General features: G+C 51.0%; 1 protein-coding gene and 1 pseudogene across 1 annotated transcript; both read left to right on the forward strand.

Annotated features, from left to right (window-relative positions):
- Positions 1–22,315: 22,315 nt before the first annotated feature.
- PRR20G (proline rich 20G) lies at positions 22,316–25,452 on the forward strand. The gene is made up of 3 exons (XM_036870208.1): positions 22,316–22,413; positions 22,834–22,892; positions 24,836–25,452. Exons 2-3 carry the CDS (start codon positions 22,841–22,843, stop codon positions 25,450–25,452), a joined length of 669 nt encoding a protein of 222 aa, XP_036726103.1. The 5' UTR covers positions 22,316–22,413; positions 22,834–22,840.
- Positions 25,453–32,949: 7,497 nt separating this feature from the next.
- LOC118904312 lies at positions 32,950–33,525 on the forward strand (annotated as a pseudogene).
- The last annotated feature ends 37,779 nt before the right edge of the window (positions 33,526–71,304 follow it).

Raw genomic sequence — 71,304 nt, forward strand, 5'->3', positions numbered from 1 at the left:
GGCAAAGGACCCGGTCCCGCCACGCTGGGAACAGACGCAGTGATGGGGCTGGACAGGGGCCACATGACACACATATGAGCCCGACAGGGAAAGATATTCCCAAACTAAGAGGTGTGCCCGGGCTCCCCTCCACAGAAGGACTGCTCCAGGTCTGGCACGATCTGTTCCCACCTACAAGCTGGGTGTGACTGCCTTTCCCAACAAGCAGCAGTACGGCCAGTAAGGTCGAGGTGGCCACTGTTTCTCCTGGACAGTCTGCACCTCCTTCCCACCTGCCTCGTTAGGAAGGGCTAACGAGGCAGGATGGACGGACGCCAACGCAGACCTCAGCCCAGAGCCAGGCCCAGCCACCTTGGTGCTTCTTTCATCTCGCTTGCTTGTTTTGTTTCTCAGTGTTTATTATTTTCTGATTACAGAATTAATATATGTTCATGGTGAAAAAACAGAAAGCATAAAAATCCCTGAACATGCAGAGAAGTGGAAAGAGCAAAATTAAAATCATTCACAAGCCCATTACTGTTGTTAATATTTTGGAGTATTTCCTTGCAGCCTTTCTTTCTACGAATATAAACAACTTGGAATTACATTATTTGTAAGGTTTTTAACATACATTTTTATTCAACATTTCCCCCACCCTTTACCACATATTCTTTGAAAACACATTTTGAATGCCTCCACGATATTTCATATTAGGGGTGTGACTCGTTTTTATCACTCTAGTGATGTAATTCTCACAGATGTGATGTTCTGAGTCGCATGTTTATGTAGACAAGCAACGGTAGCATTTTGCATTTATCTATTTCTCTACTTAATTCCACTTCACGCCCCTTCCTCAGATGGCAGTAACTTTGATCTAGTCTTTTCCAGGGAAATTCAGTCACTTGAGATTTAAAACCAGATCATTTCCACTTCTTCCCTTTTTTCTCTTCTCCTGGGTTGACTGCTAAGTTTCATTTCTTTCTGTTTCTCAACAGCAAAACCCTAAACGCCTCAGGACATGAAGCCAGTGTGGGAACCTCGTAGGAGAAGCTCTCTGAGGCACCAAGAGGGCCAAGACTGCACTCCTTGGGGGGCAGGGGGTGTACCTGCTTCTCCCCTGGCTGCTTTCAAACTTCCTGAAGCCCCTCCCCCAACCCCCTGACCAGTGACATCAGACTCCGGGTTGGCTCGGCCTCAGCACTTTTATTAATTTATTTATTTATTTTTGGCTGTGTTGGGTCTTCGTTTCTGTGCGAGAGCTTTCTCTAGTTGCAGCAAGTGGGGGCCACTCTTCATCGCGGTGCGCAGGCCTCTCACTATCGCGGCCTCTCCTGTTGCGGAGCACAGGCTCCAGACGCGCAGGCTCAGTAGTTGTGGCTCACGGGCTTAGCTGCTCCGCGGCATGTGGGATCCTCCCAGACCAGGGCTTGAACCCGTGTCCCCTGCATTGGCAGGCAGATTCTCAACCACTGCACCACCAGGAATGCCCCAGGCCTCAGCACTTTAAAAACCTCCCCAGGTGGGCTTGAACACCAGCTGAGAACCTTTTGCTCTGCAGACCCAAAGGCAATGACCCAGGAGCGGCTCGGACTCTGCACTGTGATGAGACCCCCAGGTGGTTGATAGGGAAAGTGATCCAAGGGGTAAAAACCATTTTTACAGCCCTTGACCCCGTCTGTATTGATGATGTAGGAGGGACGATATGCTGAATGGGATGACTTTGCGGGGGGGGTCTTTGCTGTGAGGCCCACTTGCCAAGCGGTGGCCGGGTGTTGGCCTGTGACCTGAGAACGCGACTGGAGGGACCAGCACACAGGACGAGGGAGAGGTGGCCCGAGCGGCGAGGCTGAGGGGCTCGGGTCAGGGGAATGTGCGGGGCTGGGGACGGATGAGTGTGTCCCGTGGGCTGGAAGGACGCCTCCCAGCTGCCCGGAGGCCCAAGGGGACCCTGCGGATAGAGCTGGAGGTGGGTCCCCGGATGCCTGGGGGCTGAAGCCCCCTGAGGGGCCTTCTCTGAGGAGCCCATGAAAGCACCTGTAAGAGGAAGGGTTGGCTTGAAACATCTGGAAAGTTCCAGAAACCAGAGAACAACCATGTCCCAGTCAAGGAAAGGCCTTCCTGCTACCCATCCTCTGCTCCAACCCTGGAGTCGGCCAAGGTTGACGGGATGGTGGAGAAGCAAAAAGAATGAAGGGACCAGAGCCTGGTTCCAATCTGGTCTGACCACTTCCACAGAGCAGATGTTCCGGTGCTGGGGTTGAAACGCAGTTTGTGGTTTAGAGTGGCCGGAGGACCCTGTGTTGCCGTCACGACTACAACAACCATCGCTACCCCTGTTGTCTGCAGGGACAGAGCAGGGACAGGGCCTGCCGGGGGCCGGGGGGTGGGGCGGGAGGAAAGTCCTGGCATTCATAGGCTGAGGGGTGGGGCACAGAATTCCCAGGGCTTAGGAATCAGGTTAGGAGAAACCACATCTGTGAGGGCAGAGCGGAGACTCAGGCCTGGTTATGCGCAACTTCTAGCCGACCACGCAGGGCAGTAAGGGGGGGGGGTGACAAAAATGCAGCAAATGACCCTCTTGTGCTGTCCATGGGGTAAAGTAAAAGGGATATACAATAGCATTACACAAATATTCATATATAATACCTGGAAAGATCTACATTAAAATATTAATAGAGAAATCTTTGGGTTATGGAACTGTGGGTAATTCTTATTTTAACTAGCATATATTATAGTTTTTACACAGAATATGTATTACTTTAATAAAACAACAAGAAAAGTTTTAGAAGTCTTTTTCTGTACTGGCATAAGGTAAATTATCATTTCTATTTACTTCTCGTTCTTTTATAGTTTCCCCTGAACACTGAAATCTTTCATCCGTCTATAATTTACTTTGGTGCAAGTTGAGGATCTGCCTGTGTTTTTTCAGAATATTTAGCCAAAGGCCCAGCAGCATTCACTGAAAAACCCAGCCTTTTTCTCTCGCGTCTTAGCCTTTCTTTCTCTTTTCTTGCTCCCCAATTCCATGTCACCTGTACCATAAATACAGTTACAATGCCTGCAAGGGTCAGTTGTGGGGGCATTCCTCCTTTTCCACTTCTCTGCTCAGCTGTTCTGGTGGCAGTCTGGCACCTTCTCATTTTGTACTGTTATCTGGGAACATGAGATCACCCTCCTTATCCCTCCATGTGTGTTCTTCCACACAAACTCCGGAGTTACTCTGTCCATTTTGAATCATACGTTACAGTGATTTAAGAAGAATTTGCATATTTGAACCAGTTAGGCTTCCATTCAGGAACCTGGATGTTTCTACACACGTTTGCCTTCTTTAACGTCTGTCATCACCTTAACGTTTTTTTCCCTTTGACCAGTACCTGCAGTCTTCTAAGAAACATCCTTGACCAAAGAAAAATTAATCTAGTTAAAGTTTGTTTAAAAAGTAACAAAATGGAAGCATTACATATTTAAACAGAGAAAACTAAAGCTGTTCTCAGAGGAACAGTCAAAGCCTTAATTCTTTCAATGTAAATAAGAAAAACTGAAACTTAAAATCCAATGGTAGATAAGAAAAATGGAAACTAAAGCAGTAAAGAAAATAGGAGGAAGGAAATAATAGCACTAGAAGTGGAATTAAAAACAGAAAACCAAATTGTACCAATGTTTTCTTAGGTCAGTCTCCCACAGCAAAAGAAATAAAAACAAAAATAAACAAATGGGACCTAATCAAACTTACAAGCTTTTGTACAGCAAAGGAAATCATAAAAAAAAAAAAAAAGAAAACCAGAATGGGAGAAAATATTTGCAAATGATGCAACTGACAAGGGCTCATACAACTCAACAACAAAAAAACCCAAACAACCCAATCAAAAAATGGGCAGAACGGGACTTCCCTGGTAGTCCAGTGGTTAAGAACCTGCCTTCCAATGCAGGGGATGTGGGTTCAATCCCTGGTCAGGGAACTAAGATCCCACATGCCGCGGGGCACCTAAGCCTGCGCACCACAACTACTGAGCCCGCATGCCACAACTAGATAGCCCATGTGCCACAACTACAGAGCCCACGTGCTCTGGAACCCACGTGCCACAACTACAGAGCCCACGGGCTCTGGAGCCTGCGCCACAACTAGAGAGAAGCTTGCATGCTACAACTAGAGAGAAGCCCGCATGTCACAACGAAGAGCCTGTGCGCCGCAACAAAAGATCCCATGTGCCACAACTAACACCCAACACAGCCAAAAATAAAAATAAATAAATAAAATTTTTAAAAATGGGCAGAACAACTTAATAGACATTTCTCCAAAGAAGACATACAGATGGCCAGTAGGCATGTGAAAAGATGCTCATCATTGCTAATTATTAGAGAAATGCAAATCAAAACTACAGCGAGGTATATGACCTCACACCGGTCAGAATGGCCATCATTAAAAAGTCTACAAAAGAACAAATGATGGAGAGGGTTTGGAGAAAAGGGAACCCTTGCACACTGTTGGTGGGAATGTAAGTTGGTGTGGCCATTATGGAAAACAGTATGGAGGTTCCTCAGAAAACTAAAAATAGAGTTACCATATGATCCAGCAATCCCACTACTGGGAATATACCTGGCAAAACTATAATTCAAAAATATATATGCACCCCAATGTCACAGCAGCAATATTCACAATAGCCAAGATGTGGAAACAACCTAAATGGTCATTGACAGATGAACGGATAAAGAAGGTGTGGTACATGTATGCAATGGAATACTGCTCAGCCATAAAAAAGAATGAAATAATGCCATTTGCAGCAACATGGATGCAACTAGAGATGATCATACTAAGTGAAATAAGTCAGAAATAGAAAGACAAATACCATATGACATCACTTATATGTGGAATCTAAAATATGATACAAATGAATCTATCTATGAAACAGAAACAGACTCACAGACATAGAGAACAAACTGGTGGTTGCCAAGGGGGAGGGGGGAGGGAGAGGGATGGATTGGGAGTTTGGGGTTGGTAGATGCAAACTATTACATATGGATGGATAAACAACAAGGTCCTAATGTACAGCACAGAGAACTATATCCAGTCTCCTGGGATAAACCATAATGGGAAAGAATATAAAAAAAGAATGTCTATCTGTGTATAACTGAGTCACTTTGCTGTACAGCAGAGATTGGCACAGCACTGTAAAACAAAACAAAACAACACAACAACAACAACAGAAAACCAGGAGAATTGATGAATGAATCCAAGATCCAGTTATTTACCCTCCAGCTATGATAACAGACTTATGTGTCTCTTCTTCTAGTCCTACCAATTTCTGCTCCTGTGTTTTGAAGTTCTGCTGTTGGGTGCATATACATTTAGGATTGTTAATGTCTTCCTGGAGAGTTGTGCAGAATGTCCCTTTTTCTACTAATAGTATTCCTATTCTGTTTTTTGAAGCCTATGTTGTCACGTGTTAATCTGGCCCCTCTAGGTTTCGATGAGTATTTTATGGTATACCTTTTTCCTTTCATCTTCTCTATGTCATTATATTTAATGCAGATTTCTCATAGACGACACTTAGTTGGGCAAGATCTAGTTATTTAAATGTACCAGAAAAATAATCCAAACCTCTGGCCAAACCAAAGTGAAACAAAACAAAAAATTAAAAATAAATTAACAGAAGAGTATATTTGTGCAATTTGGGAAAACTTGGTTTTAGGAAGAGTTTCCCCCTCCTGGTAGGTGCAAAGGAGGTAGAGCCTAGAGACTTACAGACTCACAATGACAAAATTATTTTTCCTGCAAGGATTTTAATAACAAGGGCCTTTTAAAATAAGTATGAGTGTGTAGTTGTAAATACCTACATATCGCTGGTAAAGTTATTTCTTCGATGGTTTTGCTCAGAAGTTATATCCTTCCTTTTGCCCTCAGCACCCTCATCACAGAACAGAATCCCTTACTCACTGGTGTCCTGTTTTATCACTCACTGTTATGATTTTTAAATTTTACATTGTATTTTAAATTTAATTAAAAGGCCTTTACACAAAGCAGTCATATTGCTTCTCTACTTCCTACTTGGTTATCTCAAGATTTCTTGATCTTTCTAAACCGCACTTTCTAAAATTTCAATATCTCTTGGGACTTCCCTGGTGGTCCAGTGGTTAAGACTCCACACTCCCAATGCAGGGGGCCCAGGTTTGATCCCTGGTTGGGAAACTAGATCCTGCACACCTCAACTAAAAGAGCCCACATGCCCCAGCGAAGATCCTGTGTGCCACAACTAAAGACCTGGTGCAGCCAAATAAATAAATTTTTTAAAAAAATAAAATAAGATTTCAATATCTCCCATTAGAACATAAGTTCCACGAAAGCAAGGATTCCCATTGGTGTTGTTCACTGGTGCGTTCCCAATGCCTAGAACAACACTTGGTATGTAGTTGGTGCTCCATTAATATTTGTTCATGATAAACAAATGAGCTGCTCAGGATGAGAAGTTAAGTTGTGATATAATAAATACATCTGGTCTTTACCCCAGTTCTTGGCAAAGGGCTTCGAAAGCCCTTGAGTGACAGGAGCGTCTTTGTTTGCTAATGAGGTGATTCCTGATGGGCCCCTAGAATGCTCCAGGGTCAGGGATGGTCACCAGGAAGGTCCAGCCCGTGACCAGAGTCTGGAGCTTTGAGCTGCCCAGCCCTTGGGAGGGGAGGGGGACTGAGATGGAATCAAGCCTGTGGCCAATGATTGAATCAGCCATGCCTCCCTAAGGGAACCCTGATAAAAACTCTGGAAATGAGGCCCCGCGGGTCTTCCTGGTTGGCAAACGCAGTGTGGGCTGGGAGGGCGATAGATTTGAAACCCTGAAAAACTGGAAGATTTCTTTAAAAAAATATGAATAATCAAAACTGACTCAAGAAAAGGCAGAAAGATGGAATACACTTGGAACTGTGAAAGAAGATGATAAATTCATAGAAAAGAAAAATGACCTCCAATGACAGCTCTGATGTTTTGGCAGGTTAGCTTTTAAAATTTTTTCCCCAAACTTGGAGAGAATGGGCGGATTCTTGGCTGTGTGAACCTGCCGTGAAATCTCTCACTGAGGTTGGCTCCAGGAACCATTTCTTTCCGTGTTTGGTTTGGATTCATCTCCTCTGTCGCCAACTCCATTGGTTTGCTTTCTGTCCCAGGCAGGGCTGTGGGGCTGCCCACGGCGCCACATGGGGTCTTTTTTTTTTTTTTTGGCTGCCTTGGGTCTTTGTTGCTGCGCATGGGCTTTCTCTAGTTGCGGCGAGCGGGGGCCACTCTCTGTTGCGGTGCACGGGCTTCTCATTGCGGTGGCTTCTCTTGTTGCGGAGCACGGGCTCTAGATGCGCGGGCTTCAGTAGTTGCAACCCGTGGGCTCAGTAGTTGTGGCTCGTGGGCTGTAGAGCGCAGGCTCAGTAGTTGTGGCGCACGGGCTTAGTTGCTCCGCGGCATGTGGGATGTTCCAGGACCAGGGCTCGAACCTGTGTCCCCTGCATTGGCAGGCGGATTCTTAACCACTGTGCCACCAGGGAAGTCCCTCCACATGGGGTCTTATTCTTCAGGAGGCGGCCCTCCAACCCCGGCTTAGAGCACACACATTTCATAATGGAATCCTTACAAACCAGTTTCTTTTAAAAATGTGTAATACACAAGGAGTGCGTTATCATTATGAGAAAATAAGGGAAAAACATGAAAGTCCTCGGTTCTCGAGATCTGCTATATAGTATTCTGCCGGTGGTTAACAATATGGTATTGTGGGCTTAAACATTTAAGAGGGTAGATCTCATCTTATGTGTTCTTACCACACACAGAAAAAGATATTAAAGTTTGTGAAAGCATTGAAAAAATTTTAAAAGAACCTTTATTGAATTCGCATACTCAAGGAAATAACTTTATTTTGAGAATGTTTTTACTTTGAGGAAATAAGAGATATGGGCTTAGAAATCTAGATAAAGCTTGATTTTTTAAAAGATGAAAAAGAGGGCAGTGGAGAAAGTCCTTGGAGACGGTCCTTCCTCCTGAGGAGCGTCGCTTCTTGCGGGGGCAGGAGGGGTCCGCAGGCAGGACCATGCTCTGTAACAGGGTCCCCGGATCCGCACGCTTTCTGGGGCAAAGGGCGTCTGCAGAGACCAGAGAGCCGTGCGCACAGACTTTCTTTCTTTCTCTCATAATTGTGCTGTGTCTCAACAGTCTGTCTCTCGTTTTGCTTGCTTTTCCTTTCGGTGTATACAAAAAGTTATGGGAAATTGTGTTTATTGATATCAACAACTAAGGTAAGAAGAATATTTTGATTAGATGTTAGCTTGGGTTCTTATTTGTGCCTCAAGAGAAAAGATAAAAAGGGACAGAACATCAACACACGGCTCCCCTTGCCCTCAGCCAGGAGGAGTTTCCGAGGTCTTGGTCTCCTACCCGCCACGTGAGAACCCACCCTCCAGAGGCGTAGGCTCAGAGTCCGGGAAGCGTCCGCATGGGATTAGAACGGGACGTGAGCATGGCTCCCGGTGGGCTCAGCCCAGGCCCGGGCTGCCGCCGTGAGGACCTCCTCAGGCCAGGTGCACGGTTCTCTGTGGCCAAGACGCACGGTCCCTCTGACGTCTGCTCCCCTTTCTCCCACTTTATCTGGGTGTGGTATGCTCTAAAGACACTCCCCAGTGTCCCTCGCAGGGCAGCGGTCGTGCGACACAATAAGACATAAGCGCAGTGAAAGGAGGCTGGTTCCACTGGCCTGTCCGTTTTCTCCTTTTCCTGTTTGGAACACGGAACAAAGCAAGGGTCCCGGTGACTGTCCTGAGTGCGTGAGAAGGTGGGTCACTGACGGAGGCACCAGGCCGGCCCCGAATTTCTGTCCTCGGCTTGTGATGTATTCAGGCCATGGTTGGGGGAGCTCCAGTGGTCTTGCCAAGGCCTCAGAAGGAAGCGGTGGGGGGCCTGGAGAGCTGTGAGGACCCTGCCCTCTCCCCGCGCCAGGTGAGGCCTCGGGATGGGGCAGGCAGGGAGGGGAGAGAGAGGGGACACCGACCGAGGGCCTGACGGAGACAAGATCTGGAGGAGCAGAAGCTTTAAACCAGACAAGAGCCTGGAGTTTCAGTACCAGACCTTCTTTGTGAGACTCAGCCGCGAGAGGGGGAAGCTGCTTTCTACCTGCCCTGTCGAGTCCCACGAGCTTGCTTAGTGACAGAATTTGAGATGTACACGGGAGGACGGGGTGTGCAGGCCCCTGGCTGGGTCTGCCTCTGGGTGTCCTGGCATTTCTGTTCCACTGCAAGCCAAGGAAGCAGACAGCTCGGCTGGCGGAGAGGGACGGCATCCCACTGGTGGAGACCGCCAGGTAAGAGACGAGCATGAAGAATGAGATAAAAGTCTGCTTCTTAGAGGTACCACTTCTGTGTGGGGTCTTTCCGACTGGGTTCCGGGATTGCGACGACACTTCTGCTGTCTCGGAGACGTGCTCCCTTATTCCAAAGACCGTGCGTGTCGTGTCGGCGCAGGATTTAACACCAAACTGGGCCCCTCGTCGACATCCATCACCTCCAGGTGTACCAGGGCTGGTGGTTCAACAGAGCAAAATGTGATCTGCTTAGACGCAGAGGGCGTGGCACTCCCCATGGCCGAAGATGGCGCATCCCTCCTTCAGGCCAGGTGGGACGGGACCCAAGAGTCTCCGTGAACACTGGGTTGTGTGCAATAGGGGGACCAGGGTCTTCCTCCGTGGCTGATGCCCCCTGGCCGTGGAAACTCGAGCTGCTAGACTGAAGCATGAGCTGGCTCTTGGGCGCTGGCTCACCAGGAGGCCGGCTGGCAACGCCCCCAGGGTGGGCAGGGCAGGGAAGTGTGAAGGCAGCCTGCAGGCACAGCTCGTCAGGGCAGGCACGTCTGATGTCCCTCTTGTCGCTGGACGCTGGGAGCAGATCCAGTCACGAGCCTCCTCAGAAGGACGCCTCCCAAAGACTGCCTGCCAGGCAGACGCGTCCCCACCAAAGGGACTGGGGACGGGCTGAGAGCAAGAGGGGAGGACCTCGCCCATGTCAGGGGCGAAGCACAGGGGAGGCCCTGTGGGGTGTCCCTGAAGGTCCCACAAGGGAGCTGCCTGCGAGGGTCACGAGAGGATCACAAGCAGCCAGAACCAGGAGGGGGTGACGGAGCAAGGGGATGAGAGCAGACTGTGTCCTCCTCTGTCGCAGGGCCCACCCGGGGCCAAGCGTCGTGCCAGAGGGGGTGGGGAAGGGAACAGCTTTACGCTGGATGTGAGATTAGCTTTTGATTTCGACTGGCTGGATTTTTTCACACTTGAAGATGAGACTTCCCTCATTCCTGAAAGTGACCAGATGTGGCCAGGGGGTGGGGGAGTGACAACACTGCTCCCCGGGTGCAGCTGGTGGAGTCATGTCCACGACAGCCTGGAGGTGCGTCACTTCTCACACATCAGGTGAGACCCTATGTAGTGTTTTGGAGCTTGCATTTAACTCGACACTGTATTGTGAACATTTTTCCATATAAAAATTTCTACAACTTCATTGTCAGTGCCTGATTGGGTAATTTATTTAATTACCTAGGAGAAATTGGGTGTTCGGAAGGATTCTTTTCTATCCAGCCTTAGAAACTCAATCTTAAATCAGCAGCCATGACACTAAAGTCTAATAGAAATTAGGAATAAAATGTGGCTATTGGTCTCCATCATTTTTATTGAACATTTTCCTGCAGTTTCTAGCTACTTCAATTACATATGAACCATAAATAAGAGGTATGATTCTTACACATGAAGAAACAAAATTATAATTATTTGCCAACAATATGTTTATATATACTTATGTTTCCCAAGAGTTTAAAAAAATAAATGGAATTAATTAAGAGGCTTCAGTTCAAACACAAGATAACTATTCAAGTGAATGGATTTTCTATATACCATAAGTAACTTACTAGGTAGTACCATCAAAAAGAGATCCCACTCATAATAGGGACAGAAAGTATTAAAATTTTTGAAAATAACATTTCCCCAAAATTTGAAGAAGGTTATTAAAATTTACTATATTTTTCAGGAAAAAAAAAAAGCCAAAGGAGAAATTTATTTCTGCATAAGAACACCTAACATTTTTTTAAGCATATGAAAAGATGCTCGCCATCACTTGTCATTAGGGAATTCTAAATTAAAACAACGATGAGACGCCACTCCACACCTATTTGAAGAGCTACAATCTGGAACACTGACGACACCCAGTGCTGGAGAGGATGTGGAGCAACGGGAACCCTCACTCAGTGCTGAGTGCAAAATGGTGCAGCCGCTTCAGACGACAGTTCAGCAACTTACGACAAACCTAAACACAGTTGTTACTGTATGATCCAGCAATCCCATTCCGGGGTATCCACCCAAAGTATTTAAAAATTTGTATCTACACAGAAACTTGCTCATGAACGCTTATAGCAGCTTTATTCATAACTGACCAATCTTGGAAGCAACCAAGATGTCCTTCAGTAGGTGATGGATAAATGAACTGTGGTACCTCCATAAAATGGGATATTATTCAGCAATAACAAGAAATCAGCTATCAAATCATGAAAAAACATGGATGAATGTCTTAAATACTTAAATGCATATTGCTAAGTGAAAGAAGCCAGTCTGAAAAGGTTACATACTGTATGATTCCAACTACATGACATTCTGGAAATGGCAAAACCATGGAGACAGTGGAAAGATCAGTGGTTGCCAGGGGCTGGGGGGAGGGAGGGATAAAGAAGTGGAGCACAGAGGGTTTTTAGGGCAGTGAAGCTATTCTCTATGATGCTGTGACGGTGGATACATGACATAATACATTTGTTAAAATCCACAGAAGGTACAACGCAGAGTAAACCCAAATGTGAACTATGGACTTTAGTTAATTATATCACTATTCATTCATCAATTATGACAAATCTACCATGCTAATGCATGCTGTTAATAATGGGGGGACATGTGGGGGTCTGGGAGGGGGGTATTTGGGAACCCTGTACTTTCTGCTCAAGTTTTCTTTAAACCTAAAACTTCTCTGCAAATAAAGTCTATTAATTAAAAAAAAAATAAAGAAATGAGCTATCAAGGCACAAAGGGACATGGAAGAACCTTAAACACTCATTGCTAAATGAAAGAAGCCAATCTGAAAAAGCTACACACCGCATGATTCCAATTATATGACATTCTAGAAAAGGCGAATGTACAGAGACAATTAAAATATCAGCAGTTGGGGGTGGACTGAATTGGTGAAACAGATTTTTTTAGTGTGGTGGAATGATTCTGTATGATAGTGTAATGGTGGGTACGTGAAAACACGGAGTTGTTAAAACTCATAGAACCCTACAGCATAAAGAATGCCCTTAATGTATTTAAATCTCAAAGTCATTTAGGATGTAGAGGGATCCCAACATGGAATGCAGAACGTGACAAAACAACTTAACCGTGTTACAAATGTATGAAACAACCCCATCAAAGGGGATGGAGAAGAAGGTGCTGCCTGAGGAACTTTGGAAATGAGTGGAAGCTGAACAACTGCTGGCAAAAGAAGCTTCACATAAGCAGAGACTCTAGTCGACAAAGTTGTTTCCCGTGGGTACAGGATGACGATTCTGGCACTGCCCTGTGCACTAGCGCTCACAAGTAAGTACACGGATGTGGGTACACACGTGGGGGTGGTGGGAGCTTACAGAGAAGCAAAGGGAGGAGACCAGGGTGACCTACGTGGTAGAGTTGAGACATCAGTACAAACTCATGTTTAACTTGATATAGGTGTATACGGTTAGATATAGAAACATAGGAAGATAGATGATAGATAGACAGACAGGTGTATATACACAGGTGTGTATACACAAACATTATTTCCTAGCTCTGTCAGCTGAGTGGGGTCACTGTCAGCAATATCAGCTGAAGCAGTGACACCCCAGTAGCAACAAGCACACCCAAAGTCCACATCTTGAGGTCTAACACCATCTCCAATAAAAGGAACCGGGGCTCGTTGGAGAAATGGCTGATTCTAGGACTGAGCAGGAAATATGGAAGATGAGGCTAGACCAAGGAAGTGCTCAAGACCAAAATGATGGGAGTGCCGTAAAAGGACACAGGAGCCAACCCAAAGTACAAAGTGAATATCCATGAGTCCATCCTGATATAAAGAAATGATCGGCCAAATAAACACACAGGGAGAAGAGACTAATCTCCCATACAGAAGATTCCAAATAATTGGTGCAGACGCTCAGCCCTTGAGCAGGTGGGGCACGCTCGCCACCCCTAAGAGTGGGCTGTGCTGAGTGACCCCTTCCCAAGAGGGCGGTGACGAAAGGGGGAAGAGGCATAACTGTGCATTGCAGAAAGCGGACACACATGACCTCGGCCAGGTGATCGAGGTCAACATCAACCGTGAAGTCACGCTGGAATGCACCCTGGATGGGATGTGCTAAAAATGGCACTCGGCCTGTGTGGTCTTCTTCCCAAAGCACACAATCCCGTCTAGTCACGCGAAAACCATCAGACACATCTCAGCTGAGGGACACTCTATAAAGTCCCTGACCAGTCCTCCTCAAAACCATCATCAAAAACAAGGGAATCTGAGAGCTTGTCCCAGCCGAGAGAACTCCAAAGGAGGCATGATGACGAGACGTAACATGGGATCCTGCGACAGAAAAAGGTCATTACATAAAAACTAGGGAGGGCTTTCCTGGTGGCGCAGTGGTTGAGAATCTGCCTGCCGATGCAGGGGACACGGGTTCGAGCCCTGGTCTGGGAAGATCCCACATGCCACGGAGCAACTGGGTCCGTGAGCCACAATTACTGAGCCTGCGCGTCTGGAGCCTGTGCTCCGCAACAAGAGAGGCCGCGATAGTGAGAGGCCCGCGTACCGCGATGAAGAGTGGCCCCTGCTCGCCGCAACTGGAGAAAGCCCTCGCACAGAAACTAAGACCCAACACAGCCATAAATAAATAAATAAATAATTAAGAAATTAAAAAACCCTAGGGAAATCCAAACCAAGTATGGACTTTAGTTAACAATAAGGTATCAGTGTTGGTTCATCCATTCTAACAAATGTCCATTAATTGGAACTAAGGTAAGGTGTTAGTAAGTGATGGGGAACTTGTGCAGGGCGTGGGGACATCCTCTGTACTATCTCTGTGATTTTTCTGTAAATCTAAAACTGTTCTAAAGTTAAAAGTTTATGACGACCTACATGGGTGGGATGGGGGGTTGGTGGAAGGGAGGTCCAAGAGGGAGGGGATATATGTATACATATAGCTGATTCACTTCACTGTACAGCAGAAACTAACACAACATTGTAAAGCAATTATATTCCAATAAAAAAAAATACGTATGAACTCTTCTTTAACCAATTTACTAATTTTAGTGTAATTCAAAATCTTCAGTTGGATGTTTTTTCCAAAATGAAAAATTGATCCCAAAGGTACATGGATGAAAGAGGAGGAATAGCCAAGTACATTTTGGAGGAGGTAAGAAGGGGGTGAATTTCTATAACTGATATTAAAACCCACAAAGCCACAATCCTAAAAGAAAGTGGTTCTGATGCAAAAACTGATGAAATGGGATTTGACCCAGAAACAGACCTGAGAGTTTATAAATATGTAACCTGTACAAAGGTGGCCTCTGATGGACTGGAAAAGAAAGGTTTGCCGTATTTGCCTATTTGCACCAGGCATACGGTTGCACAAAAAGCACCCTGTTTTATTTAATGTCTAACTTGACCTCAGGGGCAGAAGGGCGAGTTGACACATTCCTCAGATCACAGCTGCTCTCACCACCCCACGCGCCTTCCCTTCAGCCTTGATTATGTCTCCCTCCTTCCCTCCCCGAGCAGCGCCCAATCTAACATGTTTGCTTTATGGGTTTAGAAATGCAAGTACTTTTGAAAAATAGGTAGTATTGCTTTTTGTATGTGTTTTCCACTTACATAAATGGTAATGTCCAACAGGTCTAACTGTACTTCTTCCCTTTTCCACAACAGCATGTGTTCTAGGATCTGTCCACACTCTGAGCCTGATGCTTTGGACCAGTGGTCCCCAGCAGACACCCGCCGTCTGTATCTGTCCTCTTCCCCAGCAGTGAGCCTGTGGGTTGCCTCAACCTTCCCAGGCCATCAGTAATGCTGGAATGAAGGAACCTTCTTGTTTATGGCTGTCGTTCAGCGTGACTTTCACCAGGACTGACCCTCAGGAGGGCAGGTTGCTAAGTCACAGGGCTCCAAATGCTCCGTTCCACGAAGGACAACCAGCTTGCTCTCCAGAATAACCGGACCGGCTCACGTCCCAGCTGGCAGTGCGTGCGTGTTCCCTTGCCTACATTCTCTCCGACGCTGGACATGATGGTTTCATTTGATAACTGGAAGGACTGAGCGTCAGCACCTCTTGCGCTGTGTTCTAGCTCCCCGCTTCAGTGGGTAGCCCCCCTCCCATACTGTTGGCTCAGTGTTCTATTGAATTTCCCACCTTTTCCTCAATGATCGCCAGACTCCATACATGTTCCAGATCAGCCCCTTGGCTGAGTGCTGTCTCTCTGCCTGGGGATCGGTCGGCAGGCTCTGGTTTATTCAAAACAACGTGGGAGACTAGAGTCACGGCCACAGCACCCCTCCTCCCCTCTCTGCTGGCGAGGGGAGCTGCTGCCCGATCTCCCCGCCCACTCACCCCACTCAGGGTGAGCCACACTCAGCGGCTCTGGAAGTTCTCTCCGTCCTCGGCGTTTGTCTGACAAATCCGTTGACCTCCCTCTGACTTTGGTGGCATCTCCAACACTATTTTGGGGGCAGTGGCCCCATGCCAATTTGACGTCTTTCCTAGAGCCAGAAAACAAGTGTGTCACGTGCCAATTTTACATGGAAAAAATTGGGGAGAAAAACATTTAAGTGTTCTTTATATGTGAGTATTGAAAGTATATTAAAGTGTTTTTAAGGGAAAACATATAATTATTGTGTTTGCCACATCTAGCAGCTGAAAGCTGCTCTTCTTGTTTTCTCCAAGTCCTTGTCATTTTCTTGGTTGGTGGCAGACCAAATTACTGCTCGGCAGCCCTTGCCTGACGCCTGCAACGTTAAACAGAACCCAGTGTCACAGAAACACCTCGCGGGCTTTGGTACCACGGGCTGTGGAAGTGACAGGTTTAAATCTGGATGGTTACGGAATAACCTCAACTCTGTGTCTTGGGTGTCCTGCAGCTCATTACTTGTGTGGAAAAAACCTTCCACCAGGAGTTGGAGCTTGTGTCTTTCTTGCGAGGGTTTCCATGGCCGCGCTTCATCCGACTCTCGGCGGGGGTGGACCCAGACATCAGTGCACTCAGACCTCTTCAGGGGATGTCAAGGACAGCCAAGGCTGAGGACCAGCATCAACTCAGACCACTGGTTTTCACACCCGGCAGCACTCTGCACCACCCGAGAGATGACAAAAGATTCCTGGGTCCCGCTTCCAGAGGTTCTGATTTAGTTGCTGTGGATCACACAGCCTGCGCGTCAGGATGTGTAAGTGCTTCTCAGGTGATTCAAAGGCGCAGCAAAGTTTACGGATCCCGCCTTAAGGAGAGTGAGCCATCACACACCTGCTGCAATCACTGTGCCCATTAGTTCAATCCTATCAGAGTCCTAAGTGCCCCGTCCTCCAATAGTCAGTTATTTTTTGGGGCTGAAGGCTTACTTGGGTTTTTGCGTATGTTTTCCTTACCTTGACTTCTTTTCTCTGCTGCGGCCAAGAAGAAGCCTTTGTCGCTCCATTAGCTGTTTTTAGATAATGTTTCCTTCTTTGGGGTCTGGTTGCCTTTATGCTTTTTGTCTTTGCTGTTTGGTTTTGGCAGTTTCACTCACGTAACGTTTGGGTGTAAATCCATTTTTTTCCTGCTTGCCATTTCTGATTCTTCCCTCTGAGCGTTCAAGTCTTTGCTCCATTCCAGGGAGGTGTTGGCTGTGCTCTTTGGATGTTGCCTCTTCTCCCTCCCATTCAGTGTACGTTGCAACCTTTGTGCTCCTTCTCCACATCTCTTAACCTCTCTTTCATATTTTCCCGCCCTTTCCCTCTCCATCCGCAGTGTGTTTGAATTCTTTACCTTTAAAACTATGTCATCATCACTTAATTTCACATTTCAGTGATTATGCTTATTTCTAGAAGTTGCATTTGCTTCATTTTTAAATCGACGTGCTTTGTTTGCTTTCATATTTCCCTGTTTTTGCTCATGTTTTCTAGTCCTTATTTTATCTCATTAATAATTGTAAGCACATTTCCTTTATACTTCAGATTGATTTGTTATTTCAATTTCTTGGTAAGCCAGTCCTTCCTATTTCTTCTCCTACTCCACCACTCAGAGACGCACTTCGTCATCTCTGAGATAGGAGTCCTTACCTTTTAGAGATCTATACTGAAATATTTATGATTGAAATGGCATGATGCCTAGGGTTTGCTTCAAAAGAATCGGGTGTGGAGGAAGTAAGCACGAGTACAGACGGAGTGAGACTGGCCCCCTGGTCTGTAGTTTTCATGTATGAGTTCATCTTCACCAAGGATTTTTTTTCCTTTTGTGGATTCTCATGCTCTGTGTTGTGGAAATACTGCTAGAGAGCACATTTTTGTCTTCTTTGGCTAGTTGGCCTCATTGAGTTCATGATAAGATTGTTTTAAGACTGTTAACTTGTCTTTAGGATTTCTGCAACGTATGCTCCGTATAAACTGGGACCTTGTACTGGGATGAGGAGCCTAGAATCTTTTGGCTAGAGCCTCGTAGACCTAAGCTGCTTTGTTGCTTCTCCAGCTGCTGGGCAGATTCATTTTAGTTCCCCTGTCGCTGAAGGGCAGTTTCTCCAGGATCCCAGGTTTCAGCTGAAGTCTGGCTTCTGGCTCTCAAATGCCGGGGCACCAGGGCAAGTCTCCATTCCGGAGGGAGCATTCAAACCCCTCCCTGCATCCTCTGGGGTTTATTTCTCAGCCAGTACTGATGACATCTACTACTTTATCAGCGACACACAGCAATTCCCTTTTTGTCTCTCAAGCTCTGTGCCTGCACATTTCCAACAGATCTATTCTGTGTGTGTGGGGAGGAAGAAGCGCCCACATTGGCTCATTCTGCCATGTTGTTGGCTATCAACGGCATATATGAAATAATTTACCTTATTGCATTTAAATTTGTAACTAAGGAGTTCTCTTATTTTCTTATTCTTGGGTTCCTTAGACAGATAATATATCGTCTGAATATGCTAATAAGAATAATAGTTACTACTTGTTTGCCTACAAACAATATTATCCATTATTTCAAACTGTCCTCAGAAAAAAAATCTCTGTACCAAGGATGCCATCACTAATCTCTGCTGTGCACATGGATAACTTGAGTCTCAGAGCAGTTAGACGACGTTCCCCAGATCACTCAAGGCCACACAGGGCGTGTGGAGCTGGGACTGCAGGCCAGGCACCCGCTTCAGGGTCTGCACGGCCGACCCCACCCTCCAGCACTCCTTACACATCGATGCATTTGCTGTTTTAAAAATTGCGTGTGAATGAAGTGGCTAAAGTTCCAATAAACTTCCAGTGCACACGTCCCGTGGGGTGGAAAGACGGTCCACGCCCAGTGGCCGGTTCTCTCCGTACCACCGGCACGTGGTTTGAGCCACGGGACTGGAGCTGGCCCACGAGACGGGCGTGGAAGTGACGTGGAGACACCTGTTTCAGGCGGGCAGGCAGCCACCTCACGCTGACCTTCACATGGGAAGTAAACCAGGGCTGGATAAAGCCCTGGCTTTGAGGAGGGGGCTTCCGTCGTGGCAGCTTGTGCCAGTTCCTACCACTTGCCCCAGTTCCAGCAGTGCTTTCCCCTGCTACTTTGCAGAGGAAATAAAAACCGCCGATGACCACTCCAGTGACCAATACACACACTCACCTTGATCTCAGATTCTGATGATCTCACCTCTCTCTTGTATATTCAAACCCCTTCTCTTAGCTGGATCCCCCTCATTTCTTTTATTTCATTTAAACATCCTCATCATGGTATGTTTACAGAAAGAGCCCTTACCTTTTAGAGATACATAATGAAATATTTATGGCTTAAACAGCAAGGTGCCTGGGACTTGCTTCAAAATAACCCAGCATTGGGAGAGTAGCGGGTAGAGATGAAATAAGACTGGTCGTGAGTCAGTAACTACTGAAGCTGGGTGAGGGCTACACAGGGAGTCATCACACTCTTCCATTTACTTTTCTGTAGATATATTTGAAATTTTGTATAATGCACAGTTTTTCTTAAAATGATATATACAAATCAATAGAAGAAGAAAATCTTTCTTATGAAAGTATTATTTGAAAATTGGAGAAGAAAATGTGTTTATCGCAACCTATGAAAGACACACGCCTCCAGTGCCTCTTCATCTCACCCTCCCCCAGTTAATCAGAAATGGGGACCCGGGAGTATTTTTGCTTCACTGCCGACTTTGAAGACGGGGGAGCGGCTGAGAGCCAAGTACTCAGGCACCTCTAGGAGCTGGAAAAGCTGAGGAGACGATTCCCTCCTGGAGCCTCCAGAACGGAACTGCAGCCCCATCAACACCTTGATTTTAGCTCAGTGGGGCCTGTTTTGAACTTCCGACATGCAGTACTTTTTTCCCAGCCTCTAAGTCATCATTTAGTGGTTTACAGAGCCCCAGTCACACGATCGAGGTGTTCGCAATGCAGTAAAGCATCGCACAGAAGTTATACAGTTAAGTACAACCAACAAGTTACAGAACATTAAAAAAAAAAGCTGGAGTGAAACAACACTATGTCAAATTCCAAAGATGCTGAGAAGTGTCAGTAATTCCACCACCTGGAGACCGACAGGCGAAGACACACAGGCACCGCACCTACAACGGGCAGATCTGCAGAGGGTGAGTGAGCAGGGAAAGTACAATTTCACAACGATACAAAGATAATCAATTTGTGTTAATCCAAGTCACTAAGTTTGTAGTAAAGTTTTACAGCAGCAATCAGAAACTAATACACACATGTTCCAGCTGAACAGAAACAGGATCTCAGTTGGCTGTGAACTTCCCTTAGAGCTGTCAGCAAACAAGGAAGAGGTTCAGACCTCGGCCTCTTGGACAGGAGAGTCTGGCTCAAATCCCAGTCTGCCCACAGCAGGCCACCTAACTGTCCTGTGTCTCCGTTTCTTCATTCGTCAGATGGGAACGACAACAGTGCCTGCACAGTAAGTGGCCCTGTTGGGAGGACTTACATGTGAACACGGCTGTCCTGAGAACCAGGCACGGGATAAGACCTCGACAATGTCAGTTACTGCTGTCAGTGGTGGTGTCTTTCTCATCTTTCCAGCCACTGATTTGCCTGTTCCTTTGCCAACACCGCACTGTTCTGATGGGTGGGAAAGGGTCAACGCACTATTGTTTTCCTTCATCATTAGTTAATTTTATAATGATTAATTCTCCATACAAAGTTTAAAGCTTTTCATACAGTTAAATGAAAGAAAAGAACTAGCACTGATTTCACAAATGGTATTGGAACAAACTGGATATTCATATAAAGAAGTACAAAACACCACTCCACAGACCCTAGAATAGCTGAAATCAACAAGATGACAACGCCAAGTGCTGGCAAAGATGTGGAACCACTAGACCCCTCACACACTGCTGGAGGGAATATAAAATGGTACAACCACCACTTTGGAAAACAGTTCAATGGTTTTCACAAAGTTAAACAAACACGTGACAGTTCACCCAGAAATTCCACGTCCAGGTATTTACTCAGGTAAAATGAAACCACACGTCCACACAAAGACTTGTACATGAATGTCCACGGCAGCTTTTTCATAATATCCCCAAATGGGAAACAACCCAAATGTCCACCAACTAGTGGGTGGACGTTCGTGCAACGGAAGAAGAGGCAGCAATCCAGAGGGAGGGTCCCCGATTCATCCTGCAACAGAGCTGAGTGCCAGCATCACACGGAGCAAAGGCAACCGGGGGCAAGTGCTGACTGCAGCACCCCGCTCAGCTGAAATTCCAGGGCAGGCAGATGGTCACCAGGGATGGAGAGCTGACCCGGGCAGCCTGGGGTTGGGGGAGGGGCTGACTGCAAAGGGGCCCAAGGGAACTTTCTGAGGTGATGAAAACGTTCTGTATCTCAATTGTGGTGATGGTTACCCAAGGGTGATACGTTTACCAAAATTCACTGGACTGTGTGTGTAAAAAGGATGCATTTTATCGAGTCTAAACTGTCCTTCAAAAAAGCTGATTTTTTTAAAAAAGAGAAAAGAAACAAACATAACATTGGGATTCAGTGGGACTGCATTATTTATACAGTAATTTTGGAAGACGTTTTAAAGCAACACTACGGTTCCCATCCCGTGCCTGCAAGGCTCTCTTCCTGGACTCCCGTGTTCACACCCGCCGTCTTAACGCCTGTGGAGGGAACCTCATGCACAGGTCTCCAGTCTCAACCTTTTTTCTGAGCTCCCAACCCCAGAACTGCCAACTGACTTCCTTACACCTGGTGGCTCAAATCTCTCTCAACCCAATGTGTAGGAACCAAGCTCGCAATCTTCCCACTCAGGGCAGAACCCTGGTACGACTTCCGTCCAAATAAACCCACTCCTTCCCCCTAAGGGTGTGTCCGGACCACCCGACTCTGGTTCTTCTTTCCCCTGTAAACGTCTTTCTACCTGTGGACCGTCTTCCTTTGCCACCCCCTGCCACCCACCTCATCAGACACCACCTCCGTCCCAGAGGTCCGCGCAGCCTCCTGGCCCCCTGACACGCTCAGTTTGTTCCCCTTTCACGGCCAGCGTGTCCCATTACGGCATCTCCACTGCGCTTGGAACCTGGGTGGGCTCCGTCACCCCTTCTGTCTAACCCCGCCTGGACCGGCGTGGAGGTGGGGCTCCCCCCTACCTGGAGCCTAGGTGCGTGCCCCTCCCCCCTCGGCCTGGCTTGAGTCCATTAATCCTTCCAATTCCAGCCCAAACACCCACCCTGGGTGCTTTCCCTGAAGACCTGCCCCACCCACCAAACCTAATCAAACCTCCTGTCAGTCACTTAACACAATCACAATCCTGCCTTTTTCTGTAATGATTAGATCAACCCGCCTTGCGCCTAGAACCCGTTTCTTCAAGGCGGGGTCTCTGGGCAGCAGAAAACTGGAACCCAATCAACTCTTCTTGGGTTAAGCTGGCTGGCCCGCCCTACTTCTATCCAATCACGACGGGTGATCCCGACAGACTTATAAGAGGGGCCTGGGTGGTTCAGGAGCAGCGAGTTTCCTGTAGGGCCCCTGAGAGGACAAGCCTGCTCTGCGGGAGATTCTTCTGAAGGCTGCCCTCAGGACGACGGCCGTGACTGCGGGCACCCCTGGACTCCAGCGCCTCAGGCCCAGGCCCCTCTTCCCGGAAGGGTCTCCTGGAAGCCGCTCTGCGTCTCCAGACCCCAGAGCCAGCCGCAGAGTCACGGCAGGGAGACTAGGTACGTGCCGGGCACCCCGGGGGGATGGGCACACCTTGGATGACCAGCCGGGGGCAGAGCCTCCGGTGCCCTGGGAGGGCCAGGGCCAGCTCCCCAGACAGCCTCGCCCCACCTCTGCTCCCCACCTTCCTTCCCTCTTCCCTCTGGGGAGGGAAAGCTCCTCCAATCGGCCCAAGGTAATCTCGTCTCTCCCACCTCGTCCGGGCACTTGGGATGAATTAGTGAACCCTCCTCCAGGCCAACCGCTACTGGCTCCTCTTTGAAAACAGTTTAACGGGTCACCCCAGACCCCTCCCTCCAGACACCGTGTCCCCCTGCCGCCAGCCCGACCCAGCGGGCTCCCGCCTGCGTGCAGTGGATGCGGGGGTGCGGAGGGGTGGCTGGGGCCCCCGGACTGACCCGGTTTCCTCTCTCGGGCAGATTCCTCATGCAGGAGCAGAGACCCTCCAAGCGCTTTCGCTCAATGGCCACTAATCAAGGTACGTGAGACGCCCTCACCCCCTTTCCAGTGCTCCCCAGTTTTGACTCTACGTTCGGTGTTTACTTGCATGACACAGAAGGCGTTTTGTGGAGAACAGCGGCCCTCGCCTCAGTTTCCCCTCCAGACACGACCATCTTCCTCTGTTTCTTAGCGCTACTTCCTGTTCTCTAAACGCCTCCGCTCCTGCCGACTTTCCCCAGTTAGACTTCATGCAGGGTCTTCCTCGGTTTCTTAGCGCTACTTCCTGTTCTCTAAACGCCTCCGCTCCTGCCGACTTTCCCCAGTTAGACTTTACGCAGGGTCTTCCTCTGTTTCTTAGCGCTACTTCCTGTCCTCTAAACGCCTCCGCTCCTGCCGACTTTCCCCAGTTGGACTTTACGCAGGGTCTTCCTCGGTTTCTTAGCGCTACTTCCTGTTCTCTAAACGCCTCCGCTCCTGCCGACTTTCCCCAGTTAGACTTTACGCAGGGTCTTCCTCTGTTTCTTAGCACTACTTCCTGTTCTCTAAACACCTCCGCTCCTGCCGACTTTCCCCAGTTGGACTTTACGCAGGGTCTTCCTCTGTTTCTTAGCACTACTTCCTGTTCTCTAAACGCCTCCGCTCCTGCCGACTTTACCCAGTTAGGCTTTACGCAGGGTCTTCCCTCCCAGCAAAGGAGTGTGTGGTTGCCGGTCACGAGTTCTCAGCATAATGCCCACCCTCACTTTCCACACTGGAGCCCCGGCCCCACCTCCCGCCCGCCTGCCAGGGACCCGTTACTCTGAGCGCAGACATCCTGTGCCCCAGGGTTAATTCCCCTCTTCTGAATTTTCCAGGACTTAGTAGTTGGGCTATTGTTTGCAAATTCAGTGTTCTCAAACTCTTCCGTGATTGTTTAAATTCACACCCAATCAAGTGCTCTACCAACTTCACCCCCTTCCAACCTGCTCCAGCCTAGACTGGCAGTCTCACCCCAGCCGTCACCCTGCCACCCCCCGCCTCGTCATCGGCTGGGGAATCCCATCCCCCTCTGGAACTCTATGCCCTGTTTCTTTTATCTGGTGTCCTTTTCTCTCTTGGCTTATTTTTTCTCACTGGAGCACCCAGCTCTCAACCCTCACCTCCCAGTTTTCCTAGCCAAGAACTGAGGAAAAAAATTAACCCATTTGGTGGTGACCCCAAGTCCAGCTCCAGCCCAGGCCCCCACCTGGATGACCCAAACGCCTTAGCATCATGAGGCTCAACCTCTGTCGTCCAAACCTGCATCTTCTTCCTCGGGAAAGGCTTCATGCCCTCCCGCCGGGGAAGGGGTGGGGCAGGAGCTCATAAAGGGTGGGCAGGAGGGCGCCTGCAGACAGACGGGTCACCCGGTCACCACCGGCCGCCGACCCCTTCGCGCCTCCCCCGAGGCTGCAGCCCCTCCTTCCCAGCACCCCTGCTCCAGGCACACCTCTTCCCTGCCCCCCAAGTCCAGCTGTGATGCCCTTGCTGCCTTCCTTTCAATGGCTCTCCCTGGACCGCAGGGTAAACTCAAGCCTGGCTCAGCTTAAGGAGGCCTTGGTGAGCTGCCCCTCGTGTCGTGCTGTCCTTCAGCTGCCCAGGTGTCCTTCAACTCGGGGAGCCGGGCTCCCAGCCTCTCTGCCCTCCCTGCCCCTCCACCGTCAGCGCCGTTACTTGGTTTTGTTTGCTTCTGTCTGTCTCTCCTATTTAAGTTTAGCGCAGCGAGGACAGGGGCTGTCATTTTTATTCAAATTGAATCTCTCTGGTGAACCTAGACTCCACGTCCCCATCAGTACAACGGGGATTACAATACCCGGCTGGCCAGGCAGCTGTGAGGGCTGAATGCTGTGGCCCGTGGGGAGTGCCCAGCCTGGAGGAGGCTTGTGGCCATCCAGGGGCAGCCCCCCCACCCCGGCCCCCAAGACTCCCTCTACTGAGTCTCTGCATCTCTCTCCACCTCAGGTGTTCATCCCCAGGAGACAGGCTGCCCTGGTGCAGAAGGCGGAGACCCTGGGGGGGCAGCCGGACCCCCGCAGCCAGGCCAGCCCTCGAGACCCTTTGCTTATGTGAACCCCATGAGATGTGAGACCCCCGCTTTCGTGGAATCGGCTCGCCTTGCACAGAGAGGCCGAGGCCGCCGCAGGGGAGATAGCCAGAGGGCTGAAAGAGGCCGGGTCAGGGACCCCCGCCTGCACAGGGACCCCCAACTGCAGGAGGGGCCGGGACGCCTGCTGGGGCCAGATCTGCATTTGGAGCTGGACAGCGGAGAGGTGCCCGAACAGCCCGCGGAGCCAGAAGCCAGGGAGACCCCTTTCACCAGAGCAGCCATGGCGGCTGCGGCACACGGACACGTGCTGCAGGACCCCGGCCCCAGCAGTGACACACCTGGGATGAGACCCCAGGGGCTGCCCAATGCCTCCGGGTTCTGGGGTCTCAGGGAGGTCCAGCCTTCCGCCTGTTCCTACGTTGGGTTCATACCCTCGGGCTCGGCTTTGATAGTCATGCAGACACCCTCCGGCACCTACCTGTATTCGGTCACAGTGCCCTATGCCCACCACAGCCAGCCCCTCTCTCTCTGACCTGGGCATTTGCTAAATACTCCAGGAGACCCTCCCCTCAACTGGAGTCCCATTCCTGTCCCCACTGTCTCCCCCGCTACCTGTACTGCCCGGACTGAGCCTGCAAGCTCCCCCAGGATCCCGGCAGGCCCAGGTCTGCTTCCCACAGGACAGGCAGTGCCGAGGGACAGAGCAGTGCACGGGGTGTCTAGGCAGAGGGAGCCCCAGGATGCTGACGAGACGGAGAAGCTGTGATCGGAGCTTCCCAGCGAGCGGCTGCAGGGTCACGATACTGACGGCGGTCCCCCAGCAGCCTGTGAAACGTGGCCAGTGGTTCCCCTCTGAAGAAAAACGCGGATCCTGAGTGGGTGTGAGAGTGACACACGTGGATGAGGCTTGGTTAAAGAGGAAATTCCAAGAGCTGCCTGTGAGGTGAGACGTACAGGGAAAGCAGAACTGGCCTGACATCTACACTCCCCCAAAAGCATCGGTGATTCCGAGAAAGCCATGAAGAGACCCCCTAGGATCCTGGAGAGCATACGACCCTTAGTCTCGAATTCCATAACCTGGACCGGGTGGTGCGCGGACAGGAGGGGCCGGGGCGCCGTCGAGGCACAGGAAAGGGGCCTGAATCCTAGTCAGAGCGGCCCGAAGTGGGAGCTTCCTCTGAGCTCGAGAGCTCACAGGCTGATAACAAAGCCCCTTCCTGTGAAAGCCGGCTCCAGGCGAGTTGTTTCGCTGCCTGCCCTGAAAGCACAGATAATGCTTTTCAGCCGGGGGAAAAAAAAAAAGAAGTGGGAAGAAAAGAGAAAGAAGTGGGATGCAAGAAGGACCAGAAAGCAAGGAAATGGGTAAACTGTATTATTAAGTCTGAATAAGTATGATCCTCGAAGAAAGATGAATAATCTGGAATTGAAATTCCAGAAGGGGACTTCCCTGGTGGCGTAGTGGCTAAGAATACGCCTGCCTGTAGGGGCTTCCCTGGTGGCGCGGTGGTTGGGAACCTGCCTGCCAATGCAGGGGACACGGGTTCGAGCCCTGGTCTGGGAAGATCCCACATGCCGCGGAGCAACTAGGCCCGTGAGCCACAATTGCTGAGCCTGCGCGTCTGGAGCCTGTGCTCCGCAACAGGGGAGGCCGCGATAGTGAGAGGCCCGCGCACCGCGATGAAGAGTGGCCCCCGCTTGCCGCAACTAGAGAAAGCCCTCGCACAGAAACGAGGACCCAACACAGCCATAAATAAGTAAATAAATAAATAAATAAAATTAAAAAAAAAAAAAAGAATCCGCCTGCCAATGCAGGGGACATGGGTTCATTCCCTGGCCCGGGAAGATCCCACATGCCACGGAGCAACTAAGCCCGTGCGCCACAACTACTGAAGCCCGCGCACCTAGAGCCCGTGCTCCGCAACAAGAGAAGCCACCGCAATGAGAAGCCCGCACACCGCAACAAAGAGTAGCCCCCGCTCCCCGCAACTAGAGAAAGCCTGCGCGCAGCAACGAAGACCCAACGCAGCCAACAAATAAAATTAAAAAAAAGAAACACTCCAGAAGGCATTGACGTCGAAATTTGGGGGATGTAGTTCAGAGGAGCTAAAAATTACTGAAATTCTAGTCCTGGAATCCTGTAGATGCTCAACTTGAGGGAGAAGAGGAACCCTGGGCATTTGTAAGCAGGTGGCCCCACTGTTAACTTCTAAAGGAGATGGAGTAGAATGAATAATTCCAAACAGACTGAGGAACACGTGGATCCAAGAAAATTTGACGAATCAAACAAAAGGCAGAGGGGGTAATAGAAACAAGGAGAAAGCAGGACACGTTTAAAACGCTAAGTAAGGAGCAAGTAAGTGGGTGGCGGCCTCCGTGCTCCTGGCTTCAAAGGGGATATTTTACACATTGACCATTAAGCAGGTGTTTCCTGTACTTTTCTCATAGACATGTTTGATCAAGTCTACATCACTCCCATCTTCTGAGTTTGATAAGAGGTTTATTATGAATTGGATTTTGTATTTTATTAAGTAGGCTTTGACCGCCTGATTTTGATTCATTTGTAAGAGAAAACGTCCAAGGTAAATGAAGAGAATTTTTCCCACGAAAGATTTTTTTCTTGTGTATCCAACCATCCCCTTAAATAAACCCTTCTCTCTGGCTTTTATTGGAGTATATCTTTTATTAAAATTTCACAGTTTTCATCTTACCAATGTCAGACGAGTTTACTGTAACCAGAAAAAGAAACACACAGAAAGACAAAGAACAAGTGTCTGCTTCCCCCACCCCCTGCCACAGCCGTATAGGCCTCTACGAACACATGTGTACTTAAAGGCATCTTTGGGGTTTTATTTTACAAAATGGGGCATGTGATCCTCCTGGGGTCACCCGGGGTGATTCAGGGTCCAGGCAGGTGTGGCAGGTGTGCTGGGGGTAGTGCTGGAACCCATTCTCCGTGTGAAGCAGGCGCCACGCAGACACCCAAGCTCGTCTGCAGTGGGAGCTGCTTCTTGCCGTCAACCTGGGTGCCCCGTGCTCAACCGCGCGTTGCGCCGTCACCTCCCTGGAAGCTGGCCGTCCCTCTGCAAGGCGCACACTTCAGGCTCTTCAGGGAACAACCCTCTGCTGACGGGCTGTTTCCACCACAGGACGCTTTGCAAAACACTTGTACGTGGACTCTTCAGTACTGGCTCTTTTAATTTTATGAAATAAATCCTCAAAGTGAGATTCCCATGTCAAACAGTAGGGCCATATTTTATCTTAATAGGTATTAAGAAATTGCATTCAATTAGGTTGTATCCGTATCAACTCCCATCAGCGGGATACGAAGGCGCCGGTTCCCCCCCCCCCCCCCAGTTTTCCCAGCAATAAATGTTGGGACGCCATAATTTTTGCCAATCTCTTGAATAAAAATTTGTCATTATTGTTCTAATTTGATTTCTCTTGACTACTAATAAGGTTTAGTATCTTTTTATGCTTTTATTGCCATTTCTATTTCTTTCTCTGTTAATAGCCGATACATATATTTTGCACAGTTTTCTATTGGGTTTTAAATCCTTTTCTTATCAATTTGTAGGAACTTCTTGGATATTGGAAACAGTGATACTTTCTTGTCCGCGGGGGTTTCTTATGCGCACTGGGTCCAGCCTCAGCTCACAGCCCAGCTTTCCCTGTGCCCAGCCCCCCGGCCCTGCTCCCTCCCCAGGGCCCATGTCTGCCATGCATGGCCCACCTTACAGCAGCATGGAACTGTTTCCTCAGTCACTTTGCTGTTTAGACATTGTCCAGGGTAAACTTGCCAATTCAGGGTTTCCAGGAATAGCTCAGTGTTTCCCCATTCCTCCCTCTTCGGGTGCTTTCACCTACATTCCTGAAGACTTGCCAATGTCCAGGTGTCAGGAGGCTTTTTCTTTCTTTCATTTTTAGGCACCTTTAGTTTCTTTAGTTTAATAATATACATATTAGAGTGGTGCCTAATCGATTCGGAGACACATATTCAGCCTTTATTAATGGGATGTGTGTCCTCAAACTTGAAGACCACTGGTCTCTATTTTATATATAGGAAGCAGACATCGTTTCAATAATAAATCTACATCAAGATAGTACAATCTAGGTGCCGGTCCTCTCACTGAGGACATGCGTGTTTCCACCTTCACGCCACCAAAGAAGGCATTCAAGAGCCTGGCACGCACCTTGGTCATCTGACAATTAGGACGTGTGTCAGGACCTGGAAGTACACTTGCAGGAAGACTGGCAGCAGATGCCACAAGGCGCCCTGGCTGGGGGCTGTGGACCTCGCCTCGCTGGTCACCCGTTCTCCACCCCGATGATTCAAGTCTGCACAAGAGAACTCTGGACGGCCCTCTGCCTTCAGGCGGGTAGGGACCCCCACTATCTCTCCTGCTCTCCATCGGTATGTTAAGTTTTCTCCACTTTCTCTACTCTCCTTTGGAAGTTATACAGTGTACTGGGTTGAACCATATGAAATTGCCATCATGTTGGTCAAACAGCAGCAATTTCATATTGTTCAACTGAATACAATTAATTTTTTAACACACATACTTGACTTCAAGTCTAATGTTAGTTGATCGCTATCCTTCTCTACCCTATAAGGACCTTTGGATATGTCTACCCTGCTCACTACCAGTTCCATTTTACATGGTATTATTGTCTTATATTTCAGTTCCATTTTGTCATCACCAAAATAATCATTATTAACACAATTAGTGTTTATCATCGATACTTATTTCACTCTATTTCCACGAGTCACCAATCTGTCTGCTGTCTTCATCCATTCCTCCTTTGTCTGGTGTTGTTTCCTTCTTCCTGAAGTACCTTCCTTAGAGATTTTCAGTAAAGAGCAGTTCATGGTAAGCTGTTTCTGAAACGTCTTTATAGCATGCACACTCTTGAATAATAGTTTAGCTGGATATAAAATTCTAGTTTGACAACTATATGTTTTCTCTCACTGCCTTGCAGATATTTTCCTGTTGTTTTAGGCTGCTCTTGTTGCTGTTTTGAAACTTCTCATAGCCCAAACACTGTGCTTGGGAGGTACAATTCTGTTCCTCTTGGGCCCTTTTACAACATCCTTTTTGTCTTTGATGTTCTGAAGTTTCCCTAGGAGATGTCCATACCTACATGTTTTTAAAACCTTTCTCTAGATTCATTGAGAATCTTCTACCTGAGAATACATTTAATAAAAAGTGGAAGATTCTAAGCTCTGATCACTTTCATTTTCTCTCTTTTCTCCTCTGGAACCCCTGGTTGATGTATACTGGGGTCATGTCATTCTAACCTGTGTGTCTCGCAACTGTGCTGCATTCTGTACTATGTTCCACTGGTTTTCCTTAGATCTGTCTTCTGCTTTACTAGTTTTTCTACTCTATTCAGTCAGCTCTTTCGTCTTGATTTAATGGATTCCTAATATTCCATTTTGTTCTTTTCTAAATCTACTGTGATTGGTTATTTGCTCTTTATTTCTGATTTTTATAAGACTTATTTCTTTCATCATTTTGAACATTGTTTTATAATTTCTCTCAGATTTTTCAGTTAACTAAAGTTTTCAGGGAACAAATCTTCCTGGTTTCCTTCCTTCCTTCCTTCCTTCCTTTTTTTTTTTTGCCAGCAAAATTTCACTCACGGTGAAATAGTCTCTTTTTTGGTGTCTGTGTACCTGTCTGTGTGCATATTTAGCTGATCCCAAGCAAGGTTTATATTTGCTGTGGAACTTCATGGTGCTTGGACTGTTAAAGTGACATTCCATGGTGGCCTTCTTTTCGCTTATGCCAGGTTTTGGGCGTGGGGTGGGTGTGCCACCACCCCAGGAACAGACTCCATGATAGTTTCTCAGCTTCTGGTCCCCACACCAGGAGGCAGTGTTTAAAGCCAGATTCTGGGTCCTCAGGAAGGGAAAGCCCAGGACTCTGGGTTTTCCTTGAGGATTACAGCCCCCTCCCCCAATCACAGTAGGGTCAGGCTTCCTTCCCTGAGCAGGTGTGCGAAGTGCATCCAATTCCCCACAGGGGTGTAGGAGTCACCTCAGCTTCCGTTCTTCCCCTCCTGTAGGCCAGGTGTGTGCACAAGACCCCGGCTCCCAATCTGTGGGCCCAAACTGGCCAGAGCTGCCGGTCCACGAGCCCGATGCCCCCACTCTCTCTCACTTCCCGCTTTGCTCTCACACCCGGACACCTTGCTTCCTGGCTTGCCGTCTATGCCAGCACGGAAGAAAAGCTAAAGGCACCGCCTCTGGGCCAGGCTGCTTGGGTTCCAACCCTGGCTGCACCACAGATGAGTTCCTTAGCCTCACAGCTCTCAGTCTTCCTGGTCGTCACACGGACATAGAGTCCAGCCTCGTGGGACTCTCAACTGAGTTCACAGACTCTAGGTGCTCAGCACTGTGCCCAGAACATGGCACACACCCAACAGACACTACCTGCTATCATTTCAAAGTGGGCGGGGTGGTTCTGTCTTACCCAGCACCCTACGTGCTGCTCAGGCTTCCTGTGTCCCCCACTTAATCTTTCCTGCTTGTTGTTTATGTGTGAACTGTGTGATCCCAGTTTTTCAGAGCTCTGGCTCTATTTTGGGGGGTGGGGTGCTCAATCACTTTGTTGGAAGGAATGGCATTCAAATGTAGGGAAAAATAAGCAGATGCTTTTGCACAGGTTATGGAAAGAGTAAAAAATGCAGTTCTGGTTTTCTAGTATTGTGTAACGAAACACTCCAAAACTCAGAGTCTTAGAACCTCCATTTTGTTTTCCTTCGCTCACAATGTAGTAGGTCAGGAATTCAGGAAAGGCTCTGCTGGGCAGGTCACCCTGACCCACGTGGCAACAGCTGGGATGTCGACAACTGACCCATTTCCAACACGGCTTTTACGCTCAATTGCAGATCGTTAATTTTCATCGCTGTGTAATGTCCAATATGTGAGTGTGCTTCATTTTATTCACCCAGTCTCCTGTAGGTGGGCTTTGGGGTTGTCTCCAGTTTCTTTTCCAGTATGAACATTTCTGTGCATTTCTTCTGGTAGACACGCCCAGGTTTCTGTCTTGGGCACACAGTAAGGAGTGGAATTGCTGAGTCAGAGGGCATGTAAATGCTCACGTTTATAAGATGACACTACAGTGATCGTTCTACATTACATGCCCTTCAGCCTGTGTCAGTTGATACTTAGTATTATCAGACTTCTTGCTTTTGGCCAATAAAACAATCTTGTAGTTTGCTGTAGCCTGTATGCATGTCTGAATCACTAGTGTCACTCAGGACCTCTGCAGGTGCTTTCCCTTTTGTGCAACAGCTGCTTTATCTTTTGCCCATTGGGTTTTTTTCTTTCTTCTTACTGATTTGAGGTGTTCTTTATTTAATCTTGACACCAATTTTTTGTCAGTCATGTTTTGCAAGTATAGTCTCATACTGTGACTTTTTTTTACCTGATTTAAATTGTCTTTTGACTTACAGAAGCTTTTAATAATGAATTAAAATATACCAGTCTTTTTCTTTTATGTTAGCACTTTTTGTACTTTAAGAAATCCTCTCCTACCTTGAAATCAGAAATCCTCACCTATATTTTCTTCTAAAGATTTTTAAATTTTTCTTTAGATATTTGCTTTGACACAAGTTCTTAATCCATCTGGAGAGGATAATTTAATTTTCTGTGTATAACTTAATTTTTTCCATATGGATAACCAATTATTCCAGGTACACATTGAAAACTCACTTCTTTCCCTGCTGGTTTGCCATGTGACCTGAGTCATTAATAGAAGGTCCATATGTGCACAGATATGTTTCGGAACATTCTATTTGTTCCACTGGTCAATTTTTTTTACCCTTGAACTAATACCACACAGCATCCCTTACTAAAGTTTTATAATGTCTTGGTACCTGGCAGAGCAAGCCTACCTTCCTTTTTTAGAACACAATTCTAATGAATTCCAATTTTAGAAGCAAATGGACAAGTTCTATAAAGGATCTTGTTGAGTTTTGATTGAAGTTGTATTGAATCATTAGATAAATTGAGGGAGATTATGTTATGATATTAAGTTTTCCAATTTATAAACATGGCCTCCTGATCAGTTACACGACCAATGCCTTTCCTGGAGAGTATATCCCCGCTGTCTTTGACAACTATTCTGCCAATGTTACGGTGGATGGAAAACCAGTGAATCTGGGCTTGAGGGATACAGCTGGACAAGAAGATTATGACCAATTACGTCCCCTATCCTATCCACAAACAGATGTATTCTTAATTTGCTTTTCTCTTGTGAGTCCTGCATCATTTGAAAATGTTCACGCAAAGTGGTACCCTGAAGTGCGACACCACTGTCCCAACACTCTATCATCCTGGTGGGGACGAAACTTGATCTGAGGGATGATAAAGACACGATTGAGAAACTGAAGGAGAAGGAGCTGACACCCATCACCTACCCGCAGGGCTTGGCCATGGCCACAGAGGTCGGTGCCGTCAAATGCCTTGAGTGCTCGGTGCTCACGCAGCAAGGCCTCAAGACAGTGTTTGATGAAGCTATCCGGGTGGTTCTCTGCCTGCCCCCCCCCCCCGCCCCCCACCCCCGTCAAGAAGAGGAAGAGAAAATGCCTGCTGTTGTGAATGTCCGGGCCCCAAGACCCTTTGTACGCTTTGCTCAAACGGTGGAGCCTTCGCACTCAGTGCCAAGTTTTTGTTACAGATTAGTTTTTCCATTAAACCGTTTTGAACCAATCAGTAATTTCTAGGTTTTGTTTGTTTAAAGTGTAAGAGTTCAAACTTTCACATTCTATTAAAGTTTAGCCCTAAAAAAAAAAAAAAAAAAAGTTTATTAGGTTTTCTTTTATATCCTGCAGGAAAATTTTACAAATTTCTGCATACAGGTCTTTACAACTTTGGTTAGACTTATCTCGTTATATTTGTTGTTTCTGTTGCTATATAAATGGTAGAAACATTTTAAAGTTTCTCGATGATGTACAGAAACACAGTTGACATCTGTATATGCAATGTGCGTATGGAGCTTACGCTCAGCTACGTGGCTCAACTCTATTATTGCTAGTAATTTGTTTCCAGATTCTTTTTGATTTTCTAAATGGAAAATCATATCATCTGCAAAAAATAAATATCTGCTTTAATTTTTCCCTTGCCAATCCATGTCTTCAATTTCTTCTTCTTGAGTTATTTCACTCTCTGAGATCTTTAGTTCTTTTGTTTGATTTCAAGGCAAATGCATAAATAGAATTCTCTTCACCATCCGTGCGCTTTCCCTGGGCGTCTCATTCATGTGCATAACGTCGGTGAGGGTAGCAGCTCCTCAAGCTCCTTTTATCCCAGCTCTCCCCTGGCCCCCGAGCCCAGCATCCAACCCACCCATCACGGTGCCCCAGGGACGTCACACAGCTCTCTGCCCACTGAGTTCAAAGATGAAGCTGCTTCCGATGCAGCATCCTCTGTCCACGAGGGCCTCCCATGAACACCCGGGAGCCTTGGTGTACGCTCGAGTGTACACCCCCCCGTCTAGCCACCAACACCCAACACATTCTACCTCCAGAAAAAATCTTAGGTCGGTCCAGTGGTTAACTGGGAGATTGGGATGGACATGTATACACTAATATGTATAAAATAGATAACTAATAAGAACCTGCTGTAGAGCATAGGGAACTCTACCTCACTTCACTATACAGTAGAAACTAACGCAACATTGTAAAACAACTATACCCCACTAAGAATATTAAAAAAAAAAAAAGACTCCGCCTTCCAATGCAGGGGGTGCAGGTTTGCTCCCTGGTTGGGGAGCTAAGATCCCACATGCCTCGCAGCCAAAAAACCAAAACACAGAACAAAAGCAAGGTTGTAACAAATTCAGTAAGGACTGTAAAAATGGTCCACATCAAACAAATCTTTTTTAAAACACCCTTAGCTCCGTCCTCTTCTCCCCCTTCCTCTGCTCACCCACCAAGTGCTCCCTAACTCAGGTGCCGTCTCCTCTTTCCCGATCGCAGCCACAGCCCTCCAACTTCCCCTCCTCATCCTGGCTGTGCCCTCTCCCGATCCTCTCCGTCTTTTCGGAGAAGCACTCTTTCCAAAACGAGTGGCACACCAATTCCCTACCCTGCGTAGACGCCGCTGACGGCCTCCCACTGCCGTTCTTGAGGTGACTGTAAAGAGGCGGACTCACTGGCCTCACCGGCTGCTCGGCCCCCTCCCACTGTCCCCTCCTCGGGCACTCTGGCCCTGACACGCTCTCCAGGACCTGACACGCTCTCCGAGACCTGACAGCTCTAGCCTGTTACTTAGCCCCTGACTTGCGCACGTCTAACATCATCTCACGTGTCATGGGTGGAAGCTCTACCGCTTCTGCAAAGACCGACAGAAGACCCGGGTGCAGCAAGCAGCAGCAGGTGCAGGCTTTAGCGTGTGGCTCGGTACCGGTCCCCACAGAACGCTGAGCGAAGCCATCTCTTGTCAGGAGCCCAAACTGAGGCTGGCCGGGTGCGTGGCTAACTCGGAGGAGTGGGGATGGGGCTAGGCGTGGCCCCTGGGACAGGGGGGATCTCAAGTGTGGAAAGGCAGGAATGGCATCAGCCTCCCTGCCCACGGAGGGGCCCAGAGAGGGGGCTGGGGTCCAGGTGGCAGCCCCTCACTGACTCCTACTCAGGCCAGGCCGCCAGGAAGGGAGACCTTGTTCCCTGTGCCCCTCCCACCCACTTCCCTAATTGCCAGCATTGTGAGGCAGGGGCCATGGCATTCAAGGTCCCGCATACCTGGGCACAAACCTGGCCCGGGCTGGCCATGTGCGCTGGGCCAGTCCCGAGCCCGGCCGTTCCCGGCGTCCCTGTCCGCGCAGGGGGCCAGGGTGAGGACTGATGGAAGCCAGCGTTGGGGACCAGCAGTGTGACCGCGTCTCCATCCAGGAGGGCCTGGCCCCAGCGCTGCGGAGGTGAACACCAACTCCCAGTCCCTACGCGAGCCCACCCTGCCTTCCCGCCCACCCTCCCGCTGCAACGTCGTGCTGCCCCGTGGGCAGCGTCTTCCGGCGCCCACAGCCTGTCTGGTCCCCCACCCGCTCGGTGGGCGGGCAGGCGGGTTGTTAACAGCAACGTTAGTAACAGCATCTATCGAACGCCTCGCTTGTGATGTACGTGGCACTGAGCTAAGCATTTTAGATGCATTATCTCTACTGACCCCACGGCAGCTCCCTTAGCACTTGTTTCCTTGTAAGATTCTTTAGAATTCACGAGACTCCGGTTGTTATGCTTGAGCGAGTTGCGCTCCAGAGACGGAGGCTGCCTGGCCAAGGTCACCTAGCAACCCGGCGGTGGGGGAGGCTCCGTCCTCTGTGCAGCCCGACACCCGCCTCTGGAGCCGGGCGCCTGCTCCCTTCTCCGCGGTGGGCGCTCCCCTCCCCACCGCCCCCCGTGCCCTCGTGGCTCCAGGCTGCGAGCATGCGACTAGGGTCAGTTCGAGGCTCGGGTGGCACCACGTTTCAGGCAGAGACCAGGGTGTGGTCCTCTCCGGGGCCAGCGTTGGCCATCAGGGCCTGCCTACCCGTCGGTTAAAGGGTCCACGTGAGCTGGGGTCAAGGGTCAGAGCACGGCTGCCAGAGGCCAGCATGCGGCCGGGGTCAAAGTCAGCGTGTAACTGGGTCAGGGGCTGGAACACCCGTGGGTTCCGGAGTGACTGTGTGGCTGGGTCAAGAGTCAGAGTGGGGCTGAGGTCAGGGGTCAGCGGCTGGCCAGCCACCGTCATGAGGCTGAGCCCAGCGAGAACCAGACCCTCGCCCTGCCCCATCAGGCCAGCACCCCCTTGCCCACGGCCCCAGCATGGAGAGCTCAGGGGGACGGGGGGGTCCCTAGGGCCAGGTGACCTGCACGGGGCCCCCAGGGAGCCCCAGGGGTGGTCTGCTGCTGGGCTGGGTGGGGCGTCATAAAGAGGAAGAAAGGGGGTCTCTAGGGCAGCTCTGGGCCCTGGCCCCTTGCATCCCCACCCCCAGGGCCACCAGGACCTCTCCAGGGGCAGACCAACCCCAGCCCCTCTGCTCAGGCGCCATCACGCCTCGTGGGACCAAATGCAGCCTCTGCTGGCCCGAGACCCCCAGCTGGCTGCCAGGAGGTCATCCGCTTTCCTACATCTTCCCTGGGGTTCCCTCCTGCGGGACGCTTCCCAGCCCGTAACTTGGAAATCCTCTTCACTCTTCAAAGCCACCCCGGACACCTGCAAGCCCCGCCGCATCCCCGCCAGAGCGGTCACTTCCCAGACCCCTCGGCACGCACGTCGCCTGGTCTCGTCCCTGCGGGGTTCAAGCCACAGGTCGGGGCGGGGGACACAGGTCGGGTAGGAAGGTTCACAGTCTCCGAGATGAGTGGCAGCAACTCCTCTGCACGAGGAGGTGGGCTTCTCATCACATCCCGGAGAAGGGCTCAGCGGGCTTGCGCATCTGCCGGCCTGCTAACTCGTGAGCCTCCCTTCCTGAGGGGCAAGAGGAAAGGGCCGGCTGAGAGCGGATCCGTGAAGGCGGAGCTCGGCTCTGCTGTCACAGCCGTCCTGCTGTCTGGGTTCCTTTCCACCCGGCGCGGGTGACAGGGCTCCTCGTTAACAATCAACCTTCTCTCTGAAACACCAGGAGGGGCAGGAGTGCGTGCCACGCACCGGGCGCTGCCCAGCCCTGCGCCCCGACAGACCCCCTTTCCTGTGGCCGCAGGAGCCCCGCCCAGGCCTCACAGCCTGCGGAAGAGTTGGACTCATTGAAAATAATTTCCTGGCCGGAGTCATTACCTTCTGCCGGCAGAGGCCGTCCAACTCCCTCAGCAAGAATCAGAGCCTGCCGGCCCCTGGGGACCCTTCACCCCGAGGAGAGGTGAGGCCGGAGATCAGGCCTGCCCAGTAACGAGGGACGAGCTGGCACTCCCGGCCCCGAGCCCTCTGCAGGAACGACTGAGACCCGGGGCACAGTCCCGGGGCTGAGGCAGTCACTCCCCACTTTCCTGGCGGAGAGATCACGTCTCAGAGGGGCAAGGCACCTGCAGATACGCGGCACAGCCGTGTCTGGGAGCCTGGCTGTCGGAGCGGGGCCAGGCTCACCACCATATGGGGGTGCCAGGGCTCAGGGCCAGCAGTGCTGGCTGGAGAGGCAGAGCCACCTGGTGCCTGATGGGCCTGAGCTGCTGAGGGCTTTGGGGTGACTGCACCTGGGCGGGGTACAGGACAGGCTCATGGCCAGAAGCAGGTGGTCACAGGCCTAAGGGCCGGACAGGAGCACCCAGGTGGAAGCCTAGGCAGGTGGGCAGCCAGAGCTCCCAAGGCCAGCAGCACCCAGCAGGTGACCCCCTCCTGCCCTGCCGGGCTGGCTCTGGGCCAGGCGACCCCTTACTGTCTGAACACTGGCTGCGCCTGGCGAGCACCACAGGCCCTGAAGCACCCCCATCACCGGAACTAGGAAAACTTCCCTGGCACCTGGGAGGCCCTGGTCACCTGCCAGGTGTGATCCACGTGTGATGAGAGGTGCCAGACGGGCCTTCCTGTCTGAAACACACAGGAGCGCACGTACCACTATGGGCTGAACATCCGTGCTCCCGGATTCACGGGAAGCCCTGACTCCCAGTGTGGCTGTATTTGGAGACGGGGTCTCTGAGGAGACAGTCAAGGTTACACGAGGCCATCAGGGTGGGGCCTGATCCTTATAAGAAGAGGTAGTAGGGAGAGGGACTTCCCTGGTGGCACAGTGGTTGAGAATCTGCCTGCCAATGCAGGGGACACGGGTTCGAGCCCTGGTCCTGGAACATCCCACATGCTGCGGAGCGACTAAGCCCGTGCGCCACAGCTACTGAGCCCGCGCTCTAGAGCCCGCGTGCCACAACTACTGAGCCCGTGTGCATAGAGCCCGTGCTCCGCAACAAGAGATGCCACCGCAATGAGAAGCCCGCGAACCGCAACGAAGAGCAGCCCCCGCTCGCCGCAACTAGAGAAAGCCCGCGCGCAGCAACGAAGACCCAACGCAGCCAAAAATAAATAAATAGATTTATAAAAAAAAAAAAAGAAGAGGCAGGGAGAGCCCGGCTCCCCCCGCCCCACTGCGTGCACCAGGAAGAGGTAGTCCGAGGGCGTCTGCAGCCCGGGGGGGGGCGCCCCCCGAACCCAACCACACGGGCACCAGCCTGCAGACCTGTGAGGAGCCACACACGTGGAGAGATCCTGTCTCGGTGTGAAGCGGAGCGTGCGATCAAGGAGGGGAGGGGGAACAGGGAAGGACCCTTCCTCAGACTGACGCCCACGCATCAAGACTGTGCACCTGGGGGGCCCGGGGCCACCCCCGTGGCCTCATGCCGCACAGCAGAGACCCTGGGGCCTTAGGAGCTTGGGGGTCCGGGTCCCACCCCTAGAATCTGAGCCACCACAGTCACGTTTACACCAATCAAAGTGGACTTTCGGCCAGCAGAGTATTGTGAGGGTTAGGAGGGCGGCAGGGGTTAAGAACGCATATCAGGATCCTCAACTTGCATGCCCCGAATAACAGAGAACCACAACCGCCAGGCGTATGACAGGTCCCATCTCGCTAACCCTTTAAGTCAAATGGAAAGACGGCTGGTCTAGCATTTTCACCGAGTAGGTTTGCAAAGCCCCCAGTTGCAGTCAGTAAGTACACAGGCTCACTGGACGCTGACGGGTACCAGCTTCTGGAAGCCCAGGGTGTGCACATTAACTTGCAGACCCTCGGCCTCAGCATCCTCTCCCGTGACCAACACACTCTACCCCACAAGCGCGGCAGTGCGTGGAGCGCGTGCGCAGGTCTGTGGTGGCGTCAGGGGTCGCCTCCATCTGCCAGATCCAGCACAGGAGGTCGCCTCTGTACGGCGGGTTGGAGCAGGCTCAGCGGGGGCGGGCCCTCCAGGAGGCCCTGCTTGATGCTTTCGAGCCCAAGGACAGCGGGGACCAGAGGGCAACGCCAGCCGCTCAGGGAAGTGCCCGGATGGGCGGGGCAGGGGACGGCTGGAGGGTCGACAGACTGAAGACCCCGCTCGGCTGGAAGAAGTGCCGGGGTCTGAACTTGCGGGGTCGCGTGGGCCGAGGACCACTTCTGGGCCTGGCCACGGGGAGGGGGGCCGCTGGAGGGCGGGGCGCCGCAGCAGAGGAACAAGGGCCAGGGCAGAAAGACCCGGATGGGAAGGAAGGGTGCCCGCAGGTGGAGGGCGGGGCAAACCCCGACACACCCCGCCCCCCAGGCTCGCAGCGCCCTCGACCCAGGGCTGAGGGTGGAATCCAGCTCAGGACCGAGAGACAGAATTACCCTTCCACATCTGAAGTCTCTGGGAAAAGTGAACGCGCTACAGATCCACAACCCAGTGGCTGGATCATTTCGCAGAACAAGTGATAAACGAACAATCTGGAAAAGAAAAGGCTTTCCTGGCCAAGTCACCAAAGGCAGAAACCACTAAAGGCAAATTGATGTGATGACAAACTTTAAAACATCTCTCTGCACAAAACCCCCAAACCCAAAAACAAGCAAAACACCAGAAACAGAAAAGCTACGGACAGCTGAGTCACAGGGAAAGATTTTCAAAGGCCAATAAACACATGAGAATCCTTCAAGAGTAATTACAGAAACTTTAAAAAATGTTAGGCCGTGATATATTTTTCATCTGTCCGATTGGCATATTAAAGACTTTAACAGGTGGCGTTGGAGGCTGTGAAGAAAAATGCATTCACCTGCACGGCTGGGGGACTCTCCATCGGGGAGAAGTGATTTGGAAATTGCTCTCACATTTGAGACGTCTATTCCCTTTGGCCCTGCTGTTCTGCTTCCACATCCAAGACGAGCTGTTAACTGAAAGGGGCAATTTCAGCTCCAGTGGGAGGCGTCTCTGTGGTGGAAGTGGGTCCATGGAGATCTAGTAGGGGAGCAGAACAGGTGGGTGGGCTGCAAACCAGCCCCCAGGGCCCCTCCAGCTCCACGCCTGCCCGTGGGGACCACAGGGGCCCTGAGCATTGCCAGGGGCTTGGCTGTGAGGGGGAGGGCGCTGGGTGAGCATGCGGGGGACAGGCCGGGGAGGGCCCAGGCTGGCGAGGTCGCCTCTGGGGACCGGCAGTGGAGGAGGACACGGAGTGTCCGTTTTTACTTCCTGCGCTTCTGTGTACCTTACTTTCGTAACTAAAATCCCGAATGGAAGATTTATTTTTTTCAGATGAAAACAAAATCAGGCCTGGCCCAGTCGGCCGGTGTGGTGATTGCTGGCACTCATTCCCACCACTCTCGTTACTGTCAGGCTGGCTTGGACTGAACTTGAGCCGGGCTGGGCAGCTCGAGGGGGCGGGGGCGGGGGAGGCTGGAGCCGCCCACACAGATTCCTGGGAGCAGAGGGAGGCGGGGAAGGGTGGCCGATGCTGTGTCTCAGGAACACTCCCTGAGCTAAGGAGAGGGCCAGGAAGGGGGATAGGAAAGTCCGGGGCTGGTCAGGGGTAATCTTCCAGCAGGGGGAGGGACTGGTCTGGGCGGGGAGCAGGGAGGGCCGGGGGGCCGGGGCCTTCACCTTTGACCCGGGGGAGGGGGTGGGGTTGTGCGGGCGGTGAGAGGGTGTGAGGTCAGGGGTACATTCCTGAGCTTTGAGGGGAGAATTCACCTGCCCAGGGAAAGGGTGCAGAGACCAGGACAGGGCCTGGGAAGGCTCCTTACCATAAAAGGAATCCTCCCAAATGATCATGCATTTCACACCTTTCCACTTGCAAACTCAATGCTGTTTGTTTGGGGATCTGAACGAAATGGTTTCCAAAAAAACCCAAAGAACGGTGAGACCCACACTAAAAAGGATGCCCCCAGACACCTGCGAAGGACTGCCCTGGGCCGGGGTGGGGCAGAGACAGGGAGTCTCTGAAGTGGGGGATCCGTGTGGGCACCAGGTGTCCAAGTGAGGACACCCGCGTCCCACACGGAGGGAAAATCACGGAGGGAACCGCGACAATTAGGAATGTGTCCACTCGCACCAGCGCAGGAGAAAGGCGCTGATGAGGGAAGAAAAACCGCATCTCCCCTCGGCCCCTCCCCGCCCCACCCCGTCCCGGCACGGGAGGCGGGGGGGGGGGGGGGGGGGGGGGCTTTGCCGTTTGTTTCCTCCGCACCCACAGCCCCATAAACCCAGGGAACAGATGCAGACGTCTGGGGGCCAGGCAAGAAGAGCGGCTTTTAATCCACCAGCAATCCTTAAGCTGCAGCGGGGGGCATGCCTCTGGGCCGGGTTCTGGGTAGCTGACCGGTTTCCCGGAATCTCACAGCAAATAGGGGTCCGTTTTGGCCTTGACTTACATGAGTCCCCACATGGGTCCTCCCAGCCCAGCCACTCGGGTATCTGTCTGCCCTGCACTGACCCCAGAGCGCTCTGACCCCAGTAAGCGGTGACGTCTGCTCAGACACGGGACCCCCACATCTTCCCTTAACCCTGGGGGTCTTGTTAAAAGAAAGACTGTGACTCAGCAGGTCTGGGTGAGGGCTGAGATTGTGAATTTCTCACAGGCTCTGGTGATGTCCTGTCTGCGGTCCACACTGAACCATCCAGGGCTCATCTGGCTCTAACTTTCTTCACCCCCTGCTGTTTTAGGGTCCTTCCATGAGGCATCTCACTGGCAAATAAGCTATTCCATGGTGTTCACCTGCCCATTTTCTTATCCAGTTATTCCAGACGGGCCTGCGGGCTGTTTCCAGCATGGGAGCTTGTCCGGGGACATGGGGTCTTCAGGGTGGGCTTGCCCTTACCTTGCAGAAACCCCCTTGGTCAGCAACGGGTCCACCATCCCAGCCAAGAGGGACCACCAACACGGGCATTACCCAGTTTTTAATTTTTACCGACCTGGTGAGCAAAGGTGAACCCCTGCAGTTTATTTTGCATTTTTCTAATACACAGGACTTTCTCCTTCCGTGTTGGTTAGCCTTTGGAGTTTCTTCCCCACAGAGTTTTACGTGCTCTCTGTTAAGGCAATCCCTAGACATTATACTTTTTGTTGTTGTTATGAATAATATCTAATTCATTATATTTATTACATTTTCTAACTGGTGTCGAGAAATGCTATTGATTGTCATAAATTGATCTTGTATCCACCAACCTTGATCAATTATTAGATTTTAAGATTTATATTGTGATGCTTCTTTTATATGACATATGTGTAAAACATCATCTATATAAATGACATACATGTATAATGAATGAAGTGACATGTGTACATTTACATAAGACATAATAACAGTTTCATCTCTTCTCTTTACAATCCTCACCCCTCCTGGGTCTGCTTCTTTCCTCCTGGTGTCGGCCTGGCCCTCCGGTTCCATGTTAAACACCAGTAATGAATGAAGGCATCTCTGCCTTTAATAGAACCTTTAAGAGAACGTGTCTAAAGTTCCTGCATTAAGTAGAGTGTTTTGGTGTATTACCTTTATTAAGCTAAGGAAGCTCCCTTCTATTCCTACTTCATCAAGAAGTCTTATTATTGTTGTAGTTGTAATTAATGTTTTCATTATAAATAGATGTTGAATTTTATCAATGATTTCTCAGCATCAATTGAAATAATCATGAATTTTCTCCTTTAATAAATCATGAAAACATCAATATATTTTCTAATGTGAAAACATCCCTGCATTCCTGAGATAAACCCTACCTGGTTATAACATATATTTTTTAATACATTTACACTCTATTAAGGCATTTGCATTTATATTTGTAAGAAATACGAGTTTCTCTTCTTTTCCTTTTTTAAAATTCAATTTAGGAATCAAGATTACACCAGCCTCCTAAAATGAGCTGAGCAGTTTTTACTCTTTTTGGACATTCTAAAATGACTTGGATAAGATAGGAATTAACCACCACTTAAGAGTTTGGTAGAAATCCCCCATAGAACAGTCTGGGTTGGGGGCTCATTGGGAAGGGAAATATTAGATTTCAATTTATTTAATAATCATTGGCTTATTCAAATTTTCTATTTCTTTTTGCACCACTTTTTTCATTTTCTATATTCCTAGAAATTTATCTACATCACTAGGTTTTCCAATCTATCAGCAAATAATTATTATACCTTTTTATTGTTGTAAAAATTCTATTGTATCCAAAGTTAATTTCCCTTTTTCATTCTGTGAGTATATATTTTTATATTTTTTCTCTCTCTCTTCCCCTCTCTCTGCTTTCGGTATAGTCAGTTCTGTTGATCTCTATTTCAGTGAATTCTGATCTTTATTATTTCCTTCCTTCTTGCTTTGGGTTTGCTTTGTTGATCTTTGTCTGATGTCTTTCTTTGAATGTCTAGTGCATTTTTTCTACATTTTTTATTCCTAGTCATTTTATTTAAAACCAAAAATTTCCTAGTAAATTCTGCTTGACCACAACAATTTCATATTGTTGACTTATGAAGATTTAATAATTTTCAGATTTCTGTTTTAAACCAAGGGGTAGTTAGTAATGTGTAATTTAGTTTCTGGCCACATGGGATTTTTTGGCAGCTTCTTTTCATAATTAAGTTGTGATTTTATTACACTGTGTTATCAAACAAAATCTCTATGATGGTGACTTCAGGGGAACAAGCTGAGACCTCCTTTGTGGCCTAACAAATGGTCGGTCTTTCATGTGTGTTCAAAAAGAATGTGTATTCTCTGTTTATTTGGAGTACAGATCTCTATATACCAAAGAGCCAAACTTACTGGTTGAATTACTCAGCTGTTTTAGGCCAATCCTGTTATAACTGGGGGGATATTGGGATTAAGGGGTATCATGATTTGACATCTTTTCTCTACCATCTTCTGTTCTCTCTGCCATAGTGTGGGGCAAGGTCTGGGTCCAAAACAGCAGAGTGGGAAGGATGAAAATAAAGTTTAGAGAAGGTTGAAAGGGATGGTTCTGTATTAGTCAGGGCTCTCCAGAGAAGCACAACCAATAGGATGTAGATAGACAGATAGAGGGATAGAAAATGATTACAAGGAATGGCCTCATGCGATTCTGGAGGGTGGCAGGTCCCAAGGCCTGCAGGGTCAATGGGCAGCTGCACCCAGAGAGGCGTGGGAGCCCTGAGCCCCTCGCTGTGTGCACTGCCCTGCGCATCTCTTACGTTCGGCTGTTCTCCAGTTGTATCCTTTATGATAAACCGGTCATCTAGTAAGTCAACTGCTTTCCTGAAGTCCTCAGGCGGTGGGTCGGGGGAACCCCCAACATGTAGTCAGCCAGGCACAAGTGTGGGCAGCCTGGGTTCCCCACCTGCAGCTACCTTTGAAGAGTGGGGGAGGGGTCATCTTATGTGACCGACCCTTAACCCTGGGGCCTGACACCAACTCTGGTCTTTAGCGTCAGAATTGGTTGTTGGACACCCAGCTGGTGTCAGAAAACCAGAGCCAGTGTTAGGGGAAAACCCTTCAAGGACTTATAAAGGCTTGTGTTTTCTCCTCAAGGTAAGAGATAAAGTCATTTACTGAGAGAAAACATGGTTCAATAATCTAAAAAGAAAGATGTAAATGTTGAGTAAAATATTAAATCCCCAACTTTGGAGAGACAGTGTGATCTGATTATTAAGCCTAGAACTGATTTCCATCGTCACTGTTTTGCTAACTGGTGACCTTGGGAAGTCCTTCAGCTGTGTTCTGCCTCTGTGTCCTCATCTGTAAAATGGGAGCGTGGTGGGCCCTGCCTTGGAGTTCTTGCGAGACTAAAGGGAAGGTTCTCAGCTGTCCTTAGCTCACACGAATTATTAAAAACCCAAGAGAAGAGATTAAAAAGCCTTAAAATATTTTTAATAAGGTGACCAGTTACAAAATCAATAGGCAAAAATCCAAAGCTTTTCTAAACACCAGCAGCAATAAGAAAGGAAATATCACAGATGGGCCTCCAACCACAAAAACAAAAAATGCCAGAGAGGATATAACAGAAACAAACCCTAAAGTTCACCTGGACGTCCACAAAAGCGAACCAGACCTTTTTCTCTGGCAAACATGTAGACTTATTAGGAAACTAGAGTAATTAAAGACAGTTTGTTATCAGAGTAGTAGTTTTTCAAAAAACAATGAAATAGAATAGACAGTGCAAAAACGGCCCTGAACCTCTAAGGGAAAACTGTTACACCACAGAGAAGCCATAATATAATTGCTGGTGAAACAACAGACTAGGACATAAATGGTGCTGGGAAATTGGTTATTCACATGGAAATTTTCAATGAATTCCCTATGTCATGCCATGTGCAAGAATAAATTCCAAATGGACTAAATGCCTAAATCTGAAAAGAAGCATCCTTAACATTAGGGAAAAAATAAGAAAATATCTTTAATGGTTTTGGGGAAGGGAAGAGCTGCTTGAACAAGGCATGAAGGATAAGATTAATTAATTTTACTGATATAAATGAAGTTTTTAGATGATAAAAGACACCATCAACAAAGCAAATAGAAGGGAGAAGATTTGTGCAAAGCACGTAACTAATGGAGAATTCATATCTAGCTATGAAAAGAACTCCCACAAATCAGTAAGAAAAGAATAGAACATGAGCAAAGAATATGAACAGGCAATTCAGAGGAGAATAAATCTAAATAAATAAACATGAAAACATAATACAGCTCATGAAAACTCAGGAAATGCATATTAAAACAATAATAAGATGCCCTTCCACAGCCATCACCTTAGTGGCAAATATGAAGTGTGACAATAAATCAATGTTGGTGGGAGTGTGGAGTAACAGGGACTCCCATGCACCGTGGGGGGAGCGTAAGCTGGCACAGAGGCATTGAGAACAACTTGGTGTTGCCTCGTAGGGTCAAGGATGTGCACACGTCCCATGACCCGGACATCCCACTTCTGGGTATCAGCCCAGAGAATCCCTCGCGCGTGTGTAGAACAACAGATAGACAAGGATGGTCACTATTTGTAATGGCAAAAAATAATAGTAAGAAAACAGGGCTTCCCTGGTGGCGCAGTGGTTGAGAATCTGCCTGCCAATGCAGGGGACATGGGTTCGAGCCCTGGTCTGGGAAGATCCCACATGCCGCGGAGCAACTAGGCCCGTGAGCCACAATTATTGAGCCTGCGTGTCTGGAGCCTGTGCTCCGCAACAAGAGAGGCTGCGATAATGAGAGGCCTGCGCACCGTGATGAAGAGTGGCCCCCACTTGCCGCAACTAGAGAAAGCCCTAGCACAGAAATGAAGACCCAACACAGCCATAAATAAATAAATAAATAACCCCCAAAAAAGTTTAAAAAAAAAATAGTAAGAAAACAGAAGCCAGCTAAATGTTCATCAACAGGAAAGTGAATACACATGTCACAAGCTGTGCACTTTCATGCAGCAGAGACAACGGATAGTGTATCACCATCCACATACCGTGAAGAACAGCGGGCGAGAAAACAAGACTTGCAGCCTAATAATATAAAGTTTCAACGATGCAAAACAGTTCTATATATTGTTTACAAGACACACGCATTTGCTAAAAGTATAAAACTGAATGACTCACAGAATGAGAGAAAACATTTGCAAATCAGTTTCTGATTAGAGGGTAATATCCAGGATGTATAGGGAACTCCTAAAACTCAACAACGAAAAAGCCTGATTCAAAAATAGGCAAAGGACTTGAATAGCCATTTCTCCAAAGAAATATACAGATGGTTAAAAAGCACATGAAAATATGCTCAACATTAGGGAAGGGCTTCCCTGGTGGCGCAGTGGTTGAGAATCTGCCTGCTAATGCAGGGGACATGGGTTCGAGCCCTGGTCTGGGAAGATCCCACATGCTGTGGAGCAACTAGACCCGTGAGCCACAACTACTGAGCCTGCGCGTCTGGAGCCTGTGCTCCGCAACAAGAGAGGCCGCGATAGTGAGAGGCCCGCGCACCGCGATGAAGAGTGGCCCCCACTTGCCACAACTAGAGAAAGCCCTCGCACAGAAACGAAGACCCAACACAGCCATAAATGAATAAAATAAATAAATAAAAATAGTGTTAAAAAAAAAAACATTAGGGAAATGCAAATCAAAACCACAATGAGATATCATCTCACACCCATTCGGATGGATACTATCATAACAACAGAAAATAACAGGTGTTGGCGAGGATGTGAAGAAACTGGTACCCCAGTGCCCTGTTGGTGGGAATGCGAAATGATGCAGCCACTGTGGAAAACAGTATGGAGTTTCCTCGAAAATGAAACAGAAATACCCTACGACTCAGAAATGCCACTTCTGGGTATATAACCCAAAGAACTGAAAGCAAGGTCTTGAGATATGTGTACAACCCACGTTCATAGCAGCAACATTTTTTTAAAATTTATTTATTTATTTTTGGCTGCGTTGGGTCTTCATTGCTGCACGTGGGCTTTCTCTAGTTGCAGCGAGCGGGGGCTACTCTTCGTTGCGGTGCACGGGCTTCTCATTGCGGTGGCTTCTCTTTGTTGCAGAGCACGGGCTCTAGGCACACGGGCTTCAGTAGTTGTGGCACGCGGGCTCAGTAGTTGTGGCGCATGGGCTTAGTTGCTCCACAGCATGTGGGATCTTCCCAGACCAGGGGTCGAACCCGTGTCCCCTGCACTGGCAGGTGGATTCTTAACCACTGCACCACCAGGGATGTCCACAGAAGCATTATTTACAATAGATAAAACATGGAAGCAACCCGTATCCATGGATGGATGATGGACAAACAAAGTGTGGTCCATCCATGGACCTGGGGGGTATTATGCTTAGTGAAATAAGTCCAACAGAGAAAGACAAATACTGTATGATTCCATTTACATGAGGTCCCTAGAGTAGTCAAATCCATAGAGAGAGAAAGTAGATGGCGGGGCCAGGGGCTGGGGGGAGATGGGGAGTGAGTGTTGATGGGGACAGGGTTTCAGTTTCACAAGGTAGAAAGAGTTATGGGGATGGATGGTGGTGATGGTTACACAACGATGTGAATGCACTTACTACCACTGAACTGTACACTTAAAAATGGTTAAGGTGGTAAATTTTGTTATGTGTATTTTATCACAATAAAAAGAGAAAGGAGAAACTGAATGGCGGTTATAACAGTGAAGGAGACAGGGAGGAAACAGATTCAAGAGGAAAAAGAGAGTTTAAGTGTAATAGCTTCTAAAAATCTCAAATAAACCGTGGCATAATATTAAAGTTTGTTGAATTTGCTAAATTATAGTGGTAAGTACATGGATACTCATTATCTTGTTCTCTTCACTTTTCAGTGTTTTGAGATATTTCGTAAAAAAAAAGAAAATAGATGAACTAAGTCATGAACCCCAAACTCTAGAAAATGAACAGCAACAGCAAATAGCCAAAAAGGGGAGAAAAAAATTAATAAAAGAGGAAATTACTTTTGTATTTTTAAATTTCATTAGTATTTATCAATAAAACCAAAGCTTTCAAGAGACTCACAAAATTGGCCATTGGCCAATCTTCGTAAGCAAGAGGGAGTACGGGGCAGGGAAATGCAAATTCATTTCAGGAAGAAATGGAATTTAACTTCAGGTAAAGACGAGATTTTTAAAAAACATAAGAACATGTCTTGTACAGTTACTATCACACATTTTAGATGATTAATGAAATGGACAACTTTCTAGGAAAATGTAAATAATAAAAATCAGCCCAAGAAAAAGCAGATAATCTGAAGTGCTCAGTAAGCTTAATATAAACTGAAAGTGTAACCAAAGACCTGTGTGTGAAATATCACTAGGATGGGTTGGTTTTGTGGCTGGATTCTACCGAAGCAGCTCACGCACCTTATTTTGGAACATGGAAACAGGAAAAGCTTGCTGAGTCTGCTGGCCGACGAACCGGACGCTGTCCCGAACCCCCTCCATTCCCATCTAACTACCGAGAAAGGCTGGAAAGATGAACTACTCACTTGCCCTTCTTCCTTGCAGTTGGAGGTTCCCGTAGGACGTTCTGGCCAATGAAACACAAGCAGAAATTTTCTGGGAGCCCCAAGGGAAGTGTTTATTTTCTCAATCAACGCGGACAGCCTTCCGGTGCTTCCTCCCCTGTCCGTGCCGGGGCCCTGGTGCCTGGAGCTGTGGTGGCCAGTTGCACCCAAGGGTGGACGGCCAAGGGGACGCAGAGGCACAGCAGCGGCCACCTACTTCTATGCTTTCTTGTCACAGATACCATCGAAAGGTCTTACTTATTACCATGGCTGAGCTTCTCTAAAATAAGCACAAACCTGACTTAAAACCCAGTTAAAGACACCCTAAGAAAGTTACAGCCAATCTCATATATAAACAGATGGAACTAATCTCAAATAAAATACTAGCAAGTCAAAGCCAGCACTGCATTAAAATAAAACGCCAAGTAGGGTTTAGTCCAGGAATTTAAGGATAATTTAACATTAGGAAAGTCATCAGTGTTATTCACTCCATTAACAGACTAAAGGAGAAAAGCTACATGTTCCTCTCAGCAGATGCTAAAAAAACATTCGATGAAATTCAAAACTAACTCATAGTAAACATTCTTAGTGAACCAGGTGTAGATGCTATCTTCTCTAATTGAATAGAACTTTTATCAAAAATCTGCAGCAAACATCTTACTAGGAAAAATAGGAGAATTCTCATTATAGCCAACGCAAGTAAACAGGAAAAAAGAATAAGCATACATTTTGGAAAGAGAGAGAAATAACTGTCATTATTTACAGGCAAAGTCATCTATTAAAAAATCTAAGAGAGTCTACAAAGAAACACCTTTCTGTGGCCTCTTTTTCACAGCTATAAAATAGAGATAGGATTAGCATGTACCCCATGGGCTTGTTGACACAATTAATTTCATACATGTAAGGATCTTAGGCTGGTGCCTGCACAAAGTGATAAGTAGAAGATCAACATATAAAAATCAAAAACATTTCTATAGGCCAGTAATTACCAATCAGAAATGGAAAACAGGGGCTTCCCTGGTGGCACAGTGGTTAAGAATCTGCCTGCCAATGCAGGAGACACAGGTTCAAGCCCTGGTCCGGGAAGATCCCACATGCCGCAGAGCAACTAAGCCTGTGTGCCACAACTACCGAGCCTGCACTCTAGAGCCCATGAACCACAACTACTAAGCCCGCATGCCACAACTACTGAGCCCGTGTGCCTACAGCTCGTGCTCTGCAACAAGAGAAACCACCGCAACGAGAAGCCCGCGCACCGCAATGAAGAGTAGCCCCTGCTCGCTGCAACTAGAGAAAGCCTGCGTGCAGCAACGAAAACCCAATGCAGACCAAAAAAAAAAAAAAAAAGGGAAAACATTTAAAAACTTGCCTTCACAAGAGCAACCAAACCTCTGACACACCTAGAAACGATCCTAACCAGAGATGCGGCTTAGGCAGCAGATGACCAAATTTCATGAAGGGACAACGGCTTGGACAGGTGCCTGGGGGGCAGGAAACATGCCATCAGGAGTTCAGTGCGATCCCACATTCCGTACAGATTTTCCCTGGACTTAGTGGCTCGTTCTCAGATGTACGTGGGAGAGTGAAAACCCACGGATACCCTAAAACAGGCTGTGAGGACAGGGCAAGAGGGCCCGGGGGCACCTGCGTGAGTAGTCTGCTTCCCCTTCTGTGGGCAAGCCCGAGTCGGACAAGTGTAAGTGCTGGCATGTGCCGACCCCTCGCCAGATCCTGCTCCCAGTGCCCGACGCCCTTCGGAAAGTACGTCGTGATTCTCAATGGCACTAACATAGGATGGCCACTCCCACCTGACACAGTGGATCATCCGTAGGTTTAGTGTTTGACAATCTGATGACTGAAAAATAATATCCCACTCTTGCAAAAATTATTAGTGCAGCTGCCCTCAGGAAACTAACAGGATTCGATTCCCTGCTTTCCTATTTACCACAGTCCCAGGGTCCCAGGGGCTTGAAAGCAAAGAACCAGAAGGCGTGTAACTGGGAGCGGAGTTGCCAGATCGTGGGACGTCACGGCTTCTACTTCACTATCATCACCAAGCAATGTGCCAGGTGACTGCACCTGGCTGCACTCCTAGTCACGCGTCAGCACTCGGTTGCCCTGGGTCCTTGTCTGCTCTTGGCATTGTCAGACTCTAATTTTAGCCATGCTGGTGGCTATGTGGTGGCATTTCACTGTGATGTCACTTTGCATTTCCACAATTACCTTTTCACAGGCTTATTGGCATTTGGATCCTCTTGTGAAGTGTCTGCAAACCTCTCTCATGTTTCTGGCTTAGGTTTTCTGTCCTTTTCACTGATATGTAGAGTCCTCCCCAGTTCTGATCACAGGCCCTCGGGTCTGGGCCTCGCAGAGACCTTCCCAAGTCTGCGGCTCCTCCACCCTCTGCCCACTTCACACCTTCCTTTACTCACCCAGACCCCTGGGAATTCTGCTTTGTGACCCGTGCATCGCACCTGCTCCCGAGAGCATCTGAATATCATGACACCTCCATCTAACTCAGCCGGGACCCCTGTGGAGCTCCAGACGCACACGTCCCTCTTCAGTCTCACTCTTCACACGAGGTCCATGGGCCAGCAGTGCCCGCGTCCCCCAAGAGCTGGTTGGAAACGTGACATCACCGAGCTTGCTCCGAGGCTCTCCACTCCACTCCCCACCCCCAGGCCGAGAGAGCCCAGCCACCTCCGCTTGGAAGTTTCACGTGTGCCCCCAAGAGGACCACGTGTCAAAACTGGGACAGCACAGTTAGAGGCATTTAAATATTGCAACTTAGCAAATTAGCGGTGCACACACATTCCACCTCTAATGGCTGCATGCGAGGCTGGCTGGATACCCAGAGTCTACATCTGAGGCGCTTCGTGATGGAAGCCCCAAGCCACAGGGGGTCCGCGGGCCCTTGGTGACGCAGCTGAGCGTCCACAGGGCTCCGTCCTCACTCCTCTCCTCCCCCAAAGAGCTCTGAACCCGCCCGCCACCCCCGTCCACTGCACACACATCCCTGCCAGATTCCCGCCTCCTCGTAAGGGGTGCTGCCGGGGCCACTTGACCTTGTAACACCTGTTGTGCACCCTTCAGAGCCCTCTTCCTAAAACACAGATCTGACTGCCACTCCTGGATTAAGCAGGTTTAATCGCTCCCTGTTGCCGTCAGGATCGAGTGAAACTTTCACGGCTCAGCCAACTCACACCGGCCCCTTGCCCCTCCCCCAGCCCGCAGCCTCAGGAGCTGCCCTCCGTCCCCAGACGCTGGCTGTCACGAAGGGCTCCCCACCCCCAAGGCCCCCACCTGCGTCCATCTCTGCCCAGACACCTTCTCTAACCTCTAGGCCGGACCAGGGCCTCGGGCCCCCTGCTTCCCCATCGGCACGTGTGCTGCCCTCTCCTGCCGTGGCCCGTTCGGGGGTCTCTCCCGAGAGGAGCACAGAGCCCCAAATCCAGGGCCCACGGCTGATTTGCTGTCGGCAGTATGTCGGGTTTACCTGGGGCCAAGGCCCTCGGGTAGAAAGTGAAGTCTCCAAAACCTGCAAAGAAGGTTTCTCTGTACCTCCTGGCCGGTACATGCCGGGCCCTCACTTGCTAAGCTGTTCCTTTCTCTCCTCCTTACGGCCGCCCTGGGATGCCCTCCCTCATCCCTACCAAACTGGCTTTTAAAAAATTAGCTTTGAGATGTAATTTATGTACAATGAAATCCATCTATCTTAAGTGTGAAGTTTGAGTGCTGACACATAGGTACAGTCACACAAGCACCTAATCGACATGCAAAATATTTCCATCACATTGAGAAGCACCCTTGTGCCCCTGCAGGAGACCCGTCCCCACCCCGGCCCCAGGCGACCACTGATCTGCTTTCTGCCACTGAAGCCAAACTGGCTTTTACACCTTCTCTGTTTTCCAGGGTCCTGAACCACAGGATGGGCTGTGGGGTCTGCTTCCTGGGAATGCAGTGATTCATAGAAACAAAATAAAGTTTTATTTGTTATTGCATCATATGAGAAGAGGCAGAGGATTTTTCCTCAAATTTGAAATATTTGAAATGTTCATCATGCTTGGCTTGAAAACAGGGTCCATTTTGCAGAGCCCTGAGGGGCCGTCTTCCTCCAGGGCAGCTCTGACCCAGCCCGGCCCACCAGGTGTCCCCAGGGAGAGAGGTGTTCCCAACTTCTGGCTTGCATGAGTCCGGGAAAGTGGGGCCTTCTCTGACGTCAGGAACGCTGGAGCAGAACAGGTGCAAGGGGACCACCTCAACGCTGGCTTCACACATGTTCCAAGCACCTCTGAGATCCTGAGGGCTGTTGAGCTGTCCATTGCTTGTGGGCACCTGCACTGCTCACCCTTTACCCCTGACCCATCAGAAGGCCTTGGTGTTTCTCCTTCCAAAGCACGTCTCAGAACTACCTGCTTCTCTCTGAATGCAAAGCCCCCGCTCATCCATCTCCCGTCTGGGTTAATAGCCTCCTGCTTTGTGTCTACGTGGTCACAATGCTGTTACCCCACCTGACAAAAGTTGCAATCGGTCCTTGGGAGAATCTAATCCAGAATGAAACTTCCCATATTGTCTCAGAACCGTCTTATCATAACCAGTTGTTTGGATCTGAACCAGCTCCTACGGGTGGTTACAGGTGGTGGTTCTGTCTCTTGTCTGGGAAAATCTCTGCGAGCTTCTCGCTACACTGCTGACGCTGGTGCAGAAACCAAGCGGTGGTTCCTGAGACTGTCTCACATCCTGGATTCGTCTCTTTACTTCCTGATGCTGTCTTTTCAACAAATGGTGCTGGGAAAACTGACATCCACATGCAAAAGAATGAAGCTGGACCCTTACCTTATACCACAAACAAGAATGAACTCAAAATGGATCAAAGACCTAAATGTAAGACCTAAAACTATAAAATCTTAGAAGAAAAACATAGAGAAAAACTTCATAACACTGGATTTGGCAATGATTTCTTGGAATGACACCAAAGCATGGGTGACAGAAGTAAAAAGAGATAAATTGGACTGCATGAAAATTAAAAACTTCTGTGAATCAAAGGACACAATCAAAAGAGTGAACAGGCAACCTAAGGAATGGGAGAAAATATCTGCAAAACATATATCTAATAAGGGGTTGATATCCAGAATATACAGAGAACTCCTAAAACTCAACAACAAAAAATATTTTTAAATGGGCAAAGGACTGTATGTCTTCTTCCAAAGAAGACATACAGATGGCCAAGAAGCAAATGAAAAGATGCTCAACATCACTAATCATGAGGGAAATGCAAATGAAAACCACAAAGAAATATGACTTCACACCCACTGCGATGGCTGCTATAAAACAAAACAAAACACAGAAAATAATAAGTGTTGGTGAGGATGTAGAGAAATTGGAGCCCTTGTGCACTGCTGGTGGGAGTGTAAAACGGTGCAGCCACTGTGGAAAACAGTATGGCGGTTCCTCAAAAAATAGAACCATATGATCCAGCAATTCCATTTCTGGGTATTTACCCAAAAGAACTGAAAGCAGGGTCTCAAAGAGATATCTGTACACCATGTTCACAGCAGCACTATTCACAACAGATGAAACATGGAAGCACCCCATGTCCATCGACAGGTGGATGGATAAACAAAGTGCAGTCCACACATGCAATGGAATATGATTCAACCTTAAAAAGGAAGGACATTCTGACACCTGCTACAACACAATGAACCTTGAGGACACTGTGCTCAATGAAATAAGCCAGTCACAAAGGGACAAGTACTGTATGATCCCACTTATATGAGGTCCCTAGAGGAGTCAAGTCCACAGAGACAGAAAGTAGGACTGCGGGTGCCAGGGGCTGGGGGAGGAGGGTGGGGAGTTAGTGTTTAATGGAGACAGAGCTTCAGTTTTGCAAGATGAAAACATTCTGGAGATGATGGTGGTGATGGTTGCATGTTATGAATGTACTTAATGTCATTTAACTGGACACTTAAAATGATTAAGATGATAAATTTTATGTTAAAAATGATAAAATTTATGTTAATTTTTTTATCGCAGTAAAAAATTTGGAAAAGATGATGGGCAATCTATTAGAGTTTTCCAAAAATATTTTGTGATTCTTGGTTCATAAGTCACACAGCTGTGCATCCAGTTCTTTGATCTTTATTTTGGGCACCTTACACTTAATGAACGAGAATTTTCAATCCATTTACCTACAGTTTCTCAAGTTCATATTGTGAATAACAGGACCTTTATCAAATGATTTATTTCATTTTAAAATTACTAAACTAATAGATCATTATCAAAACAGAAAATGCATACACGCAGAAACGAGAAAATTATGATTACCCATAATTCTATCTCCCACAGATAATCTGTCACCGTTTGGTATCACACTTCCAGACCGTTCTCTTATGCATAGATACTTTTCTCTTACTCACCAAAAAAGTGATCAACGTGTATAAACTGCATTGTAACTTGACTTTTTTATTTCATAATATATCATGGACAATTTTCCCTCTTAATCAATAAATTTTATTACAGTTTTCTCCAAGGCCTTACTGTATAATTTTCTGAGCTAATCTCCTATTGTTGGAATTGATTAGATGAGTTCATATCTGGAAAGTATTTAGGACAGTGTCTGGCATGTGGTAAGTGCTATATAAATAATTTCAAATGTGTTAAAAAGCCACAAGAATACAGAAGAAATTGGCAAATCCTCAATCACAAAGTTAGATTTTTAACACTCGCCTCTTGGAAAACTACCGATCAAGTTCACAAAAACGGGGGAAGCTATGGGGATGGGAATAATGTCCGTGGGTACCTCAGCAGCCCCCGCACAGCTGCCTCCTCGCCAGGCCGTGCCCCGACCCCGAGCTCTTCTCCTCCACACCCCGTCCCCCCCCATCCAGGGGGTGCTGCACAGCCTCCCGGCTGCCGTGCCCACGTCCGCCCGGCCCGTGGGGCTGCAGCAGGGCGCGCCGCTCTGACACTCAGACCCGTGCCCGCCTGCCCCTTCCAACGCGAACTCCACCACGGCTCCCTCACCCCGGCCCACCGGTCCCTGGAAGGTGGGGACAGCTGGCTGCCCGGCCTCCCCAGCCCCGTGGCTTCCGGCTCTGCCTCTGGCCCTGTGGGCGCCTGGAGGGGTCTGCTCCCCCGGGGGCCCTGGAGCTGGGCTTTCTCTGCCCACAAGGCCCCCGCTCCCCGACCCTTCTCCCAGCGGCGCTGACTCTCTCTGTAACCCGGCAGGACCCTACGAGGCCTTCCCAGAATAGACCCCACCCATGTTCTCCACCTGCCTCCTGTCTGTAGAAAAACTTTAGTCAAAGAAGAAATTTAATCAGAGAAGTGAGAAAATGCAGAAAGAAAGGAAGACAGCCAAGCAAGACAAAATAATAATACTTTAGCCATTAAACAAAGCGAAGGACCTTTAGTTCCTCCTCAAGGGCTGTAGAGACTATTCTGAGCCATGTCCCTTGAGCTGTTTTGCAGATACTGAAGTCCCCACCAGGTGGGAGAAGTTAACTGTCTGCTGCCCACAAACACGGAGACCCCAGACCAGCTGGAACCAGAAGGTTGATGATGCCGACTCCCGATGACCTCACCACCAGCCAATCAGAAGGATGTCCACGAACTGACCACGCCCTGCTCCTTGAACACTACCAGACTCCTCACTACCCCCTCCAGGGGGGACACACAGTCTTGAGGGCATTAGCCCGCTGTGGCCCCCTTTGCCTGGCAAAGCAATAAAGCTATCTCTTTGCTACTTCACCCAAAACTCTGTCTCTGTGTTTCTATTCGGCACCGGCGCACAGAGGCCGAGTTTCGGCAACAGCTCCACCTCCAGACCAGCTCCAAGCCCCTCCATCATCTTTCCCTCCTCTGATTACCAGGTCAACTGCACACCCGGTCCCTCTCCTTGCCAGCACTCAACACAGTTCCTCCGTGCCTTTGTTTCTGGGATAAACCGATAACTGGATCAATCCAACCAGCTTCTCACCTACTATGGCGTCACGGGGAGGAGGGCAGGTCCTACACTCTCCTTCAGAGTCACACCTGGAGGCCTAACCCTGCCCTCCTCACCTGCAGACGCTGGCTCTCCGTCCTCACAGAAAAGCACCACGGGCAGGGCCAGCACTCGGGCCGCGAGGAAACAGCGCGGGGCAGCCCAGTGTGGCCGCTGGGGCATCACGGCCAGAAAGCAGTGCTGACCAGGGGACTCTCCGGACCATGGGCTCCTCCTCCGAGCACAGCATTTCAGCACCAAAGAAGAACCTTGCGGAGAGGCAGGTGTGTGTGGGAGAGGGAGCGGCTTTTGTCTGCTCGGGGTGAGTCCTTTGCTGCTTTTCTCAGAAGGGGTGTCCTGTCTCCTGGTCAGAGTTAACCTAGGTCTTCTACCCCCTTCCTCAGCATCTGGGTCCTCTAGTCAGTCCCTCCTTCCGGTTCCAACACCCTCTCCTCCCTCGCCTCCTAGTGACTCTTTATCTCCCTCATTCCCTACATGAGCAGAACTCTTCACCCCTCCCTGGCCGTCAGCCTGCCCACCCCTCCTGCAAGCTAGGAACCCCTCCCCCGCAGTAGGAATCCATGGTTTCCCATCAGGAGGGAGGTTGGGAGCCTGAGATGCATGTCCCAGCCCCGCCTGCAGACGCCAGCCCCCAAGTCTGTCCCACCCGAACCCCAGGGGTGCCTTTAAGGGCCCCCTTCCACCCACAGCTGCCAGACTGTCCTCTGGAGACACTAGCACTGTCAGTCTTTTAAACCTGGGCCAATGTGATGGTGCAAACTGAGAGCCTCAGCTCTTACACACAACTTAGGAATAAACAGTGTCAGAGAGCTGATCGCAAGAGGGGTCGTTTCCCCCGCCCCGCCACCCCCTCTCTCCCAGGGCAGCTCCTGCGACCCCTGTAGCTAATTATTTTGGTGCCCACTTCCACTTCTCCAGACACCACCCTTGGTTTTCAGCGCCAGGCGTGAGATGGGGTTCAGTTCACACCCCTGCCTCCCCCCACATCCCCTCCACATGTTCAGACAACTCAGGATCCGTCCAGCCTGCCGGCTCCAGGCCAGCCTGGCCTCGGAGACACCGTGGGTTCAGCTCCAGACTCCGCAGCAAAGCAAATACCACAGTAAACTGAGTCACATGAATTTTTTGGTCTCCCAGTGCTTATAAAGCTTATGTTTACACTCTACTGTAGTCTGTTAAGTGTACAATAGCATTATATCTAAATAAACAATGTACATAACTTAAAAATACTTAATTACTGAACTTGCTAACCATCATTTAAGCCTTCAGCGAGCTCATCCAAGTTCACTGATTACTGATCACCGTAACAAATGTAATCATCATGCAAAAGCTTGAAATACCACGAGAAATTCCAAAATGTGACACAGAGACACAAAGTGAGCAAATGCTGTTGGAAAAGTGTCACCAATAGACTAGCTCGACGCAGGGTTGCCACAAACCTTCAATCTGCAAACAACGCAATCCCTTCGAAGCGCGATAAAGTGAGCACAATGAACCGTGTACCTGTATTCCTGGCCTCCTCTTTCTCCGCCGATGCCCTCATCTCACTGGAGCGCATCCTCTAGTAGTTTTCTGAGGAAAGATACATAGGAGGAAAACTTTGACATCTCACATGTCTTAAAGCACATTTACTCTGTCCCCACCCTTAATTTATATTTTGCCTGGGCTTAGAATTCTAAGCTGGAAAATCACTTTCCTTTAAAATTTTGAAGGCGTTGCCTCATTCCTTCCAGCTTTCAACATGGGGATGAAGTCTGAAGCTGTTGCAGTTCTGAAGCCTTTGTCTTTGCTTTATCTGGGGAATGTAGGATTTCCTCTGTCCTTAGTTCTAAAATTTCACAATACTTTGTGCAGGCCTGTTTTCATTGATCTGCCGGTCCCTTGTTGGGCCCCGTTCACTCCAGAAACATACTTCAGGTTCTGGGAAATTTTCCTGAATCATGTCTTTGATTAACTCTCCTCCATTTTCTAGTGTATTTCCAGAATTCTTATTATTCAGATAGAAGATGTCTAGCAATCCTTTTGTTTTCTTATTTCCTCTCCCATTTTTCTATTCTCTGGGGAGATTTCTTCAACTTTACCTTCCAACCCATATGTTTCTCATTTTGGCCACTTAACTTGCAAGCTCTTTGCTCTAAGTGCATTTTTTATTAAAAAAAAAAAAAAAGCACGTTGTTTATGTCTCAAGGATACAATCTTCTCTCTCTGAGGATGGTAATTAGTTCTCTGACTTTCTCTCTGTACACACTGTCTCTGTCCTCCAGGCTTCGTTTCCTCAGTTTTATTTCGCTCTCTGTCTTTGCGGCACCTGACATAACTGCGTCTCTGTTTGCTCAGTGGCGGTTCAGTCTCTATCATGCAGCCACAGGCCTTCCCCAAAGCCCGGCGAGCTGGCTGTGGGCTTCTCACTAAGAGTGGGTGCTAAAGAGCCTCGGGACACGGCTGCGCCTCGCCCTGGGGAATCGCCGCAGCTGCAGCCTCTCAGCCGAACTCCCAGGAGGAGGCATGTCCACGCCCCTGAAGGGACCAGGGCGGCTCGCTGGGCGCCTCGAGGGTGGGACCTGGGGTCTCAGCAGAAGGCAGAGGTCTGCCCACTCCCACCCCTGCCTCCATTTCCAGACAGAGGAGGAAAGTCTAGCCCCCTCTGCGGGGGGTGGGGAGGGAGGAGGTGCGGCCCTGCCGAGCGTGAGGACGGGCTCAGGGGTCGCTCCCCTCCCTCCCTCTGCAGGTCGGCATCTGTGTGGCCACCGCCTCCCCACATCCTGGCCCGTTTCTGCTCACCTGGCTGCTCTTGCTGTCCGCTGCCTTTGTCCTTATCTCAGGGCGCGTGGGAGGGGAGCACCAGCAAATTCGTGTGCTCAATCTGTAACTATTTACAAGTCTGAGCATCTTCTCAGGCATTTACTGGCCTCTTGTCTACCACCCGCACTTTCTGTGGCTTTCTTTAAGGTGCTTCTGCCATTTCTCAGTGGAGTTGTCTATTGTCTCATTATTTCAACACTAACAACTTTTATTCCCCTCCCCCAACTGAACGTAATTTCTATCTGCCCCCATTTCGCTTGTTGGGGAAAATGTTCTTAGGTGATTCGAGCTCATTCAGTGCTCTCCCATCCTCCTGCAGCAGAGGTTTCCCCCCAGCTCTAGGCACGGAAGCCGTGTCCTGCTCCAGGCGGGTCACACGTGCAAAGTGTTCTGTGGGTCCACCTGGTGCACCACCTGTGGGGGCCCCCCCGCCCTGTGCCCTCCTGTCACCATGCCCTGTTACTTCTGGCGTCCGTGGACGCATCCATTGAAACATCTGCATTCCCACCTGCGTCCCGACAGAAAGCCTCCTCTCCCCCCTCTCCCCGCTGACCTCGTGCCTTCAGGCGTGTCTGCCCTGTCACACCGCTCCTCGGCCACCTCACAAGGCAGCTGACGGCTCGCTCCACCAGGCGCCCCGGCCAGGGCCCCCCGCAGCGGCCTTCACGCGGCTGCTGTCCCCCCAGCAAGGGGGCAGGGACGAGCACAGCTCCCCTCTCCCCTCAAGTCCCTCAGAACGTGTCCTGAAAGGAAGGGACAGGAAGGAGGGCCCAGTCCCTTTTCTCCCCCCGACTCTTCCTTGCTTCGCCTTTAAAATCTGTCTACTCTTAGGAAGGTAGGTGTGTGGGGAAGTGTACCAGTCATCCACTGCAGAGCAGTGCCGCAGTAACAACGATCCTCAGTAGCGTACAGCAAACACAGCTGAGCTCTCAAACCTCAACCCTACGGCTGAGCTCTCAAACCTCGACCCTACGGCTGAGCTCTCAAACCTCGACCCTACGGCTGAGCTCTCAAACCTCGACCCTACGGCTGAGCTCTCAAACCTCGACCCTACGGCTGAGCTCTCAAACCTCGACCCTACGGCTGAGCTCTCAAACCTCGACCCTACGGCTGAGCTCTCAAACCTCGACCCTACGGCTGAGCTCGCAAACGGCTTAGCTCCCTGCCCTGCTGCCCCGGACCAGGCTCAGCTCCCGGTTCCGGTCCCAGCTGGGGTCTGCGAGGCGGCTGCAGGCCACCTGGGCCGGTGCTCCTCAGCAGTCAGCGCCCAGGTCCCCGGCTACCCCCCCAGGGTCTGGGGGCCTGCGTCTGCTGTGCCCCAGCTCTGCATGGTTTCTCACACTCGGGCCGGCTCTCAAGGCAGATGCAGAGGCACCAGCCAGACTGGACGAGCCCCCCTGAGACCTGCTGGCCTTCCACCTGCCGACGTGCCCTGAGCCCGGCTGGAGTGGCTCACGTGACCTGGGACGTGGCCACGGGGAGAGGGAAGAGTTGAGGCCTTTAATGCCATCCACCTGCCCAGGAAGTGCTGAAGGAGACGGGCTCCGACGTGGCTGGCTTCCCGAGGAACTCCCCACCCACCTGGCGCCCGAGGTGCACCTGCAGGTCCGCGTCTGCCTGGGCTGCACTCTGAGCTCTTCCTTCAGCACCTGCTCACTGGGGCTCCAGGCTGGCCTCCCTATCACACCTGGAGCCCACCCCCTTCTCTCCCTGGTTTTGCCGCTGCGGCCCCTGACGCTCCTCCTTCCTGTGAGGTGAAGCCCTTCCGGGCCGATCTCCACCCCTCAGTCGGGGTGCATTTCTGAACCACGGCCCTGACCTCGGTGCACTGCTCAGCCCTCGCTGACCTCCTAGGGAAGCAGGCCACCCTGCCTGGCGGGTGTGCTTCTCACACCCCAAGGAGAGCCCCTCCTTCTGCCTGTCTCAATTCTGTTTCTGACTCTGGCCGGGGGGACCCCACTCCTTTTGGGATTTGCTTCATTTTTTCTTCCTTATGCCTCTGGGTCCCCATGGAGCCCAGGTGTTAATCCTCCCAGATTCTGTTCTCCACACTGGGGAGCGGGCTGGGGGCTCGCAAGGACAGGAAAGAGCGGCTCAAGTTGACCTGAGACTTTGCCTCAGAGGAACACCGCACGCCCCCAGCCCCCGACCCTAAACTGCAGCTGTGCTGCCGCCCCCAGCCCAGGTTTGCTGCTCACCCCCTTCCCGACCCCCTCCTCCTCCTCCAGCCTCTGTCCTCTCCACAGGCGGGAGCCAGGGCGGCGAGCTGGCCACGTCCACGATGGGGGCAGCCGCCTCCCAGGAAGGAGCCGTGCAGACACTCAAGACCCCTGACCAGCCCCTGAAGGAAATCCACACGCCTCCAGCTGCCCCCGGGGCAGACGCGGGGTCTGTCTGTGGCTTCCATGCCTGTGCAGGGAACCGACATGGGGACCCCCTGTGCCGGCCCCTCCTGGGTGGGGTACCCCACCCCCTGGAGGTACACCTGGGCGCCCTTCGTCTGCCATCTCTGGATGGGCCCCTGCTCCAGCTGCCTCAGCGCCTTCAATCTGGGCCTGGGGCGTCTCCAGCTTTGATCCCCCCGTGGGGAGCCAACACTCGGCCCCCTTGGCCTCTGGAGTATTTCTGTACCCCAGGGGACCCCCACCCCCATACTTCTCCGTCCCTCCAGCTCTGAGCGGGGACACCCCCAGCCCCTGTGCCCAGGTGAGGTGGCAGACTCCGGGCAGCTCAGCCCCCGGGCTGCAGTGGGGGGCCATCCAGAGACGCTTCCCACTTGAAGACATGCCAAGTCCTTCCGTCAGAACAGGCGTCCAGGTTCAGCGTTTGGGCCCCCAAACTGTTCTGCAGCCCAGAACTCTGCCCTCTGCTCCCTTCCCCCCGCGCAAACCCTCAGCCGAACCCCGCTGCCCCCGCCCCCCACTGGGCACCCCCCAGGGCCCGCCACCGCCTCTTCCAGCTCTGATCAATCCCTGGTCACCCTCCCCAACCAGGGCAGACACGGCGTGGTACCCAGTGAGCTGTGGTCTGCCGGACGCTTAAGTTTCGGTGTTTAATTTTTTAAAGGGTCTCAGACGTTAAGTTGTTCACTATTGTTCAGCGCACAGCACGCTCCCACCGGCCCATGTAAGGCCCCTCAACTTGTCATTTGTCCTCACGTTCCTTTTTCCCTCTGCCCTTCAACCCTGCTGCCTGCACCCTGCCGCCTCTCCAGCCCTTATCGCGGGCCAGCACCTCGTATACTTGCGACCTTGTACAACGGGTGTAGCCTGTGCTGTTAGATTCCATAACGACGTACTCTAATGACGCTGCTTCTTGCTCTCTTAGAGTTGTCACTACGTCTAAGATCCGCCCACCAAGCTGGTGTGCATTTAGTTCTCGGTTCCAAACCGCTCTGCAGGTCACAGTGCGGCCACCACCCTTGGCTGAGCCAGTGGGCAGGGGAGGTCGCAGGTACAGGCTGCAGGGGATGGGCTGCACCTTCATGTAGGAACAGGCGCAGTTCCGAGGTGACCAGGCCTGGGATCGGCCGTGGGAGGGGGTCGCGGGGGCGCTGGGGTCAGAGAACACGGCGATTGGCAGTGACAAGGTAAAGGGACAGACGCAGCTGCTGGGAGATCCGTCCAGGTGGGCGTGGAGGCTACAAGGAACAGGGCAGGAGAGGTGGTGAGGACACAGCCGGCCCAGCTGCAAGATGGCGAGAAACGGGGGGAGAGGACCGGGCCAGAGGGAGTAGCCGGGGCTAGTCTGACGGGACCGTCCAAGGAAGTAGCGGTGAGGGGCAGGGGGACCAGGAGACCCGGGAAGGGAGACGGCCATTGCTGGAGAGGACCTCGGACAGCGGTGTCCCCGGGGCCAGGGGTCCTTTCCAGAGGGGACGCTTCACAGAGTTGATGTGCATCCCTGGAGGACATCTCAGAGACCAGGGACGTTCTGGGGCTTTTCTGATGGACACGGGGTTGGGAGAGTGCAGCTGGCTTCCAACAGGCGGGGCTGCAAAGCTACGTGACTGGTACCCTGCGGCCCCTCCCGACAGGAAGCCGCCCTGATTCTCCCAGCCTCACGCACCCGCTGGGGGCTTGTGAGGGTAGAAATCGGTTGATAGTTACTGAAGCCTAGACGCGAACTCATCCTACATAGAAACGCAAAGTGCATTCGCACATTTTAACATGCACTGAATACTAGTGGGTGTGACCTCCATCCTTCCATTTTCTGTGTTTCTAATGGAAATGGCTCTGGCCTTATTTCTTACATCCTAACTTCTTCATAATTGTGTAACATCTCATGACGTCACGTCTTCTGGGAAGTCACACCCAAGCATCAACACAGTGAAATATCATTTCTCCTTAGTATACAAGTGTATTGAGCTGTTAAAAATGTATATTTAAGTTATAATTTGTGATTTTAAAAAGTTTTGAAATCATAGATTCCCAGGAAGTTGCAAACACAGTACAGAGAGGCCAGGGTGGAGGAAGTCCAGACTTTGCACGTGGCTTCCAGACACCGTGAGGCTGGGGGCCTTGTTCCCACCAGGCAGGGATGGACGTCTGGGCTCCCCTCTCAGCCTTCCCCGCACCTGCAGTGGGCGTGGGGATGAGTGAGGGGAAGGGGAGGGCTGCCCCCTTGTAGCTCAACAAGAGTGGAAGTCGGGGGTCTCCCTACCTTTGCTGGTGGAAGGGGGCTGTGGTGTTTCCCGTGGTGCTGGGCCAGGGCCCTTCCTGCTGTCAAGCTTCCCGTCTTCCTAGGTGGCCCCTTTCCTGGGCCTTTTCTTAGGGCTTCCTTGTTTGTTTGTCCGCTCCCTCGGCGTCTCTGGGGGGCTGGCTTCTCGCAGTGGGTCTGGGGTCCACCAGGGGAGCTCACCACCGTGCAGTCCTCAGCCCCAGGCCCTGGCCCACGCGCCTCTCCCTAGGTTTGTTGTCCTGTCTGTCTGTGTGTGGTGTTCAGAGCACCCAGCTGCGCTTAGTGGGGTGAACAGGGAGAAGTGAGTGGGTCCCACCTTCGTCTGGCCTGAAAGCCTCACCATCTATGAATATTTTTCACAATTATGAAGACAGTGCTATTAAATAATAGGTACAGAAAAGCAGCATCAGGCCTGATAACGCTTAGCCAGCTCATTCCACAGCAAGAGGGTGACAGCAGGATTCAGAGAAGGGGCCGAGGGCGTAGGGACTTGCTGAGGACATGAGTGACCCGCACAGCCCAGGGGTCAGAGCACACGCGGGGGAGCCCCGGCCTGGCGGGGGGCCCGGCCTCCTGTCATCCTGAAACAGGACCCTTGGGACGGTGCTGAGGGGTGTCGGGGGGTGGTAAGCGGTGTGCTGAGATCTTCAGGGTGGAGCAGCTGGCGGTGGGACCCCCTCGGCGGCCCCTCCCACAGGGACTTTTATCCGGTTAGCGTCTCAGGACTGTGTGGACCCGACAGTGTAGCCGGCACCTTTCCTGTTCACAATTTGACTAGAAATGTGCCGTCTCCTGGATCCTTCATATCAGAAGAAGTCTAAACGGTCTCTTCCAAGAGGCAGCTTCTCACACTGTTAAGATGAAGAAGAAAACAAGCGCTGATAGCGTCCGTTTCTGCTTTTATCTTGACGTCCTTTTCCTTGCTTCTCTGGGTTTACCTTCTTCTATTTCCCCGGTTTCCAGACTTGAACGCTGAGCTCTTTTTCCTCCCAATAGTCCTCGTATCTGATCAATGTCTCACCCTCTGGACACCCTTCTGCAAACTTTGTATGTAGAGTGTTACCGTTTAATTCTAAGAATTTCATGATTTGCCTTAATTCAAAGGGTTATTTAGAAGCATGTAATTTCATTTCCAGGAGTGTAAAGCTAACCCTTTATTTCAGAGATGCAAATTTACTGAGAGGTTCAGAGGTTTCTTTCTATTAAGGATAATAAATTTCATCATGTGTCTGGAGGGCAGGGGTTTTCCTTCTGTTCTTTCTGGTGTTTTTCAATCTTTAAAGTTTAATTCTGGAGGATTTCGGTCATTGTTTCTTCAAACACTCCTTCCCCCTCATCAGCTCTGCTCTCCTGGGATTCCGAGATGCATCCTGCAGCATCCCGACTCTGTCCCGTGCCCTCTGACCCCGCTGCTCACCTGGCCCCGGCTCCCGGGTCCCTCCTCCACCTGCGAGGTCTTCATGTCTTCACTCCTTCCGTCTCTCAGGCATTTTCCTTTCACTGCTCCTTCCTGCTCCTTGACACCCACCCTCCCGTCCCCGCGGGGACTTTCCTCACGGCTCCTTCACATTCCTGATGGGGCTGCTCCGTCTGCGCTGGTCTCCTGCCCTGCTTTTCAGGCTCCGCCCCTGGACGGCGCCTCTCTGCCCCCAGGGACGGCAGCCGCCTTCGTGGTGGCCCAGGTACTAGCTGCGCCCTTTCCGTGTGGCCTCCCCCAACCTGGATCTGGGGTCGTCACTATGCCGAGGGCCGTCCTGTCCCTCAGGTGGAAGTCACCCCACACCTGGAACCACAAGCGTCCGCCCCTGAGGGGCTCTGGCCTCTTTGGAGAGGCCGGCTCTCTGATGTCACTGCTGCTCCCGGCAGAGGGGCCCCCGGAGTCTTGAGGTGATGCTGAGTGGCCAGGGCTTTGCAGCTTCCCCCAGCCCTGCGGCCTCCACAGCAGGAATAAGATCACTGAGAGGAACCGGCGGGAGAACAGCCGGCCTGTGTGCCAGGCCGAGCCGCGCCCTCGGGTGGACGGCGGGACTCACATCAGGTCGCATCGGACACATGGGAGGCATGTTCGCGTCTGTCTGGCCTCGGGGGTCAGCTCCATGGCTCGAGCATGATCCACCTGGCCTCGTGGGCGCCTGGAAGGAGGCAGCGCCCTCCAGACCCGCTCCAGCCTCGGCCCAGCCGACGCCGCAAAACCAAAACCTGAGTTAAAAGTTACTGGACGCCTGGCTGGGGGTGCAGGGCGTGGGCCCAGCGCTCAGACCATCCTCCCCGACCTCCCCTGCCCTCGGCCTCCCTGCCTTCTCCTCACGGCCCACGAGCTCACAGACCTCACGATCGTGGGGCTGGAGGTCTCCTTCCACAGCCATGTGTCCCCTGTGGTGACAGTCACGTTGTTTACTTAACGTGCTTTTTAAAGGTGTGACTTAGGGCGTTTGGGGAAATGGAGACCCAGCATCACTTTTCCTAAACAGAAGGTAGCTGTAAAAGTAAATACACTGGAAACAATCTTGTTAAATCCAAGATGAAAGCTCTTCTGCCAAAGACTCAGTCCTGCCTTGACCATGAAAATGTCCCCTGTCAGACCGCCAGAGCCCCGGGCTGGGATGGTGACCGTGGCTTGAAGCCTGGTTCTGGCGCTTCCTGGCCGTGTGAATGAGCAGGTCCTGACCCTTCTGGGCCTCGGTTTCTCACCTGACTTTATGACCCACACAAAGCTCCGCCGTGGGTGCCGATCAAAGTTAGCTGTGACCCTCACTTTCCCCCGGAGCCTGTCCCGGCCACGACCCAGGAACCTCAGGGCACAGTCAGGCCGCCCGAAGCATCGACCCCTCAGCAGAAGGCCTTGCGCCGTCCACCCCGTGGTGTCCCGTTACCTGCGCCAGCCCGGCCGCGGCAACCCCACGAAGAGCTCGGCACAGACGCGCATCGCGGTGTCCGGGCCCCGAGCCCACGGCGACCAGCTAATCCTCCCGCGACGCCTGTCCGTGACCACTGAGGGACCACGGGCAGGGGAGGGGGTGCCGGGGCTGAGCCACACAGCAGTGACGCAGGGCCTGGAGTCAGACCAGCAGCTCCCCGCCTGGCCTCCCCGGAGCAGGTGACCCCCCTGCTTCCTGCAGGTGAGGACGGGACGCCAGGTGGGAACTGGACACACAGGTGAGCAGCCAGCTGGGGGCACCGCACGTCCTGCCAGAGCCTGGTCCAAAGTCGTGTCTGCCAGAAGGCCTGCGGGCCTGAGCGTTCGGCGGGCCAGTGGGGAGGGGCTTGCGAGCGGCCCGCCTGGGAGGCGTATCCAGACCGGGCCCCTCAGGTGAGGGTCACATCCAAGTTCTCAAAATCCCCACCGCCGGCCCCACGGCCCGAAGCGGTTCAGGAACTAGAAGCTTCTCAGGGACCAGGGTCGAGCCCTGTGGGCAGGGCAGTCCGGCCCCGAGTCTGCCCAGCCCCTCATGCAGCCACAGCCCGGCCGCCCGCCGCCCAGCAGTGATGCCCTCGGGAGGCCGGGCACGGCCGGCTCTCAGCTCCGGGTAGGGCTTCCTCGACTCCCTGCCTCTGGGGCCCAGGGGCCTGGATGCGCTCGGCCAGCAGCCACCTCGCGCCTGTCCCGGCGGACCGGCTCCGAGAGCCCCTCCCGGCTGGTGGCGGGCTGACGGGCAGGCCGAGCTCCACTGGCTGCTTCCCCGCAGGGACACCGGCTCGTCAGCTCTCAGCTTGTCCCCTGCTCTGGACGGAACCCCGGGCACCCTCATGGAGCCAGCGCGAGGGACCCGAGGCCGCGGCACCTGCCCCCGCCCTGCGCCCCCCTCAGCCAGGTCCCGCCAGCGCTCGGGTCTTTGTGGTGACTCGCAGCGTCTACCCGAAGGTCCCACCGAGTCACCGGGGTCCTGAGAGCAGGGGCCGGTCTGCACAGATCCCTCCCTGCGCCCAGAGCGTAGCATGAGAAGATTCTCAAGCCAGGCAGTTCCCACGCGTCTGTCGCTGAGATGCAGCCCTGCCGCCCCGGCCTCCCCTCCCATAAAGGCAGATGCTGACCTGCCAGCACCTCCCAGCCGAGGGCCGGACAGAGGCGGCTTCGGGGTCAAAGGGGAGAAACGTCTCCCCGATATTCTGGCCACTCGGCAGACCTCCGGTGATTTCCCGGGGAGACCCCGCTTTCAGCCCATCATGCAGGTGAACGAGCCCCCTCCCGCTGCTGAAAACTCACACTAACCATCACGAAACCGACTGGCCGAGGCTCTGGGCTCATGGGGATCCGAGCAGACGTGGTAGCGTGGCAGCCACTCTGCAGCGGGGCTTTTCTTACAGGACGGCGGTGAGGCCACGTGCCCCTGGTGTCACACAAAGCTCCCGGGTACACAGGGCCAGACGTCGATGGCAGCCACGATGGCCCCCTGCTCTGACCCTCCAGCCCCGCCGGGTGCCGGGCAGTGAGGCCGGGATCCCCGCCCGGCTGTCCAGCTCGGAGCGGCCACCTTCGGGCCCAGGCCCCGCTCACAGCTTCCACTCCTTCCCGGCCTGCGTCCGTGGCCTCCGCAAGACAGACAGCGTGTCCCTCCTCGCGTGGGCCCACCCTCACCTCCCGGCATCCCTCTGCCCCAAGCAGGCGCTTGTTAACGTCGGCAGGTTGTTATGAGCACCTGCGTCACATTATCGCTGGGAAGGTGAGCTGGGGAAGGCATTCTGGGTGGTGGGCGCTCCGTGCAGAGCACAGAGCCCAGGAGGACGGTGGGGGCCTTCCAGGAAGAGGGAAGCCCCGGGCGGGGAGGGGCAGAGCTGAGCCTGGGGCTGCTGGGGCACCAGGGTCGTGAGCACGGAGGCCCGGGGGGCGCGGCCTTCGCCTCTTTGTGCCTCAGTCTCTTCCTCGAGACTTGGGGGTCACAGTACCAGCCACACTGCAGGGCTGCCCTGAGGTTACAGCGACGGGTACACGTGCACCACCTGCCCCTGCTCAGCTCCAGCCCTGGCATCCCTGCTGGCGTCTGCCTGTGAGCCTGGGTCCCGCTGGTCGTGCAGGGCCTTCCCCGGGCTTGACCGGGGAAGGCCACGCTCAGAAGTGCTTACACGGTGCCTCACGAGAAAGAAAAAGGAGCAGCCCCTCCGTCCGGAGGCTGGCCTGGCTCCCAGCTGTTCTCTGCGGGACTTAAACCCTCCCAGGGCCTCGGACCTGATCCCGCGAAGACCACGACAGAGGCCCCGTCACGGTGTGTCTCAGCCCAGATGGATCAAGCCAGCACCCTTCTCTCGGCTAAAATGAGTTTCTGCCACTTCTCTACCCACCCCGGCTCGTCTGTACAGATAAGATGATCCAGAAACCCATTGTGGAGTTGTCTCTGCTTTTTGGCAATAACCGTGCAGAGTGAACCCCACTTGCTTACATGCTCCCCCAAACTGCCCAATCAAAGCCCAAACCCAGGCTTGGTCCCTTTCCGACACCCTGCCCTAGACGCCGTGTGCCCTCCGGGCCGGGGGTGAGTGGTGAGCCAGCCTGTGAGGAGGGCGCACTCTCCAGAGGCTGCTTGTGCAGGCAGACCCAGTCCCCCGACGCCCCTCCCTTGCAGAACCTTTTCCCCCCGACACCCCACATCGCAATGCACGGTGACTGGCTGAGTAGCCAAGGGGAGGGCAGGGGGCTCTGGAGTTCCCGCCCCCGTCCTCCTAAGTCACCTCTGTGCCTGTCCTCAGGGACACCGTCCTGCCACCCTCAGCCCGTCCCGCAGGAGGCAAGCCCTGCACGTCCTGTGACCTACAGTCTGAGGGACCTATTTCAGAGCACTGGTCACTCGGCTGAGGGAGGAGCTGAGAAGCTGAGGGGACAGGGGGGCACCGGCAGGAAGAGTGGTCTCAGGGCTGGGTCAGGAGGAGGAGAGGACGCTGCCGGCCCCGCGATTCAGGGCATCGGGACGGAACGCGGCCTCAGCAGGGCCGTACAGGGGAGCCGGGGCCCGGGGTGGGGGGCGGGGGACACGCAGAACGGGAACGGGCCGGCTTCTCCCCGCTTTCCCGCCCGCTAATCTCCCCAGCACCTCCCATCGCTGACCCTGCCAGGGAGCCGGGAGGTGGGAGAGCCGGG

Source organism: Balaenoptera musculus, chromosome 11, assembly GCF_009873245.2.
Source record: "Balaenoptera musculus isolate JJ_BM4_2016_0621 chromosome 11, mBalMus1.pri.v3, whole genome shotgun sequence".
Lineage (NCBI taxonomy): Eukaryota > Metazoa > Chordata > Mammalia > Artiodactyla > Balaenopteridae > Balaenoptera > Balaenoptera musculus.

Excerpts from the sequence above, each read along its gene's own strand:
- PRR20G (XM_036870208.1), top strand. The coding sequence starts at position 22,841 with ATGCAGGAGCAGAGACCCTCCAAGCGCTTTCGCTCAATGGCCACTAAT. Across the intron at positions 22,893-24,835 it reads CTCAATGGCCACTAATCAAG|GTGTTCATCCCCAGGAGACA; the intron begins GTACGTGAGACG and ends TCTCCACCTCAG.